The sequence below is a fragment of the Ceratotherium simum genome, chromosome 2 (genome assembly GCF_057802395.1).
Source record: "Ceratotherium simum simum isolate JZ-2026a chromosome 2, ASM5780239v1, whole genome shotgun sequence".
In the NCBI taxonomy this organism is placed as follows: domain Eukaryota; kingdom Metazoa; phylum Chordata; class Mammalia; order Perissodactyla; family Rhinocerotidae; genus Ceratotherium; species Ceratotherium simum.
The window spans coordinates 91,270,966-91,343,054 of NC_141901.1; the positions used below are offsets into that span (position 1 = coordinate 91,270,966).

General features: G+C 40.8%; 1 protein-coding gene and 2 pseudogenes across 2 annotated transcripts; 1 reads left to right on the forward strand and 2 right to left on the reverse strand.

Annotated features, from left to right (window-relative positions):
• Window positions 1–20,095: 20,095 nt before the first annotated feature.
• Window positions 20,096–44,989, reverse strand: LOC101396203 (cystathionine gamma-lyase-like). 2 transcript variants are annotated; one of them, XM_087449081.1, is made up of 12 exons: window positions 44,660–44,985; window positions 41,777–41,858; window positions 40,137–40,232; window positions 38,289–38,398; window positions 31,665–31,796; window positions 28,369–28,426; window positions 27,827–27,904; window positions 26,154–26,306; window positions 25,638–25,759; window positions 24,166–24,218; window positions 20,938–21,076; window positions 20,096–20,682 (listed from the first exon to the last, which is right to left on the reverse strand). In XM_087449081.1, the coding sequence occupies exons 1-12, from the start codon at window positions 44,825–44,827 to the stop codon at window positions 20,656–20,658; spliced, it is 1,218 nt and encodes a 405-aa protein (XP_087305207.1). In that variant the 5' UTR covers window positions 44,828–44,985; the 3' UTR covers window positions 20,096–20,655. The 2 variants fall into 2 exon arrangements, 1 of the variants encoding a protein (XP_087305207.1); XR_015556389.1 differs by lacking the exon at window positions 20,096–20,682 and adding an exon at window positions 25,461–25,533 and having other exon boundaries at window positions 20,995–21,076; window positions 44,660–44,989.
• A 5,600-nt stretch (window positions 44,990–50,589) lies between these two features.
• Window positions 50,590–51,574, forward strand: LOC101395939 (ras association domain-containing protein 2 pseudogene; annotated as a pseudogene).
• A 19,701-nt stretch (window positions 51,575–71,275) lies between these two features.
• LOC101396022 (nucleosome assembly protein 1-like 4 pseudogene) overlaps window positions 71,276–72,089 on the reverse strand; it is a 2,045-nt pseudogene continuing 1,231 nt past the window's right edge.

Genomic DNA, 72,089 nt, shown 5'->3' on the forward strand with positions numbered 1-72,089 from the left:
AAGAACCCTCTAACTTTAACATAGCCATTTCTCAAATTTACTTGATCAAGGAAAGCTTTTTTCACATAATATCAAATAACACATTGAAAGATCTAATATTTCAAAGAACAAGCTTTGAAAGAGTGCGTTACTTTGTGATAATTAGAGATAGGGAGGAAGGTCCCCAGAATATAAGGAGACCCCAACAAACGGGAACTATTTTCTCCCACCCCAAATTATGAACCTATTAAAAACAGAGACTGATGGTTTAATCACCAATATCCAGGAACAGGTGTATATCTTGAGCCACGTTGGCTAGAATGACCTTTGGGGGAGCCTGTCTTCAACAGTTTGGTCAGCAAGAAGCACTGCAGATTGTACTGCTGAACAAATCGGAAGAGTGGGGAAGAATGAACGGCTCATAAACCGGAAACAAGTCATGAGACATCGAATGTGGTTTCAGAAAGCACAATTGCAGTAAAAAGGCCTTAAAAGGGAGAGAAGTTGTTCGAGCCCCAGTAGGAAGTTTCCTGAGATAAGAAAAGGTGTAAAAGTTAAGAATCATGGGGAGGATCATTGGATAAATCATTCCATTCTACAAATGTCTATTGGCAAACTAGCCTTATGTCCCAATTTGCATCAGTGGTCTCGGCATAACAACTATCAGCGTCCACTTTACTCGCAAAAGTGTTTCAATTTGGATAACAAATTATATGGGGATCCCCTACCTATTGAACACCTACCATGTACCAGGCGTACTAAGCAGTAACAAAAAATTAAAAAAAATAATAAAGCACAATGTTCACAAAAAAGTGAACAATCTCATTAGCGAGGCAAGAATAATAGGTCTGAAACAATCTGAAAACAATACAAGGTTTTCTAGTTTAAGGTCATTGTCTAGCACAGCAAATAAACTGCAGAAGAAAGCAGCGAGGGACGAGGGTAGAATGCACGAGAGGTGCTGTGGAAGGCAGATGCACAAGCTGCCACCTAGAACCCGCACTTGAAACGCTGTCTCCTTGGGTGGAAAATACAGTGACCGAGTGACTCCATACCTTCAGGCTTCCTCTCTTGCAGTGAGGGAGCTAAGACTGTGTCCCTCAACAGAGTCTCAATTTTTTAAATCAATTTCTCTTGATTAGAAGACCAGATACAGCTTCCACATCACATCTACCCCAAGTATGAACCAGAACTTTCCACCGTCTCTTTCAGACCACAAATATACGAAATTTGGAATTTTATTTATTTACCCAAGAATCTTTTAACTTCCAGAAAAGAGCAGGATGTTGACATCCAGAAACCAAACTGTAGGACTGTTCTGCTTCCAGAACCCTTTCCACGTCTACAGGAGCCTCTGGCTCTTAGTCTGCTTCCTGTTTCACCATTTCATCAGCCACTTCCTGAATGTCAGCATCCTACCTTCCATCTGCTCCCGATGCCCTTGGGGGTTAAACTCTGCTAGTCTTCTAAAAAGTAATGCATTTTAACTTCAGAGTGCAGCCACAGAAGAGCAGCTATGTGCTCATAAAAGCAGACTTGATTTAACAGCCTGTGAACTGTGATGGCCCAGGACGAACACGTACTGAGCGCGGCACAGGCATCCACACCCTGTTTCCACAGGGAAAGATGAGTGATCGTGTGCAGTCACCCCACTGTGAGCAGCAGACTCAATGAAGAAAAGAACCCTTTCTTGTGGGGGCTCCATAGTGCTCTTCATTGACTTCCCGCAGCTACTTCTAAGCCCTTCTCTGTCAAGAGTAATTATCTCCAATGTGCAGAGCATACACTCTTTTCATAGATGGCACAGGCCCCTTCAGACCTCCAGCCGTCTGGATGTGGACACTGGGTAGCACTTCATTTCTAGTACCAGAAATAAGTTCCTGATTCAGCCAACGAGGGAGGAAGGGGAATATTTTAATTAAAGGCTCCCAAGAGCTATGTGCTTGGTGATCCAAGAGCCCAAGCAAGTACAACTTGGAATTGAAAGACAGTGCTAATTCTCAGGTCACTAAAATAGGATCCCAGTGTATGGGGCAACTCTTATGTGAAGGAGTCAATCTTAATATTGTTCTATATAAGTAGAATAAATTAACTAATAAAATGAACAAGTAGTGACTTGCGCAAACTTGATTCGGTCCCTCAACAGTACTATTGTGTAAAAACAACTTGGATTTTCATAGAATCAACTTCTGGTTGTGAAACATATTTCACAGCATTTTATTCGAGCTAATAGACATTTCTTCAATGTAAAGTATTTTTAAAGAACAAATGATAAAATATGAAAGGATTTCTAGGATCCCATCTAGTTCTAATATGCAATCTTTTACACAAGGATTTTGATCATTTCAGCACATCCTGCTAAAAGGTTATGAAAAGTGTATGGCGGCTCTTAACCATTGTCAATGGACTTTCCTAGGATTTCTAGTTTTTATTTTTAATTATCTAATGTACCTTTACATCTAAATTCTAGGACTGCGAAATATCTACCACCATTTCTTTCAGGTGGATCTGATGTGAAACCAGGAAGAACAAACTATACACAGAACTTTTCCCCAATAGATGGTTTTAATTAATTCTAATTTTCAACTGAAGTACTACATTTACAATTTTTTTTTTAGGTTTATGTAATGCTAAAAGGCTTATAACAACAACAACAAAAAAGCAGTTCCTTGTTCTCCTTGCCTGCCACCCTTCTTGTCCTGTTTGCAGTTTTAACGTGCAAAGAAACGTTTCCAGTTTCTTTAATACTTACTTTCAAAACTCTAAATGGTATGCATGTGTCACTATCTCTCAACTCATCAATTTAAAGTTATTTACTAACTTTCCAATATGGTAAATGATTTTACTCACTCTCTTCCCCTTCTTCTATTTCTGCCTATATAATTGTAATATTTATTCCTTCCCTCGCTCTCTTTCTCTTTCTCCCTCATTTAAACCCAAATGCTGAAGTTTCATTATTATGATGATGTAAATACTCATCACTGCTGAGTCAAGTGAAGTACTAGGATCACATTTTCTTCCTTGTACAAATTTGTGTTTCCAGGAGTTGATGATAGCCTCCTTATTTTTTCATTTGTTTCATTTCCAACACACTCCAGCAGCTCTATAAAATGTCTTGCAATACAATTTTCAGTTCCACCAAACCTGCCAGATAACGTCTCAGTTCTGCATGTTTTGCTGGAGACAGCACCCCTGCCGTACCCTGACCACCTGCTCCAATCGGGACACTGCTCTGCAGGCCCTGCATTAGCCTGGGAGTCCCCTTCGCTGGCATCTTGAAAATTCCCTTCACCTCTCTTGTTTTGGATCTCCTGTTTCCTAAGTCCAAAATCTTCTTTTTCCTAGTTTACTTCCTCATTTTGTTGAAGATATATTTTTCAGTGTCTTCCTGAGGAAGAATGTGTAGGAGATAAAGGTTCAGGAGTTTACACGTCTGACAATGGCTTTGTTCCACTATAATACCTGATTGATAATCTCTTATATATAAAATATGTCTTCTAGTTTTCAAATTCCTGTTGACATGTCTGATGCTATTGTTTTCTGATGTTATCCTTTGCAAGTAAACACTTTTCTCTTAGAAAATTTTGGAGTATTTTTTTTCTGGTATTGAAAGACCATGATTAGCCCTGGAAAGAGGTTGCCGTTATTTCTTGTGCTGGAAACTTAGTAGCCTTTTTCAATCTGGAGTCCCAAGTGTTTCAATTCTGGGGAATTTTCCAGTACTATCTAACTGATGATTCCTTCCTGTCTGCTTATGTTCTCCTGCTGGAACATATGTTAGTAGCATGTTGAACCTCCAGAAATAACGTTATCTTTACTTTCTTATCTTTTCCCTCTTATTATCTATGTCTTTATCTTTTTATTTTTCTAGAGTTTGTCTTAACTTTTATCTACTGACTCTTCTTTTGAATTTGTTTTTATTTAGCTATTATAGTTTTAATTTCTTGGGGATCTTTCATATTCTGATTGTTCCTTTTTTATTGTATCCTGTTCTTGATTAATGGATGTCATACGTTTAGTATCTCTCCAAGGATAATGACATTAATTTCTTTGAAGTTTTCTTCTGCTCTCAGCATTGTCTCTGCTTCCTGCAATGACTTCCTTTTTTCTGGTGATTTGTTTGGATGTGTCATGCTGAAGGCTTTACTCACCTGTCTAGTGCTCCTTAGCTATCAATTTCAGGGTCAGTGAACTACGGCCACAGAGCTAAATCCAGCCCACTGCCTGTTTTTGTAAATCCCTTGGTTTCACTTTCTCCAAAGACTAACTCTCCCAGCTCCTGGAGGAGGGAAGAGGCGTAGTAACCTAATTAGCCAGCAAGGGGCAGGAGATCAGGTCAAGCTAACTGCTCCTTTTACAGACTGTTGAATAATCCCCCCATCTGGGGCCCTTTACATACCACTTTATGCCTACATTATCTGATATCTCCAATTCCTGACCTTCTCAAGGGTTCTGCAGGGCAAACTAATCTCTTGTCCAAAGGGAAATTGCTATACTCACCCTATTGCTATTTCTCATTGGGAGAAATCCACCCAATACACAAGCTCACCTTCCTGGCCCTTGGAGAGCCTGAGGAAATGTCACCTATACAACCAAGAGCTGGCTGATGTGCTAAAATTACTGTCTTGAGGAACCCAACTCAGGACCAATACATTCTGTGATGCTAAGGTTTCCTAGAGGCATCATAATTTAGTGTGGATAGAACCCATAAAGGTGAGGAGGGGTAGAGAAATAAAACTTGAAACATAACCAGAATGAAAACATCTAGTAGTGATGTTGCCAAATATAATCTAGAGTGTAACTAGACATCCGCTCAATGACCTTTGAGAGCTCCAGGCAATGTTTTCTTCTGCCACTGCAGCGAGGATATCACTAGCCACGTTGCAAGTAGTCAAGATTATGTCCAGAGGAATGATTTTCTAGTTGAGCAGAGACCTCTTGAGCTTTCGCACTAAATTAGACTGATATTAGAGAGGCTATGGTAAGGGAAATCTTTGAAAATGGATAGAACACCTAACCCAATTCTGCGAAGACTGATTACACTTCAGAAATCCCATGTTCTACTTTGAAAACTACTCTGAGCTCAGAAATATTGGCTTCACATCACGTAAAGCATTTTGCCCCAATATGAGTTTCAGCTAGCCATCACACAGAGGAGAGAAAGTGAGAGAGAGACAGAAACAGAGACCAAGAAAGAGAGAGAGATGGAGAGACAGGAATAATAAAAATTAATAAAAGATGCCTCTCATGAAATACAGTAATCATAGACCTCCATTCGAAGACAATCTATGTGTTTTTTGGGGGGTTTTGTGCATGTGTGTGTCAGGAAGACCAGCCCTGAGCTAACATCCAATGCCAATCCTCCTCCTTTTGCCGAGGAAGATTGGCCCTGGGCTAACATTCGTGCCCATCTTCCTCTACTTTATATGGGATGCCGCCACAGCATGGCTTGACAAGCGGTGTGTTGGTGCACAACCAGGATCCGAACCTGCGAACCCTGGGCCACTGAAGCGGAGAGCGGGCACTTAACCATTATGCCACTAGGCCAGCCTCAACAATCTATGTTTTTAATTTCCAGGTACATAATGGAAGAAAAAGACAAGGCTCTTGCTAGCATGAGGCCTACAGGCTAATCTAAAGATATAAGATGTACATATCAGTAATATGGGATCACAGAGGAGAGAGATTATTTCCAGCTAAAAAGAGCAGAGATGGCCTAATGGGAAGATAATATGAGCTGGCTTGTAAAGGATGGATTAGATTTTGACAGATGGCAATAAAAACAAAGAACGGAAATTCTGATTCAAAGAAAGCAATGCCTCTCACAAGTCGAGAGAGATTTCAATTTTGAGGCTCTCAACGTATTAAAAAGTAAAGTAATGCAAAAATATAAGATTACAAAAGCGTAGCATATTTTAAATATTCCAACCTGCGTATGTCTCTGTTTCATTTTGAAATAATATTTAAAAGTCTAAATTTCAGACCCTTTTTTGAATGAAATCCCCAAGACAAATGATCTTTTTGGGCTTCCCACCATCACACACCCCAAATAGATTGTGGGATACAAAAGCAAAGGGAGACAAAATTAAAGTATTTTTTCAGAGGAAATAAATATGATCTTGATTACAGAAAGAAACAAGACAGATTAGGTGGGTTTTTCCTTTTATATCTTTAAGAAATGTTTAAGGAAGTTCTTTCCGGATAAAGAAAGCACAAGAAATGTGATTTTTTTTAATGGCTTAAAGGCATTTATCTATCTCCTCCATGTATCACTCACTCTGTCAGCTGCAGTAATAATTTACCTTCTTAGTAAACTGTTTCATAAATTTTCTTCCACATTAATTTTAATCCTCAAGCAAAAGGAAATATTATTAAAGCACAGTGTGACTTTCCTTGTAGTGCAGCAGACTTTCACGTCACAAAGACCAGATGACCTCTTCACCAAGAGTCAGATCAACGAGAGAAGAAACTGTGCTCTGGGGGAAGGAAGCGCATCTTCAACAATAAAAACATTCAATAAAAATCAGTGTAGATGCCAAAACTCACCAGCTCATAAAAATCACTATTTTCTGTTTTGCAAATCCCTTCTGTTTTACCCACTGCATTTCACACAAAATTCACCACTCACTCTCCCCGGCTTTTTTCCTATGAATATGTTCTCAGAATTAATCATAGAATTGTAGATGATGTTGGTGAACAAATCAGAGTTTATCAGGCAGAGAAATTAGCAAATTCTCCAGAACTTAGAAGAGAATGGGTTGAAAAACACCAGGCAAGAAACTGTCAAAGGAACCAGACGTGGGAGAGGGCCAGCAGAGTGGCAACAAAAAAGTTCTGAAATATATTGGATAAAGGTTTTCCAGGATAAAAACAAACAAAAGTTGAGAGCCATGAGTTCTATCTGAAAGTATCCAGGACATCATTTTAAAATAGAGGAGATGAAGTTACAAATAGTCGATATTTTGTTAGCTTAAATATTTACTTAAGTAATATCTTTTTAAGTAATGTAGGATGGATTTGCTATTTATTAGTTTATAGAGGATACATACTTATTAGTCATTTTTCTCACAATATTATTTTCCTCCCTTGATGGAGTGAATGTAGGAAGACCAGCCCGAGAGCCATTTTTGAGGATCCCTAACACAAATAAGTTTTTTAATAAATAGAATATAAATTACTAAATACCATATATCAGTCTCCTTTTGGAGACTTACTGGTTAGGCCTGTCTCTGTCGGAAAGACAGATTTATTCACTCTCTTCAGTGTATCTTAAGAAGCTCTACCGTGGCCAGAGATAGCACCTGATAGGTTCCAGAAGAATAAATATATGTTTCAGAGGTCACTTCCTTCATGATTGTGATATATTAATTGCAAAAAGGTCCCCAATCACTCACCCCCTCCCTGTACCCACACCCTTGGCAATGTGACTTTCAGCTCCTCCCATAAAGAGGTGGAGTCTATCTCCCCCTCCTTGAATCTGGACTGGCCTTGTGACTTGCTTCGGACAACAGAATGCAGTGCAAGTGAGGCTGTGCCAATTCTGGGCTCATCTCCACTGTCACTGAGAACCCTGCCACCGCCTGGTTACAAGCCTGGACCAGCCTGCTGAATGATAAGACACATTTGGGAAAGGTGAAACTAATGCTGCGTAGAAAATAAAACAAAAATATCCACAGGTATTGATAAAATTTGGGTTTAAGGAAACAAAAGCGAGAATTAAGGAAAAATAAAGAGAATATAACATTTATATCTTTTCTTGCATTTACAAATCATCCTCTCAGACATTTTTTCAGAGAATTTGTACAAAGGGGACGACTGTTTCCAAACGTTATTTTGTGTAAATCACAAGAGTAGACTTTGTGAATATTACAGTTTTTTGTGTGTGTGAGGAGGATTAGCCCTGAGCTAACATGCAATGCCAATCTTCCTCTTTTTGCCAAGGAAGACTGGCCCTGGGCTAACATCCGTGCCCATCTTTCTCCACTTTATATGGGACACCACCACAGCACGGCTTGACAAGCGGTGCGTTGGTGTGCGCCTGGGTTTCAGAACCCACAAACTCCAGGCCACCGAAGTGGAGTGCGCTCACTTAACCGCTATGCCACCAGCCTGGCCCCTGTGAATATTACAGTTTTGTAGGTTATTTGTTTTTCTGCTTTTTATGTATCAAATATTATCTCCTGAAATCAAATGTCTGGGAGAATGATTAAAAGAAGGGAGAAGGGGGGCCGGCCCAGTGGCACAAGCGCTTAAGTGCATGCGCTCCGCTGCGGCGGCCTGGGTTCGCCGTTTCTAATCCCCCCGGGTTCGCCGGTTTGGATCCCGGGCGCACACCGAGGCACCACTTGTCAAGTCATGCTGTGGCGGCGTCCCATATAAAGTAGAGGAAGATGGGCATGGATGTTAGCCCAGGGCCAGTCTTCCTCAGCAAAAAAAGAGGAGGATTGGCAGATGTTAGCTCAGGGCCGATCTTCCTCACAAAAAAAAAGAAGAAGAAGAAGGGAGAAGGAAAAAGAAAAAAAAAAAGAACGTTCCTAAAATAATCTCTCCTGGCAACTGAGCAGGATATGCTTATCTAGAAACAAACTCACTGACAACATAATCTTGTTGACTATGTTTGCTGAGAACTTCAGTGAAACATGAAAAACTTCAGTGAGTTGCTTTGTCTGGAGTTGGGGGCATTGGGTTGGAAAGTGCCCCCGACCCCCTAGGAGCCAACTGTAGTTTCCTGGTCCCGGCATTATTAATGAATCTCTGGGCACCAGACCAGATGTGCTTGAAGATTCACCAAGGATTATTGATGTCTTTTTGAAAACAAATAATCAGGAAAACACATTATCACAATTTCCAGCAAATTTAAAAACATTACCAGTTTGAATAAGTGAAAAATCAGAAGAGAGAGATTTTGAAGTGTCTTTTGCTATAGCAAAGCAAAAATGTAGTCAAATTTGGTCATAACTGATTTGGGGCATGGAGAGACAAGACAAATACTTCTCTTCTAAAGATTATCCCTAAAACTGGAAGAAAAAAAATCACCCTACATCACTGCTTACACAGGCTAGGTGGAGACTCAGAAACAAGAGCATGATCGGGATGGAGGCCGGAAATGGGCTCTGGTCTTGGATCCACTGTAATTGGCTATGTGACCACTTTCAAGTCCCTTCTCAATACCATGGAGATAATAACTGTGCTCTCTCAGTGATGAGTTCTTTTTTCAATTTTTTAAAGCAACAACATAATTCTAGTGATAACTATCACTATTTAGGGAGTGTTAGTATATGTCAGACACTGCACTAAGTACTTTACAAATATTCTATCAGTTATTCTTCAAAATAATCCAAGTAAGTAGCTGCCATTATTATCCCTGTTTTAGAGATGAGGAAATAGAGAAGAGATTAAGTAATTTGCCTAAAGTCACATGTGAAGTAAAACAAGGATTCAAATTCAGGCCATGTGGCTCCAGAGTCCATATTTGTACCCTATTCTGTGTTTGAAAAAAAGTACAATGTATTCTAGAGGTAGTATGTGACACATAATATGAAGTACGCTTCACAGTATTATAAAATATGTGGCCCTCCAAGTTAAAATAATTATAGTTCATAATAATTATACTGAACCTGTGTTTAGCACAATAGTCTCCTTCTATAGTTCTGACAATACATTTTCCAGCAGATTAGTGAGTGGGGCAGCAGAGGGCCATCCAGAGCTGAGGGTTCTCATTTTCCCTCTTTATATGAACCTGTTCCTCTCATATATTTAGGAAATCTGGCATCTGGCATCCAGATGAAAAAATCAAGTGTATTGTTTCAGATTGGTTATCCCCTACAAAATGGGGGTGCTCGTCTAAAGGACACTGCCTCTTCCTTCCACCAGGTTAGATCCAGCTCAACCCAGAGCGTAGGGCCTGGTTATTGTAGGTCTGAGGAGTGAGGAGGAATTCACCAATGTCTGAGGAAGATCTTAAGGCTCAGTCAACCTTGGATGTGACCTGGGAGTAGGAAGGAAGCAGTGCTGTAGATCATCACCCCAACTTTGGTGAGGGATAACCAGTCTAAAACATAATCCACTTGATTCTGCAACCTGAAGGCTAGAGGCCAGACTAGAGAGTACTCACACGGATTAGAAACCTTTCCAGAAGAACCTGAAGATCTAGCACTGAACCCACCCCTCATTAGCCAGAACCCCCATCCCTACCCCCTCTGAGCTGTTTCTTGACTCCTGGAATACTCCAGCAAGAGGAGGGCCTTCAGGCAGGTAGAAGTATGTAGGGCTTCTCCAGACCATGCCCTCTCCCTACTGCTCGGGGAAGAACTTTTACCCACCGGTGTAGCTATTTTCAAAATTGTTTCTAAACATGGGAAACCAAGGTGCTGCCTCTCCAAATTCCCTCTGTCTTATTTTTGTTCATTATTAATTCCCATAAAATAAGAAAATGTTAAAATTGGAAAGTTGTTGTAGGCAGAATAATGGCCCCCCAAAGATGTCCCATCCTAATCCTCAGAACCCATGAATATGTGACCTTTTGTAGTAAAAGGAACTTTGCAAACATGATTAAGATCAAGGGCCTTGAGACGAGAGATCACCTTGGATTATCCAAGTGAGCTCAACCTAATCATATGAGTCCTTAAAAGTGGAGAATCTTTCCCAACTTGCTCACAGAGATGAGATGGAAAAAGGAGGAGAGATTTAAAGCATGAGAGGGACTTGCAGCACTGCTGACTTTGAAGATGGAGGAAGCGGGCCACCATCAAAGAATATGGTGGCCTCTAGACCCTGGAACAGCCCTCAGATGACAGCTGGGAAGAACTTGGGGATCTCAGTCCCCAAGTTCTATATAACTTGGGAACTATAAGGAACTGAATTCTCCCAACAACCCAGATGACCAAGGAAATGGATTCTCCCCTAGAGCCTCCAGAGAGGAACACGGCCTGGCTGATAATATCTTGATTTTAGTCCAGTGACACCCGTGTCAGACTTCTAACCTTCAGAAATAAAAGATGATAAATTGGTATTGTTCAAGCTGCTAACTTACTCAGCTAAAAATGACCAAAGCCTGGCAAACAGATGGATAGCCTTGAAGTGGCAGTACAGCAAGTTTGTTAAGAGCATGGGCTTTAGAATCACACAAACCAGGCTCATGTCCTGGCTCTACCATCTACTAGCTGTATCATCTTAGACACATTTCTTTAAGGTTTTATTTCCTTTAATGTTGGTTCCTCATTTATAATTTACAAAAACAAGATAACAGCTCAAATAATTATATGAGAATTAATTGAAATGATGCTTGTAAAATGCTTAGCCAAGTATCAAGCACACAGGAAGAGCTGAATAAAAATCGGCCATTATTATTACTTGGCATCTGTGATGGTTAATTTTATGTGTCAACTTGGCTGGGCCACAGTGCCCAGATATTTGATCCAACATTATTCCGGATGTTTCTGTGAGGGTGTCTCTGGATGAGATTAACACTTAAATTGGTGTACTTTAAGTAAAGCAAATTGCCCTCCATAATGTGGGTGGGCCTCATCCAATCAGTTGAAGGCTTAAATACAACAAAAAATTTGACTTCCTTCAAAAATAAAGAATTCTCCAAACAGACACCTCAGAAATACAAAAGATTATAAGAGAATACTATGAAAAGCTATATGCCAACCAATTCAACAATCTGGAAGAAATGGATAAATTCTTAGAATCATACAACCTTCCAAAACTGGATCAAGAAGAAGTAGAGAATTGGAATAGACCAATCACTAGTAAGGAGATTGAAACAGTAATCACAAACCTCCCCAAAAATAAAAGTCCAGGACCAGACGGCTTCCCTGGTGAATTCAACCAAACATTCAAAGAAGACTTAATACCTATCCTTCTCAAACTCTTCCAAAAAATTGAGGAGGGGAGGAAGCTCCCTAACTCATTCTACGAAGCTGACATTGCCCTGATACCAAAACCAGACAGGGACAACACAAAAAAAGAAAATTACAGGCCAATATCACCGATGAACATCGATGCAAAAATCCTCAACAAAATACTAGCAAATCACATACAACAATACGTTAAAAAGATTATACACCATGATCAAGTGGGATTTATTCCAGGGATGCAGGGATGGTTTAACATTTGCAAATCAATCAACGTAATACACCATACTAATAAAACGAAGAATAAAAATCACATGATCATCTCCATAGATGCAGCGAAAGCATTTGACAAGATACAGCATCCATTTATGATAAAAACTCTGAATAAAATGGGGATAGAAGGAAAGTACCTCAACATAATAAAGACCATATATGAGAAACCCACAGCTAATATCATCCTTAATGGTGAAAAACTGAAAGCTATCCCTCTAAGAACAGGAACCAGACAAGGATGCCCACTGTCACCACTCCTACTTAACATAGTACTGGAAGTCCTAGCCAGAGCAATCAGGCAAGAGAAAGAAATAAAAGGGGTCCAAATTGGAAAGGAAGAAGTGAAACTGTCACTATTTGCAGATGACATGATTTTATATATAGAAAACCCTAAAGAATCCACCAGAAAACTTTTAGAAGTAATAAACGAATATGGTAAAGTTGCAGGATACAAAATCAACATACAAAAATCAGGTGCATTTCTGTACACTAACAACGAAGTAGCAGAAAGAGAAGTTAAGAATACCATCCCGTTTACAATTGCAACAAAAACAATAAAATACCTAGGAATAAACTTAACCAAAGAGGTGAAAGATCTGTACACCGAAAACTATAAAACATTGCTGAAAGAAATTGAAGAAGACACAAAGAAATGGAAAGATATTCCATGCTCTTGGATTGGAAGAATTAACATAGTTAAGATGTCCATACTTCCTAAAGCCATCTATAGATTCAATGCAATCCCTATCAAAGTTCCAACAACATTTTTCACAGAAATAGAACAAAGAATCCTAAAATTTATATGGAACAACAAAAGACCCCGAATAGCTAAAGGAATCCTGGGAACAAAGAACAAAGCTGGAGGTATCACACTCCCTGATTTCAAAATATACTACAAAGCTATAGTAACCAAAACAGCATGGTACTGGCACAAAAACAGACACACAGATCAATGGAATAGAATCGAAAGCCCAGAAATAAACTCACACATCTATGGACAGCTAATCTTTGGCAAAGGAGCCAAGAACATACAATGGGGAAAAGAAAGTCTCTTCAACAAATGGTGTTGGGAAAACTGGATAGCCACATGCAAAAAAATGAAAGTAGATGCTTACCTTACACCATACACAAAAATTAACTCCAAATGGATTAAAGACTTGAATGTAAGACCTGAAACTGTGAAACTTCTAGAAGAAAACATAGGCAGTATGCTCTTCGACACTGGTCTTAGCAACATCTTTTCAAACACCATGTCTGACCAGGCAAGGGAAACAATAGAAAAAATAAACAAATGGGACTACATCAAACTAAAAAGCTTCTGCACAGCAAAGGAAACCATCAACAAAACGAAAAGACAACCTAACAATTGGGAGAAGATATTTGCAAACCATACATCTGATAAGGGCTTAACCTCCAAAATATATAAAGAACTCATGCATCTCAACAACAAAAAAACTACCAACCCAATTAAAAAATGGGCAAAAGACCTGAACAGACATTTCTCCAAAGAAGATATACAGATGGCCAACAGACACATGAAAAGATGTTCAAAATCACTATCAGGGAAATGCAAATCAAAACTACAATGAGATATCACGTCACGCCCATCAGAATGGCTATAATTAACAAGACAGGAAACATGTGTTGGAGAGGACGTGGAGAGAAGGGAACTCTCATACTCTGCTGGTGGGAGTGCAAACTGGTGCAGCCACTATGGAAAACAGTATGGAGATTCCTCAAAAAAGCAAGGATAGAACTACCATATGATCCAGCTATTCCACTGTTGGGTATTTACCCAAAGAACTTGAAAACACCAATTTGTAAAGGTACATGCACCCCTGTGTTCATTGCAGCGGTATTCACAATACCCAAGACTTGGAAGCAACCTAAGTGCCCATCAAGGGACAAATGGATGAAGAAGATGTGGTATATATACACAATGGAATACTACTCAGCCATAAGAAATGATGAAATCCAGCCATTTGTGACACCATGGATGGACATTGTGGGTATTATGCTAAGCGAAATAAGTCAGAAGGAGAAGGTCAAATACCATATGATTTCCTTCATTAAGTAGTAGATAATAACAACAATAAACAAACACCTAGGGACAAAGATTGGATTGGTGGTTACCAGAGGGGAAGGGGGGAGGGAGGAGGGTGAAAGGGATAATTCGGTACGTGTGTGTGGTGATGGGTTGTAATTAGTATTTTGGTGGTGAACATGATGTAATCTATGCAGAAATAGAAGTACAATGATGTACACCTGAAATTTTTACAATGTTATAAACCAAGGTTACTGCAATAAACAAAAAATTAAAAAAATAAATAAATAAATAAAGAATTCTCCAGCAGACAGCCTTTGGACTTGAATAGCATAACTGGCTTTCCTTGGGTCTCCAGTCTGTTTGTCTATGTTTATATATATCCTATTGATTCTATTTCTCTGCAGAACCCTAATATCAATCCAATATCAAACCTATAAATATGGCAATATTATTATGTACAACTTGAAAGAATGAAAATGTAAAGTTTCATTATCCATTATGAGTAAATATTTCCTTCATTTCGATATCAGATGTGACTCTTGCAGTTAACAGAGCAGCAGTAACAAGACAATAAAAGAAAAACTGGCTTAACAATAAAAAAGAAAAAAAAGCAGAAGAAGAAGAAAGAGGAGGGAAGGAGAAGACATGTATTGGCTCATGTGACGGACATGTCCTGGCATAGGTCTAGCTTCTGGGATAAGTGGATCCACGTCTCAAAAGTATCACCAAGGCCAGGTTTCTGTCCATGTCTCAGAGATGCCTTCTCCAGGGGGTTTCATTCTCAGATAGGTGTCCCCTCGTGGTGGTGAGATGGCTGCAGCAGCTCCACATTACATGCTTTCAGGCTCAAGTCACACGGGAATGAGAATGTACCTTTTCTAGTAATTCCCATAATAGTTCTGAGATTCATTCTGATTGTTCTGGGTTAGAGCAGATGTTCACCTGGAACCAGCACTATGGTCAGGAGACCAGATAAGTGGATTGGTTTAGGTTAATCTGTGCTCACTGCTAGAGCTCCCCACTAAACCAGTAATCAACCATGGAGACAGGGTATATGCCCCTGAAGGAGGGTAAACGGATGCCAGGCTGTCAAAACAAGAGGGGACCACTCTCATAGCTTAACAAAATCACTGTTCACAATTTTGGTTGTTTTGCCTTTTATAAATGCTACCGAGCAAGGGCTCAATTTGCTTGCAGCAAGATAAAAGGCCAAGCAGGCGGTGGTAGAGAAAGAACTTTAATAAGCGATGAGCTGGCATATCGGAAGATGGGGGACTATCACCCTAAAAAACCCATCCTAAAGGGGAACTGATTTGGAAATGACATATAAGGCAAATGGGATTGGGGAGGGGGCTCAGGAGTGTCAGGTCATGGATGACTGCAGAACGCTGGGCGCTTCTCCATAGCAGATCTGCTGAATGCAACATTCCTGAGGAATCTAAAAACCCTCAGTTACTTCTTTATCTGGGACAGAGGAACAGTCTGGGCAGAGAACAAGTTATTCTTTCTACCAGTCACAGAGTAGTCTGCCTACATGCAGTTCTAAGCGTTTTCCCAAAGCACATTGTGAGAATAAGACAGGGAGGGGGTGTATGCGGCCTTGGGGGCTGAAGCTGGAAGAGTCTTCTGCGCAGGGGCAACTGCTTAATGCTCCCGCGAGATGCTTAGCCAGGCGGAGCGCTGTCAGCAAGCTACTCCCTTTGTCAGCAGTCCTCCTGCCCTTCTGCAAGGCCAGCTCAGACACTTTGGTTACTTTGTCTCCCATGTTAACCTTGTGGGCACAGGTGCAGTTTTATCCTAATCCAGGGAAACTTTAACTCCTTCATCCTTGGTTTCACAAAGACTATTTGATTTTTGAGAATCAAAAACACAAGAGAGGGGCCGGCCCGGTGGCGCAAGCGGTTAAGTGTGCGCACTCCGCTGTGGCGGCCCGGGGTTCGCTGGTTCGGATCCCGGGCGCGCACCGACGCACTGCTGGCAAGCCATGCTGTGGCGCATCCCATATAAAGTGGAGGAAGATGGGCACGGATGTTAGCCCAGGGCCGTCTTCCTCAGCAAAAAAAGAGGAGGATTGGCGGATGTTAGCACAGGGCTGATCTCCTCACACACACAAAAAAAAACAAAAAACAAAAAACAAAAAAAAAAACACAAGAGGATACCTGGAATTAAATATTTTTTCAGTGTATGGATTAGGCACTACAGGATGTGTGTCTTGGACAGCCTAATTGACAGCCCTAAGGTCTTGAACAAACCTATATTCCCCTGTTCTTGGTTTTGTTACGGGTAAAATGGGAGTGTTCCACGGAGATCTACATGGCCTGATCAATCACTGTTCTAAAAGCCTATTAACTACAGGAAGGATTCCTCTTATGGCTTCTGGCTTCAAAGGGTATTGTTTTACCTGGGGCCGGTGATCCATCTGCTTCAATGTTACCTTTACTGGCATGGCACTGGCTGCTCACCTCACCTGTCCTTGTGCCCATACTTCCCAGTTAACTCGGCTTAAAACATTTAGGGTAATCTCTTGGTCTCAGGCGCTGATGGACCCTGTAATAGGGCCATAAGCTCAACTCCCCAACTTTTGGGGACTTGGATCTCTATTTTATCTGTTCCCAGCTTATTGAGGCCCCTAATTTAGATAGTATATCCCCCCCTAGAAGAGGAACAGGGCATTCTGGTACACACAGAAAGCAATGCTTCAGCAAGTTTGATCCCACTTCACAGGTCAAGGGCTCCAAAAACCTTTTGGTCTCTCCTTTTCCGGACACTCCTTTTATGTCACACTTTCTTTTTGAAATGTTTCCCTTTTGGGTATTCAGCACTAAGAACATAGCTCCAGTATTGAGCAAGAATTCGACATGCTCTCCTCCCACTGTTAATGTCACCCGGGGCTCCTCAGGGGAGATGAGGATTGGGCTCCCCGGAGCCAACCGAGTTGCCGCCCGGCCCCATCACATGTCGTCTGTAGTCAGGAGAAGTTGCCACGGCTCGGTCGTGTTCAATCCCTTCCCTCTATGGGGACGGTTTGAACAAGCCCGCTGCCAGTGCCCTTCCTGTTTGCAGCACGCGCACTGGTTAGCCCCCAGCTTTGTTGGTGGCTTTCTGGTCCCTCGGTGGGGGCCGCGGTTACTCACCTCTGGTGTCTTCCTTCTCTCCCGCGGGTTACCTTCAGTAGACCTTAGGGTGACAGCTGACAGGGCGGCCTCCCTTTTCATCTGTTTGTCTTCCTCTTCATGCTCGGCTTCACCCTGGTGATTGAACACCCTAGATGCAGCCTCTACTAGTTGTGCAGGTTACTATGAGGACCTGTAGCCAACTTTTGGAGTTTTCTATGGATGTCTGGAGCAATTTGAGATATGAAACAGGTATTAAGAACCACTGTACTGCCCTGGGCCTCAGGGTCCCAATTTGTATATGGCCTGAGGCAGCCCCGCAGCCTCTGAAAAAAAGTGAAGGAGTTTTCCTCAGGGCCTTGTGGGACCTCTCTCAATTTAGCCCAGTGAACGGGTGGCTGGCTTCCTATTTTCATGGCTTTCAAAAGCAGACCCTGAAAACGTGCTTGTTTTTCTTGATCATCAGGATCATGGGGATTCCACCCACGGTCAGTCCCTGGCACAGCCTGTTCACTAGGCCTGCAAATGTCTGATCCTGGGTCATATTCATTACCTGCTTGTTCTCTAGCTTTTAACAGAACGGATGACTTTTCCTCAGCCGTGAGAAGTATAGTTAACAGGCTGTGAATATTGCCCAGATTGGATTATGAGTGGAGAAGATTCCCTTTATCAGGTTTATGAATTCCTCTGGGTCAGCCCTCAATCCTTTGGTGTGTGCCTTCCAATTATACAGATCAGAGGTGGACAAGGGGACACGCACATTAATGTTTCCCTTCACCATTAGGCACCTGTCTTAGGGGATATACCTCTGGTTTGTAACTGGTTCCTGATCTAGTTGTACTATCTGGGAGAGGAAGGTGAAGGGTCTTTGGTTGTTGGAGAGTCCAATTCCCTGGAGAGGGATTGCTGTGGGGGGACAGTGAAGGGTTTGGCCCTGGTACATCCTCAGGCTTAAACAGAGGCGAGGTAGGGGAAAAAGGTGGAGGTGTCTCGGGGCTCACCAGCTGGTCTAGCGGTGGGGCCGAAGCTGGAGTGTGTGAGCGAGGTGGACTCTGAAGTGGGCTTCCCTTAGTCCCCTGGTTCCCGATTTGGAGGAGCAGGTCCCCCGCATCAGAAAGATCTTGTAATATTGTAAGTATTTTTGAAGTCTTAGATTCAACCTTTAACCCTTCATTTAGACATAGTGCAATGAAGCACTGGCCATACAGGATTTCTTCCCATTTCCTGGTCCTTTTGCAAAATAGATCTAATTGTAGTATGGTGCTAACACTTAGGGTCCCATTTTCTGGACACTTTCCCCATCCTCCAGTGAATATTTCAGCCAGGCTGTGTGACATAAAAAGATCATCCGCTCTCGGGTCAATGGCGGAATACCCGAAGACCTTCCAATTCTGGAGGATACAGCTCAATGGGCTCTCCTTCAGGATGGAGCTTGCTCCCCCCATATTCTAGCGCCTTCTCTTATGGTCTGTTTCCAACCTCCTGGGAGCAACTTGTAATGGGTAGTGGTGATGCAGATGCCAAAAGGTTGTGCCCAGAGGAGGTTTAGCACCCTGAGAGCCTGAAACTAGACCCAGGCTGTGAAACTAAATCCTTAAAGGGAAAACAAACTTTTCACCCAGCAACCATTGATAGGGAGGGCAAGGGGAAAAAAACAAACAAACAAACCTCAGAGTCCAGAAAAGGCAAACTGTGGAAAAACTTGCAGGAAACTCCATTGCTGTCGCTAGTGACAATCCAGGGAGCCAAACAATAACTTCTGTAACAATTGGCCCAAATGGCCAGGACTTGATTAATAACTGACAGCTTCACTAACTTTTGTGCCTGCTTTCAATTGAGGACCAAGCTTAGAAAGCCAAATATGCTCCCCTGACCAATCACATAGGACGCCCAGCTTCCCCAGGCCAAAGTCGCCAATCAGGGCACACCTGGTGCCTTCCCTTTTTTACACTATAAAGCTTTTCCACTCTGTCTGCCTTTGTGTTTTTAACTTCCTTTTTTTCTTTTTAAATTTTCAAACAGTAATTTAATGTTATCCATTTAAAAGTCAGCTGACAGTTTTAAATATGGAAATTTTAGTTTCTCATCCACATCAACAGATATTACAATTCCTTATGCTCTGCTTGCCTTTGGGTCTGTCACGCAAGTGACAGTAGCTGACTCCCTTGAAGCTTACAATAAATAGCCTTCACTTTTCCCACTTGGTTGGTGTTTGTTTATTCCCACAGCCCTAAGGTACCGAGACCGCAAGAAATCAGGTCTGCCGGAGACCACAGTGGGATATGACCTGCCTCAAAAGGCTGAGGCAGATAGAGACGGAATTTCCAGACTCTACACGTATAATTCAGAACGTGGACAATAGATAGGCATATGTCTTCTATGTATTCTTCTCCTACCCAGCACTGTTATTAGTCAAGTTGAACAATATGCTTTTTTTAACTGAAACCAATGGTGATAGAAAACAAATGACTGAAAGCCTTTAGTACAAAAACAATTTTAAAAATCTAATTATTTGATTTATGACTTACTGACAACAGTTTGCTGACTATACACTTAACTATAAAAGATTCTCAGTATTTCTTCCTTTAGCCTCAACAAATTTACTATTTCAGATAAAAATACAAAAAGTAATATTTCTGTCTATAAAAGTGGCTTCTGACCTGCCACATATAGAATTTACAACTAATCTGCAAACACTAAGATTTGGAATTTATAACTGAATTTATAAAAATTAACATAAGTGGCTGAGACCTTTGAGAGTTGAGAATTAAAAGGGACCACAAATACAAGTTAATGCCACATAATATAGGAATATCACAATGGGATGCATTTGATAATTAGATTTATTGTTTTAAAAAGTAGTAAGTACAACCTTAAATCAGCAGAATGTCACAGCAGATGTTTTGGCTAAATGAAGAATTTGATTTTTGGCTTACCGTAATTAAGTGTAAACCATTGCTTTAAGTGCTGTTTTCAACAATATGCAAAAATCACACTTGATTTGTGAACATTCATTTAATAATTTAAATTCTTCAGAAAACATCAAAAATGAATTGCCATTATATTGTAAATATGATCAATATAAATCTTAAGCTATGAAAAAAAGAACATGATCCCCAAACGCAGCACAAATCTCACCTCCTTCAGAGGCAAAGGTACACCAAAAGTAATAAAAGATATTAACACAATTGATGTGCTGGCAATAAGGGAAACAGAGAACCTGTTTCTAACAGGGATGCTCCCTGGAAGGCTACAGTCGTGGAAGGTAATGAGGTGCCTTAACATTTTCACTTGAAAATTCTGCAAAGGTTCCTTAACGGTCCATCCAATTATTCAGAAGATCTGATCTTCTCAGGAAGCAGCTTCTAACAGCAGGTCTGGGATGCTAGTTGTGACTTGCATTTGGAGGGTGCTGTATTAACAGTGCACAAGAAAAATATGTTATTAAACCTGCAGGCAAACACTTCACCTCCTCCAAGGACTCTCTTCGGAATACTGCCATCCTTTAAATCTGCAGTTCTCTGCAGATTTATACACCCTGTCTATTGTAGGAAGCGGAGAGAAAAACTTCAGAGTTCACAGTGAGGCCACTCTATGAATAACGTGACCCACACCCCAAGATTAAGCAGAAATATCTGCGCGCACACACTAAAATAACAAAACTTACCGCTGCCTTCAAAGCTTGATCTAGATCTTCCAGTAGGTCTTTTTTATCCTCTAACCCCACAGATAGTCGAATCAGTGTGTCACTAATTCCCAGGACATCTCTGTCACTCTTAGGCACTGATGAATGGGTCATGATTGCCCTGGAAGAAAGAGTGAGCAAATTTTTGATCACTATATTGTATCAGGTATGTTTTTAGGTATATTTTTAGGAGGTATATTTTTATCTCAGAAATTGCAATCATCTTCAATTTTTTCAAATCTAAATGTCAAATTCTTCATACATCCATACTTTTTCACAGGCAAAAAAAAATAAGGAATTAAGAAAATTATCTTTTCTAGTCATGATCTTAAGTAGAAACCCACATCTTTCATCATTTTTATGCCATCAGTAAGATCCAGTCAATGCAGACACTGAAGGTGCCAGTCAAGCACTGCCGTGCAGGAGGGAAAGACACAGGTGTGGATTCTAACACCTGCCTGAATGAGGACTTGGCCACAAGTCATGCACCCCAAGACCAACCAGCTCTGGATCAGTGGATTAATCCAGAACTGGACCTTCTGAGGCAGATCAGGGAAAGACAACCCAGGATCACTAGTAGCCACCAGTGAGCGGCAGGAATTCCGGCACATCACCCATGACAGAGAGGCCTCCAGGGATTTTCAAAAAACTATCTAGCAACTCATCGTCATCATCGACACGTGGAAAGGCAAAGCGCCTACCGCGGTCAGGCACTATAGTAATAACCGGGAGACCAGGAGGAATGAGAGCTTTCCTTTACCCTAGACAACACGGCAGGAGCTAAAGACTGTGACAACTCACAAACCAGAACAGTCTTCGGCAAAGGCCCCACAAGTGCGGACGGCAGGGAAGGCCAGCGATCCGAGGAGGGAGAAACCGTGGTGAGGCAGCACGGAGGAGGCGCTTCAGGCTCACTGAGCCCTGGTGCGCACACGGCCACCAACGCATCCCTTCCTGCACCCGACCCGCAGATCAACGCCCAAGCAGCTCCTCCCCTCTCACCTCAGACCCGTGGAAAGAAAATCTCAGTCGTGGTCAAAGTAAACGCATACCTTCCTTTATCACTCTAAGGACGTTTCACACGCAAACACCCTCCTTAAAATGTTCTGCCTTTTCAGGCTCTTAATTCCTTACGAGAGAGGGCACACGTAGAAATAAGAACTTAGGCCTCTGAGACCAACAGACTTCGGTGTGAATCACAGCCCCTCCACACCCTGACTGTGTGGGCTCGTGAAAGTTCCCTGTACTCACAGTGATTTCCGTATCTGAAATAATAATAGCTATCACTTCTTGTGTGCTTACCATGAGGCGGGCACTCTACTAGGTCATGTGTGTGCATTAATTCATTCTTTTAATGGATCAAAATTGGATAGAACACCTATCTCAAAAGTGTGCCACAGTCATTAACAGAAAGAACATATATAAACCACTTACAAGGACCTGGAATGTAGTAAACGCCTAATAAAAACAATAATTCGTAATAGTAGTTAACATTTACTGGGCACTTAGTATGCATCGAGGCGTCAGCTTAGGGATTTTTCCCCCATGTTCTCACAACAACCCTAAGGGCTGGGTTCAGTGTTATCCACATTTACAACTGAGGAAACTGAGACTGAGATGATGATAACTTCCCTAAGGGCACTGAGTTAGCGCGCATCATGTCGTCAGGCTGGGAGCCCAGCCCCCCCGCATGCTGGCTCTGCTTCCCGCCCCTCTTATTGCAATGCTGCAGCAGTTGCAGCCGAGTTGGGAGACACAGAAGGAGGTGATAGATTGGACAAGCCCTAACCTAAATTCACTCGTCCACTGGCATCAAGGTTACCGCCTAGCTGGAGTGTCTCAGGGCCAAGCAACTTTAAACCAAATCCCTAAATACATCAGGGAGGGCTATTTTCAAGAGAGCCTTAAAGTAATAGACATGTCATTACTATGAAAAATAAACCAATTGCACATGCGGAGCGTGCCCTCTCGTGCACCCACACTTCCCAGCAGGCATCTTCTGGAAGGACTAACAAAAACTCATACATGTTATCTTAATTACTTGAATCATTATTTGGGCATCATATACCTGTGAATTTTGTGAAATTGACTTTCTCTCTCCAGAAACCGTAAACCACTATGAGAGGGCAAGGTGCCTACATTTTGGTAATCCCTGACTCTTCTCAGCACAATGCTTCCAGAACATAGTTATTCCAGAAGTGTTTATGAAAATTAAAACACAGAAATGTACAATGTGCACTTAGTAAAGCTGAAAATTAGGAGGTAATGATGCTGATTTACTCCTGCAATAATTACAACATCTGGTCATACAAGAAAGTCAGGATATAGCTCAGGAATGCTTGGTGGGGCAGGTAATCAATAAATGATAATCATTATTTTAATTATCAATCCCATTTTACGGATGAAAAATCGAAGCTCAAAGGTTCAGTAGTCTCAGTCGAGACCCAGGCTGCTTCTACCCCCCCTTACCGTTTCGATGCAAAGCCTCAAGGGTCAAGCTGCTAACATATTCCTGTGTGACATCTGAGCAATCAGAAGTCTCTGAATCTTTGTTTCCCTGTCTGTAAAATAAGTTGTTGGACTGCCTGATCTCAGGCTGCGTTATGTTCTAACACCCTCTGGGGCTTTGCTAAAATTCGATGAATTGATCGGGTCAGGCAGTGAAGGGTCAGGAGTACCAAGTTAGATTTTGCGTTTATCCTGCAGATAATTTGGAGCTATTCAAGGTTTACCCAGAGAGCAGAAAATAAAGGGATGCGACCTTATTATCTAGTAAGGCCCTCCTCTGACCATCCAGGTCAAGGAGGTGTTTCATCAGAGACACACTCCCCACCTCCCAGGGAGCCCTGAAAGCAGCCCTTCCAGTACAAAGTCCCCAACCTCCCCTCCAGGGCAGAGGGGGTGGAACAAGGAGCCCTGGGTCAGAGGTCAGATGGTCCTAAAAGAGAATGACTGCTGGAATCTCCTTCAGGCAGAACAGGGAAGGAAGCAAAACCTGGGAGGACACAGATCACAGATAAGTAGCTCCCACCAGATTTTATCAGGCTCTCCATTCTACTGAGGTAGAGTCCATTCTGATTACATTGTGCTATGTTCTTCTGATTGTTCAAGATCTTGAATTATCCCTGACTTTACCATACTCCTTTTGCCAAAGAATCATTAAAGCTGACATCAAAGTTAAAATACTGAGAAAAACAGAAATATACTCACGGAAGCTCAGCAAGACTTTCGAGTCCTCCCAAGCTCTCAGCCAGGTTAAACAACTGTGACAAAGAAAACACTAATTTAGATCTTCCACTAAAATAAAAATACAAAAGTCTAAAAATAAATGTTTTTAAAAAATAGCCCTGGGACAGAAGATGAGAAATGGTGGTGATAATGAATAAACTACAAATTGGGCAAGAAACTCAAAGAAAAAATGAGCATAAAATCTATAACAATGATTTCACCAAGCAGACATATTACGTGTAAACTTTTAAAAACATTAAACGGCGATCAAGGTGTTTCTCCTATACCTTCCTAATTTGGCCCTGTACTTAAGTAATACTTAACATGAGCTCTAAAACCTCAGAATTACTACATTTGAGACCTAGCTCTGTGGTTACCCTTTAAATAAATCTCTAAATGTCTATCAAGTTATACACTTACTTGTTAATATGTAATACTTATTAAATTAATACATCCATTTTACTCCATCCTGGAGTAGAAGAAAAAAACTCAGATTTTGTATTTAGTGTTATAATGTCATAGACTTTTGCAAATATTTTAAGTTACTCTCATAACTGTATTAAATTAGATATACACTACGATCTTTCTGATATTAGACATGTACAAATTTTAGACACCAGGAGGGCTTTGACTAATCTGGCAGCGTCCTATTCATTAGACCCGTAGTATTGAAAGCGCAGAGTCCACTGCGTGAGCTCAGTGTAAGCCCAGTACACGCAGTTAGACAGGCCTCCCTCCTAGGGCCCCGAGAGCCTCCTGTCACTGTGAAAATTAGGCAAAGGCCTCCCTTCCCTCACCCCAGGAAGATGCAGCCTGGGAGGCCCAAGGTTTGGAAAGCCATTCCTAGGCTGGATTTCAGAACAGCCTCGTGCAGTGCACTAACCACACACTACTTCGAGGTCTCACATACATTTCCTTTGAAAAAGGAAATTTATTTATTTATTTATTTATTTATTTATTTAGTGAGGAAGATCAGCCCTGAGCTAACATCCATCCCAATCCTCCTCTTTTTGCTGAGAAAGACTGGCTAACATCTGGGCCCATCTTCTTCCACTTTATGTGGGACATCGCCACAGCATGGCCTGACAAGCGGTGCATCGGTGCGCACCCGGGATCCGAACCCAGGCTGCCAGCAGCGGAGCGCGAGCACTTAACTGCTACGCCACGGGACTGGCCCTGGGGTTCACTTTTAAATGAATTTGAAAACCAGTGCATTAGGACATTCTGTCTTTCTCAGATTGCTGGAAGTGTGTGGAGAGTTAAGTAAATAAACCTACTCAGATGTCTGCTACTGCTCCAAAGTCATTTTTCAGCCCAACATTTCATGATGAAGAGGTTTATGGGTGTGACCTGCAGGTACAGAAACGTGAACCTGAGCTGATGGATGTGAGAGATAGTGAACTGCTGTGAGAAGGTCTCACCTCTGCAATGTAAAAACCTAAGTGAAGGTTTACCTTTAGGTTCTTGAGGAAAGTCTCGGCGTGCTGCAGAGTGCCCTTAATATAAAAGGTGACCATCCCTGGGCAACCTGTGCACTGACGCTTTGCCAACTCGTGCTGCGGATGAGAGGGCAGCCCTGGAATCATAAGGCGTAATAAAAGTCTTACGTTAGAGTCAAACTATAATTTCAGAGCAAAAAAAAAACACCGTCTGCTTAAGTAAATTGCAAATAATCCTACTAGTGAGCTTTATGGCATGTTCACATCTGACTACTTGCTCTGGCCCCCGTCTCTATCTCTCTAGCTTCTTTTTCACCAATCTTTTCTACCCTCTCCGTGCTCTAGCCACACTAGCTTTCTTTATACCAGCAGTTACCACCCTCTTTTTCATCTCAGGACCTTTGCACATGCTGTCCCTTTAACCTGGAATATTCTCCCCACTCACACATAAACATTACATAAACAGGATGTCTAGGATACCCCTTAAAATCCTAGTGTAAGCATATGTGCTTAGAAATCAGATGAACATACCAGGATAAATAACCTTTTCTACCCGAGGATTAGACTCCAGAAACTGAGCAACTGCCATTCCATTTTCAAAATGCTTCTCCATTCGGACTTGTAGAGTCTTCAGACCACGATTGCAGAGGTAACACTCAAGAGGAGAGGGAACTGCTCCAAGAACTGTAAAATGAACAATCCTGGGTTAGTTTGAAAGTGGGGAGAAACCTAGAAAATTCTCTTGCCCCTCTTTTCCACTATGACTCTGAGAAGCTAGTTACAAAGCCCAATGTTTGAGTTTTAGGGGGAAAAATTAATACATCAAATCAGTAGCATGAAAATGAAGCACAAAATATGCTTAGAGAAACAGGCTTTAAAACGAGAGAGGAAATAAATATCCTGTACTTACTTTATAAATAAAGTAAGTACAAACGCAGTGATATAAACTTTTGAATATGAGCATAGTCGCTTCTATGATTTTAATGAAATGACACACTGCACATGGTTTAACCTCGTATTTCTTTGAAAAAGCATTACATGTAGAGAAAAACAGCAGTTCAGCTCCTATTATTCCTGAATGTTCTGCTAACATTCTATTTAGCTTTTGTCTAAAGCAGACTATGACTTCACATGCCTCCAGGACTCGCACTTCACTCCCACTTCTTATAAATGAAGGAATTTATCAAGCAATAAGTTTTGGTTTCCCTCCTCAGGGCCCCCTTTGGTTACTTTAATACTTATTTCCTAGAAAGGCATTTTTTTTAAGCAGCTTAAAACACCAGACACTTATTATCTTCCCACAGGTCAGGGGTCCCAGCACAGCTGGGCTGGGTGCTCTCTCTGGTCTTACAAGGCTGCAGTCTGGTGTTGACTGGGCTGTGTTCTATAAGGGCATTTTTATTCCTAATTATGTCTGCATCTTATCTGTCAAATCGCAATGGTTAAACCAAGTCTCTTTAAACAAGCCCTTATCCATACTTGAGATAACTGAACAATGTAAACGGGAAATGGTGTTCAGACATCTGATGAGAAATATGTTTATATCTTAAGTGCTATTTAAAATTAACCACCATTCCAGATATAAAAGATATAGTACAAGAAAGCCATCATTCCAAACGATTTTTTAAAAAAAGAAAAAGAAATCCATTAAGTCTTAAAAGTAAAAATTCACTTGGGGGGCCGGCCCTGAGGCATAGCGGTTAAGTGCGGGCACTCCACTGCTGGTGACCTGGGTTCGGATCCCGGGCATGCACCAATGCACCGCTTGTCAGGCCATGTTATGGCAGCGTCCCACATAAAGTGGCAGAAGATGGGCATGGATGTTAGCTCAGGGCCAGTCTTCCTCAGCAAAAAAAGGAGGATTGGCATGGATGTTAGCTCAGGGGTGATCTTTCTCACACACACAAAAAAAAAAAAAAAAAAATTCACTTGGGTTTTACCAAATTATGATCAAAATTAACATGGATTTGAAAAATAACAAAATTCGTCTCTTATATCACATCATTAAGCCCTGTTAGGCTATAACTATATTTTTATAACCCAATTTTTCTTCTTTCCTCTAAAAATCAGAACTTTTCCCTCTACTTCTCATTTCTTCCTAAATTAGTAGAATGCTATCACTTCACAACATTCAGAGGAAATACAAACATCAAATGTGGTCACTCTGAGAGCATAAGGGGAAATCTGGACTATTTAATACTCACCTTCTTGCAGGAAACGGAGCCTACTATGGAGGCTATCAGAATTAAGAGACACTAAGCCCATTACAACATCACTGTGGCCTAAAACAAAATGAAAACCTTTAAGTTAAAAACAATGTATGTTTATTGTTCACTTTATAATTTCTAACATGCAACTTTCACTAGAAAAAAACTCTCTGGGAAAAATCCCTATAAAATAAGTTTAAATAAACTTCATTCAATTCGAGAGTAGCAAAAGCTATACATAAAACAATAAAATAAAAATCATGTAAAAATTAAATGTTTCTTTTTAAGCTGTCAGCAGGATAAAAGTATAAACTTTTATAGTAAATTTTAATCTTCTGCTAATAAAGCATGAGCATAGTTTTGTCTGCTATAAATGAAATCCTATATTTAATCAAATTATACTATTTTTTTCTACTTTCTACATGAGTCAGAGAAAATCTGAATAAGAGTAGAAGAAAAGGGATCCAAAATGCCAAGCCCTGTGCTATTTCATCTACGTGTGGAAAAGAAGACCCAAATGCAGACTGTGCGCATCTTACCGTTCACATACTTTGTTGCTGAACACATACAAATATCAGCCCCCAGAGCCAAAGGCCGCTGAAAGGAACAAAAGGTTTCTATTTTAAATGGGAAATCATTTGCAAATATGTTTCATGACTTGCCTATTTGCTGTTGTAAATTCCATTCCCATTCTAACTTGTCAAAAATACATACATCTTAAATTTTTCCCATATCTCTGATATTATCTTTCCCTTTTCTCCCTCTAACCAAACAAAAATACAAAGTATTAAGCCCAGTATTCAATCCAAAGGCACAAATTTTCTGGAAACAACAGATAAACTCGGGTCAACAGGTCTCCTGATCTGTTTCTTTAGAGTAGTTGCTGATTGGCCCCTAAATTTATTACCCACAGCAGAGATGTTGGCATTTTTATGACTCAGTAAACACATAAAATAGTTGACGTCAACATTCAGCCATTGTTATGGCAAGTAAGTATACAACTGATCTGCTTAGATTTTTAATCATTCAAACCTTACCATGTGTGCTGTGATTACTCACTTGGTTTGCCACGATTTTCACTCTTACTTACTCTTTTATTATACTAGTTTTGCCAAGTGGAAAGTCATTTATAAAGAAATTTGCTTGGATTATTTTCCTTCACTCAGTTTTCCTGCAAATTAATCCTTTAGTCTTAAAATGTCTTTGTTTATAGGGAGAGTTAAAGTTATAATCAACTTATTCACTAAACAATATTTTATCAACATCTTTCCACTTAACGTTTTCTTTAAAATAAAGAAAATTATTTTTTTATGTGTGTGTGTATGTGCATTAACCTTTGGATGGTGTTTAATCTTTGGAAGATCTTAGAGTAGGGGGCTATGAATCTTTTTCATTTGGAGTGTTTCAAAAATAGGATGTTTTAAGTAAGGTGTTGCTCAAAGCCCTCTCTACGTATGTGTTTGCTCATCTCCAAAGTGACGGATTGAACTAGATGATGTCTAAGGTCTCTCTTGGTGCTAACATTCTGGAAACTCTATGGTCAAAAGAAAAGGAAAAATAAAAACCAATAACTAATATCTGTTGATCTCATTATATGCCAAGAACCATGTTAAATACTTCACATAACCTAGTGAAGCACTATAGAAATACTCTACCCAACTCAACAAAATCAGTACCGTTATGACTCTGATCGTACAGATGAGGAAAGGGAACTAAGAAAAATACAATAGACCACTCGGATAAAAAACTGGTAGAGCCAGGACTCACACCTAGACTACCTGAATCCAGAGGTTCTACTCTGAAACTCTGGGCTGGTATGTCCATTTTGCCTTTTGTGAGACTTACAAAAGATCCAGAAGACAAAAGGCAGGGAAGAAAGAGAATATATCCAGTTTTCATGAGGGTGAAGCAACGAGAGGACCTTTTCAGAAGATTTGCTTTGTGGAACCAAGGCATGTGGCTGCCTAGAGACAATGTGATTTTGAATAAATCAGCTGGAATGAATCAGATTGAAATGAAGCAAATTACAGTCCCCGGCATGAGGAACATGACGTGGGCTCCAGAAAGGTAGAAAAACCAGACCTATATTAGTGACGGTAATAGGAGAAAAAGGGCCAGGCCTGATGAGTAACCTAGGCAGGCTCAGCCTAAAACAACTCACGCAGTCTCTTTGGCAATATACAGGATTCAGCGTGACGCAGCTAGAGCAATCCTAGGCTGTATGAACCAGCCTCCTGTAAGTGGTATATGGGTAAGGAGTTGGGATAAAGAAACCAAGAGTGAAAATCACCTGAGACAAACAGATAATGCCAGGAGATTGTCACTTGGAAACAGACTGCTGTACCTGATACAAGAAGCAGCCAGAGCCGGCCCCGTGGCTTAGCGGTTAAGTGCGCGTGCCGACGCATCGCTTCTCTGGCCATGCTGAGGCGGCATCCCACATACAGCAACTAGAAGGATGTGCAACTATGACATACAACTATCTACTGGGGCTCTGGGCAGAAAAAGGGAAAAAAAGGAGAAGGATTGGCAATAGATGTTAGCTCAGGGCCAGTCTTCCTCAGCAAAAAGAGGAGGATTGGCATGGATGTTAGCGCAGGGCTGATCTTTCTCACAAAAAAAAGCAGCCAAAGGTGGTCGGCCAGTGAAGCTGTCTAAATGCAATAGCCAGGAAATGTGTTTCTGGAAAGGAACATAAAACATGGCACTGCCTTCTGAATAAACAGGAGGAAGGTGAAGAACAGGCTCACGCAGACTCCCAGGGCGTCGGCCAGTCACACGGAGGCAGCAGCCTGGGCCAACCTCAGGGACCCAGAGCAGAAGGGGGAAATGTAAACAACTGAGCCTGTAAACATCTGCCTAATTGAAGAGCAGGAGAAAATGAGCTGGGGCTTCAGGAACTCTCCAGAACAAAGGGGAAATACAGGTAGTGTAATAAGAGTGACCACAAGGCAGAAGGAAAGAGCGGGGAGAGGGTGAGTCCTAATAAGGAAAGGAAACAGAGTTAGGTCACTCAGAGGAAATGAGGGAAAAGACAGACAAGTCAATTACAGAGAGATCCCAAATGACCCACCAAAAGGAGCAAAACAAAAAGGAAGAAGATCTGGAAAAAAAGTAGGAGGAAAAAGGAAAGGAATGGAGGATGAGTGGAGGGTTTGAGAGAGGGGGAGATGTCTGTAGAGGGGCAGGCAGGAAGAGACACCAGTTTAAAAGGAGCACTATCAATGCTTACAGCTACATGTGCAACATGAAGTAGAAATTCATAATACAAATAAGGCAAAGATACAGAGGCTGAGGCATAGACAATGGGGTCCTGAGAGAAGAGAAACGAGAAAGAAGAAAGAGAAATGGAGAAATAACACATGTGACATACAGTAAGATGTCATTGAGTATAGCTTTTCTTTTCCTTTTATTTGAAAGGTTGGTCAGGTAAAAAATATATATAAGCTTAAGTATATGAGGTGTGACTAAAAAACAATATGACTGACTTGTAACCAGCAAATAAACATGGAGGTCTCTCCTAACGGAAGGCCTCAACAGAAACAATCCCATAACAAGGCCAGGTCTTCAGAGTTCACACATCCTAAGAGAACCTAAAAGCTTTAATTAAGACAACATTTCAAACACACAGGGTCTCATACAAGATATTAACCTAGGGTTGAAAAGATATTAACTAATGGTAGAGAAGATTCAATTTTAATTCTCTCTCTAATCAATAATTATGATTAGATGTAATGAGCTTGAGAATGATTTTAATGTATACAAGTCCTTCCTTTCCTAATTACAAGTGTCTGTACAGTCTACTAACCATGGCAAAAAAGTTATTTTCATTTACCTGGAAACACGCTGACATAAAAGTGTTATCCACGACCAAAATAATGTCTCCATGTTTATGGACAATATGTGCACAGGCTTCAATGTCAACCATCTTCAAAATAGGGTTTGTGGGGGTTTCAGTCCAAACGAGCTAAAACAATTCAATAAATGCCAAAAGTTTGTAAAAACACACTGTACAAACACACATCCCATATACTGTGACTATCTGGGAGGCTACCCTGGAAGAGCATGGATGATGAAGTTGAAAGGTTAGAATCCGAATTCTAGCGCCTATAAATTTCAGAGAAGTCAGAGCTAAGGAACTTACCCTCTATATTCCTCAAATTCTTCATCTCTACAATGGGGTCAGTAATTATTTACCTGGTAGGACTGTTCTCAGGATCAAAAAAGATGATGTACATACAAGCAGAAAAGTGCTAAAGTTAATTATTGTAATTATTTTCCATAAAAAAGAGGATTATGCCAAAGACATAATTCAGTCTCTGGGAATTTTGTTCTCAAAGATAAATAACATAGTCTGTCTAAGGTTACATCCTAGAATTTTCATTAAAGGGAACTATCCCCATGATGTCAAAAAATCCTTAATATTAACTTAAATAAAGCCGGATGCACTAGAAACTATAAACTAAGTACCCAGGACTTGAAGAAGAGCATAGGTTTTAGAGTGAAGAAGAGACACACAGCAGAACGCCTGGCTACAGCTCACTTAAGAGAAAATACATGTTTATCTATATATTCCAAAACCTAGCACAATTCAGGCACACAGTGGATGGGTGATAGTTACTGAAGAGACAAAGAAAAGAAGAGAGTTCTATCTGTTAAAGAAGGTGCCACTGTATTGAATGACATTATCTACGGCTTTCTTTTTAAAAGGGTTAATGGTCCGTTTTTTATTACCTATATGAATGGACAAGAGATCTGGTTTAATACTCTTCCTACTCCGGAGTGTTACTGTAGAAAAGGTAAAGTAGTTAAAATAATGCATATTCTACAAGAACCAAAGTATTTAAAGAATCTATAAAAATTATGCCTGGGCAAGAATTTATTATTCCCACTGATAATAAAAAAATAAATTAAAATTAAGTATAAATATATACAAAGTAGTGCCATCAACTTAATATAGACTGCTATATATGTAGGTTACTGTATATGAACCCCATGGTAATCATAAACCAGAAACCTATAATAAATACACAAAAAACTAAGAGAAAGGAACCCAAAGATACATAATACTAAAGAAAGCCATCAAACCACAAAGGAAGAGAGCAAGTGAAGAAGAAAGGAACAGAGAAGAACTACTAAAACACCGAGGAAAAAAGAGTTAGAAAATGGCAGTAAGTACATACTTATCAACAGCTACTTTACACGTCAATGGACTAACTGCTCCAATTAAAAGGCATAGGGTGGCTGATTGGATAAAAAAACAAGACCCATATATATATTGCATACAAGAGACACACTTCAGACCTAAAGACACTCACAAACTGAAAGTGAAGGGATGGAAAAAGATACTCCATGCAAATGGCAATGAAAAGAAAGCTGGGGTAGCAATACTCATATCAGACAAAATAGACTTTAAGACAAAAACTGTAACAAGAGACAAAGAAGGGCACTACATAATGATCAAGGGAACAATCCAAGAAGAGGACATAACACTTGCAAATATCTATGCACCCAAAGTAGGAGCACCTAAATATATAAAGCAATTATTAACAGACATAAAAAGAGAAATAGACAGTAACACAGTAATAGTAGGGGACTTTAACACTCCACTTACACCAATGGATTGATCATCCAAACAGAAGATCAATAAGGAAACATTGGCCTTAAATGACACACTAGAACAGATGGACCTAGTAAATATATACAGAACATTCCATCCAAAAACCAAAGAATACTCATTCTTTTCAAATGCACATGGAACATTCTCCAGGACTGATCACATTTTAGGCAACAAACAAGTCTCCATAAATTTAAGAAGACTGAAATAATACCAAGCATCTTTTCTGACCACAATGGTGTGAAACCAGTAATCAACTACAGGAAGAAAATCAGAAAAGCCACAAATATGTGGAGATTAAACAAAACGCTACTGAACAATGATTGGGTCAATGAAGAAATCAAAGGAGAAATCAAAAAATACCTGGAGACAAATGAAAATACGACATGTCAGAATTTGTGGGATACAGCAAAAGCAGTTCTAAGAGCAAAGTTTATAGCAATACAGGCCTATCTCAACAAACATGAAAACTCTCAAACAATCTAACAATGCACCTAAAGGAGCTGGAAAAAGAAGAACAAACAAAGCTCAAAATTAGTAGAAGAAAGGAAATAATAAAAATCAAAGCAGAAATAAATGAAAGAGAGACTAAAAGAACAATAGAAAAATTTAACAAAACCAAGAGCTGGTTCTGTGAAAAGATAAAACAAAATTGAGAAACTTTTAGCTAGACTCACCAAGAGAAAAGAGAGAAGGCTCAAATAAGTAAAATCAGAAATGAAAGAGGAGAAATTACAATGGACATCTCAGAAATACAAAAGATTATAAAAGAATACTATGAAAAGCTATATGCCAACAAATTGGACAATCTGGAAGAAATGGATAAATTCTTAGAATCATACAACCTTCCAAAACTGGATCAAGAAGAAATAGAGAATTTGAATAGACCAGTCACCAGTAAGGAGATCAAAACAGTAATCAAAAACCTCCCCCAAAATAAAAGTCCAGGACCAGATGGCTTCCCTGGTGAATTCTACCAAACATTCAAAGAAGACTTAATACCTATCCTTCTCAAACTCTTCCAAAAAATTGAGGAGGGGTGAAGCTCCCTAACTCATTCTACGAAGCTGACATTAGCCTGATACCAAAACAAGACAAGGACAACACAAAAAAAGAAAATTACAGGCCAATATCACTGATGAACATTGATGCAAAAATCCTCAACAAAATACTAGCAAATCGCATACAACAATACATTAAAAAGATCATACACCATGATCAGGTGGGATTCATTCCAGGGATGCAGGGATAGTTCAACATTTGCAAATCAATCAATGTGATACACTACATTAATAAAATGAAGAATAAAGTGAACATGATGTAATCTATGCAGAAATAGAAGTATAATGATGTACACCTGAAATTTATACAATGTTATAAACCAATGTTACTGCAATAAACAAAAAATTTTAAAAAAAAAGAATAAAAATCACATCACATGATCATCTCAATAGATGCAGAGAAAGCATTTGACAAGAATACAGCATCTACTTATGATAAAAACTCTGAATAAAATGGGTGTAGAAGGAAAGTACCTCAACATAATAAAGGCCATATATGACAAACCCACAGCTAATATCATCCTTAATGGTGAAAAACTGAAAGCTATCCCTCTAAGAACAGGAACCAGACAAGGATGCCCACTCTCACCACTCCTATTTAACATAATATTGGAAATCCTAGCCAGAACAATCAGGCAAGAGAAAGAAATAAAAGGGATTCAAATGGGAAAGGAAGAAGTGAAACTGTCACTATTTGCAGATGACATGATTTTATAGACAGAAAACCCTAAAGAATCCACCAAAAACTTTGAGAAGTAATAAAAGAATACGGTAAAGTTGCAAGATACAAAATCAACATACAAAAATCAGTTGCATTTCTATACACTAACAACGAAGCAGCAGAAAGAGAAATTAAGAATACAATCCCATTTACAATTGCAACAAAAAGAATGAAACACCTAGGAATAAACTTAACCAAACAGGTGAAAGATCTGTATACTGAAAACTATAAAACATTGCTGAAAGAAATTGAAGAAGACACAAAGAAATGGAAGGATGTTCCGAGATCTTGGATTGGAAGAATTAACATAGTTAAAGATGTCCACACTTCCTAAAGCAATCTGTAGATTCAATGCAATCTTTATCAAAGTTCCAGCAACATTTTTCACAGAAATAGAAGAAAGAAGCCTAAAATTTATATGGAACAACAAAAGACCCCGAATAGCTAAAAGAATCCTGAGAAAAAAGAATAACGCTGGAGGTATCACACTCCCTGATTTCAAAATATACTACAAACCTATAGTAACTAAAACAGCATGGTACTGGCACAAAAACAGACACACAGATCAATGGAATAGACTCAAAAGCCCAGAAATAAATCCACACATCTATGGGCAGCTAATCTTCAACAAAGGAGCCAAGAACATATAATGGAGAAAGGAAAGTCTCTTCAACAAATGGTGTTGGGCAAGCTGGACAGCCACGTGCAAAAACATGAAAGTAGACCCTTGCCTTCCACCATACACAAAAATTAACTCCAAATGGATTAAAGACTTGAATGTAAGACCTGAAACCATGAAACTTCTAGAAGAAAACATAGGCAGTACGCTCTTTGACATCGGTCTTAGCAACATATTTTCACCATGTCTAACTGGGCAAGAGAAACAATAGAAAAAATAAACAAATGGGACTACATCAAACTAAAAAGCTTCTGCACAGCAAAGGAAACCATCAACAAAACGAAAAGACAACCTAACAATTGGGAGAAGATATTTGCAAACCATACATCTGATAAGTGGTTAATCTCCAAAATATATAAAGAACTCATGCATCTCAAAAACTAACAACCCAATTAAAAAATGGGCAAAAGACCTAAACAGACAGTTCTCCAAAGACGATAACGAGATGGCCAACAGGCACAGGAAAAGATGCTCAACATCATTAACTATGAGGGAAATACAAATCAAAACTACAATGAGATATCACCTCACCCCCATCAGAATGGCTATAATTAACAATAAAAGAAACAACAAGTGTTGGAGAGGATGTGGAGAGAAGGGAACTCTCATACACTGCTGGTGGGAGTGCAACATGGTGCAGCCACTATGGAAAACAGTATGGAGATTCCTCAAAAAATTAACGATAGAACTACCATATGACCCAGCTATTCCACTGTTGGGTATTTATCCAAAGACCGTGAAAACACCAATGAGTAAAGATACATGCACCCCTGTGCTCACTGCAGCGTTATTCACAATAGCCAAGAAGCAACCTAACTGCCCATCAAGGGACAATGGACGAAGAAGATGTGGTATGTATACACAATGGAATACTACTCAGCCATAAGAAACGATGAAATCCAGCCATTTGTGACAACATGGATGGACACTGAAGGTATTATGCAAAGTGAAATAAGTCAGAGGGGAAGGTCAAATACCATATGATTTCACTCATCAAGTAGTAGACAATAACAACAACAAACAAACACATAGAGACAGAGATTGGACTGGTGGTTACCAGAGGGGAAAGGGCAGGGGGGAGGGCAAAAGGGATAATTAGGCACAGGTATGTGATGATGGATTGTAATTAGTATTTAGGCATTGAACATGAGAACAGGATGTAATCCGTGCAGAAATAGAACTATAATGATGTACACCTGAAATTTATACAATGTTATAAACCAATGTTACTGCAATAAACAAAAACAAAAAACAATAGATTGAAATTAAAAAGTGTAAATAAATACAAAGTCTTTATTATATATACTTAAAATCTACTTCGAATGATGAGGCAGATATTTCGGGGGGGAAAATGTATTAATTCAAGTCAGTAAAGAGCGACTACACAAAGTCGTGTTGACAAGAATTAACATACTCACAGTTTGCTGTCCTCCTTTAGAAAGACTCAGACCAGCTATTTTAACAAGCATCTTTTCTCCCAAGCAAGATAAAAAACAAATTCCTTTGAAAACAAACCTTAATCACTCAAAGCTCACCCCATGTTAATCTTCAAAGTAACTATTTGTGTGAGAAAAAGTTTTCATTTTTCAGCATTCACTGTAACATAATCTTGAGCACAATTCAAAACTTTTAGTCATTAGCAAAGAGTTGGAAAAGGCTGACTTATGAAAGACACTGGTCCTTCCTTTAACCGGGCAGAATTTAAATGAGGCCTCAAAAAAGAATATCGTGTATGCCATTCAATCAGTCACAAAACACCTTCCAGCAGCACGCAAGCTTCCCAGGACGGAGGCTAAAGATGGCTTGCGGCCCATTCTCTCCTGCTAACTACTATTTTGCTCAAGTATACTTTAGAACCCTCAAAAAGCCACTATGTTTAGGGTTTTGGAGCTTGGCAAAAGCATCCTTTTCTGTAACCCAATCTCTCTGATGACTTCTTCTACCAATACTAACTTGGTAATGCAGTTAAGCATTGTGTGCTCTCGCTAACAAATTTTTAACAATTATGTATAAGGCACTGTACTAAGCATTTCATATGCATTATGTCATTTTATTCACACAACCACCTTTCTATAAAGCGGGTGCAATTATCCTCATTTTACAAATGAAGAAATTGAGACTTTGGTTAAACAATTTGTCCAAGATGATACACCAACTATGATACAGAATTAGAATTTGAATCCCACTCCAGAATTTATGTACCTAATCACTATGCTACAGTAATTAGGAGATGTCAGAACTATCTTACTCTTGTTGATGGTTTCCAATGGCTTCTAATAAAATTTGTTATTCAGATTTAAATTACGTCCTCTAGTAAACAGAAATGATAAAAACAAAACATCACAGGTAAAACAGACAAAACTGAAAACTAACGGAGTTACCTTGGTTTCTGGCGTAATGGCTGCCTCTAGCAATTTGGTTTTGGAACAATCAACAAAAGAAACCTTTAATCCAAACGCAGATGCCACCTCCCTGAAGTAGGTGCCTGTACCTGAGGCAGAAGAGAATCATATTAAGAAATGTTCATTCCTTATAGGTATAAACACTTTTAAAAACATAAGCAAGTGTGAATCATCAATAAAAATAGACCTAAAAGCACTTCTACGTTGGTTAAATAGTTTGGCTATCTGGTATAGTAAAGAATATAAGGCTTGGATTTTAAACCACAAGTTAAAGAGGCAAACAAAACACATTTGATATTCACACAAAGTGGCATGAAGCAGAAAATAATTCTCAAAACACACAATCTCTACTCTTTGAACATTAAGCGGCATGCTCCCTGAAACATCAATATCTTTTTTAACAATTTCTTCCTAGTACTCAAATCTAAAATAAATGAAACAGTGTGAATGAAATGTTCAAAATAAATGTTCAATCTGATTATACTTTGGTAACAGAAAAGAATTGGTTATTATTCTTTGTGCTTTCTCAATCTTTTTGTTATGTGGTTCTGAAAGCTTTGATACTAAATGAGACAATGTAAATCAAACTACTAGAGTTACATAGTGAAAAAAGATAAATCATTCAACTTGGAATCATTTCCTTTATAAACGCTGTTCTAGATTTGATTTTTACAGATGCAAATTTAAAGGGAAAACTGCTGTTATTGAGAGTCGACCAGAAAAAAAAAAAGAAATATATTCTATAATCAAAAATATACTCAACTTTTGATGTTATGTAAATTGACCCTCAGTAATATAAGATTGAAAAATAAATGTAAAGATTTTTAAAAATCAACAGCTATTTTCAAGATTTTGTACCACATTTGCCATGAGCTTTTTATAATGCATTCAAAAAGTAACTAACAGTTTGAGATTTTATAATTTCAATTCAACAAACTATCATAGGGACCTAAGATAAAATACACAGAACTTTGCAAATTTCTGAGGGATAAAGTGATTACTAAGAGTGAGTCCTTTGCTTCAAAGAACTTACAGATGTAACCTTTTGTTCAGATAGGAGATAGATAAAATGATAATAATATTCTAGCAGTCACATTTTAATTATTTGGAAGCATTTGGAATATATATGTATATTTACAAAATTTTTTGCTGTTGTTTTGAACACAAAAATGAGTCTTGCTTAAAGGCACGGGTGACTGTCTTCTTCACCTTCCCACTCGCCACTTTAAATAACTAGCATTTAAACCCCTTAGAATGGAAGTCCTTAAATTTGGATCCATAAATAGGCTTCAAGGGACTCTATGGATGGGCCTCAATGGGTGAGACTCCTTGACCCTAAAATTAAAATGATAAACATTGGGTGTCACCTTAAGTACATTTTTTAGGGAAAGGAGTCCATAGCCTTCAACAGATTTTCAAAAAGTCCCCTAAAACCAAAAGGGGTAGGTAGAGTTAAGCTCTTTGAGAGTGACCTGGGTTACAGTTCATCTTCATTGCAGGTAAAATCACAAATTACACTAGAATGCTCTCCCTTTAAACACTGTCTTCTCTAGAGTAAAATATGTTTGAAAGTTGATCAAGTCCTACATCTTCATTCCAGCAGCTTAAGTAAAATTCTTATTAGATAGTCTCTCTTATAAGCAGTTCCAGAGCAGGGACCCAAAGCGTTCATGCTCCCCCTTTACCAAGTCTGAGCCAGCATGGAGGGTCCACCACACCTTTAAAAGGTAATCAATAATCCTGGTAATAGTGCTACTATAATTCAGGACCCACTTCAGTATCTTTAAAATATCAGCTGCCACCACGCGAATGAGAGTGGTCACCCACCTCCATACACATCATCCATACAAACAATGTGGTCCCCTGCTTTTAAGAGATGGGTGATAGTCACAACGGCTGCTGAACCTGAAGCAAAGGCCAAACCTAAAATAGAAACCAAGTTAGAGTAAGCCAAAAAGTCAGACCTATAGGTTAAAAACACCTACAGTATTTACTTGCATTACTTATGTCCCTCCCTCTGCTGATAGGACAGACGTCCCTTGATTAATACCATTACAAAATCCCCCTTGCTCTTTCAAAGACAAAATGTCTTTAAACTAAAAAATACATAATTTTGCTTTGATATAACATTTCTCTGAAACACTTCAAGGAAATAATTCTTTACAAAAGTCTGAGATAAAAGGCCAATTGCCCATTAAATCACTGCTTAAAAAATCAAACTCTAAAGAAATTTCAAACTTGGGGAATAGAGAAAAGATATATTCTTTCATTAACTATATGGATATGCAATTGAGGAAATAAATATTTTAACAAAATTCAAAATCAGACCTGAGATGTATCTGATAAATTTAATCAATTTTATTTTTTTGTAATTTTTTATGCAGAATCTCTTTTAAACAAAAGTGATCCTGAATCTCATATTAAACAAAAATAATGAAAATGAAAAAAAGATAAATAACAGTCATTGTGCACATTAAACTGCAAAAGAAAATATCCTGACAAAATATCAATATATCATCTTGATGATAAAAATCAACTGTGACTGGCAGAAGGCATAATCCAATTAACTTGAAAAATGTAATTATTGTAAAATCTCAGAAAAGTCTAAGCTGGGATTACACTTCTCTACTAAGCAGATCTGAGGTCCAAGACTGAACTCATATAAAAGGCTACATTTTAAACCCGGTGGAAAACAACCATGTTTCCCAGAGCCCACTTAAAAAAAGTGCCCGGCATATTAACACTCAGTCTTTATATCTCCTGCAGGAAATACAGCACTAAATTCCAGAAGTTTAGTGTTTAATCTCATCCAAAACAAAACAAAAAACCCCCAAAACCCCAAACAAACCCAACAATTCACATTACATTTCTAATTCCTACATTCTTGCGGTGAGAAAACTCATAAGACTCTTGTTTTCTAGTCAAGATTCTGCTCTCATTAAGTATCATCTATATAAAAAATACAAAGACGATTTAACAGCAATCCACTCCCTTCATGAAAAAAACACGATTCAAGGAATTAATCCCTAATCTCTGAGAGCACATTATCAAGGGCACCGGGCTATTGCAAACATATGCTGGTGCTATTCTCAGGCACAAATTATCAGGTGAATGAACCAGAGTATAAGAAAGCTTATATTCGCATAGGTAGTGTTATAAAACTTAGTTAATTTTTATCTATTTATACTAACAGCATCAGATGCAAGAGTGCATTTACAGGGATACCAAGCAGCAAATTCTGCCATTTTGCCTCTACTCATATGTATTTTTACCTAATAATTACACAGATGCATATTCTACCAGCTCTGGGATGTTGGGCAAATAATTCAATGTCTTAGTAAAATAAGAGTTTTGAACTAGCTAATCCTCATTTCTTTCTAATTCTACATCCTGTGCCTCGATGATTTTCTCTATACATAGAGGAATGCATTCTAGACTTCACAAACCTGGAAATGGAAATCACTTACTGTATTTAGCCCCATCCAGTGTTGCCACTGCTCTTTCCAAGCAACTCCTGGTGGGGTTTCCAGCACGGCTATATTGGAAACCCTGCAGAGAAGAAGTTAGAGTTCATCCTGAGAGATCTATTATCCGAGTCCCAACACAGACATCTCCACAACCATGGGCTCATCCTGCCATCGTGATTTCCTATTCTTTACATATGACATGTCTTGCCATTAGACAGAAGCGTGACAGTGTTGTGGCTGTAGTGGTGTGGGGAGGTCTGAAGTCAGCCAAACTGGATTAGAATTCTGTATCTGCCACTGAGCTACATGCCTATAGGTGACTGACAACATTTCCCAGAGTCAATCTCAGTATCTGTAAAGTGGGAATAAAACACAAATATCTAGTTCATAAAATTGTCATGAGGATAAAATGAGATAATGTACCATAAGTTCTCTGCACGGTGCCTGGCACATGCTAACCACTAGACAAATGGTTGTTTTTACTACCGGCATTACTATTATGTTAGACTCACCTTTACCCATTAATCTAGGGACAGTAGGAAAAAGGAATCACCTAAGCCAACAGAGTCAACCTAATTCTAACCTATATTTTACCCCCTAAGAAACAAGTGATGGGAGCTCTGTTTAGCACCCACAGGAAGCTATGACCAGATCCTGCAAATGCGCAGAGTTCAGATCTTGGCTCTACAAAAGCGACTCGAAAAACAGAGAGGAATTCTTGGCAGAGCGGCTCCACAAAATACTTTTTTAAAATTTGCATTATGTGCCTTTTACATGTATGGCAGCACGCTAGCTGTATCCATCCAGTCATTTTATTTAATCCTCACGACCTGCTTTGAGGAAAGTGAAGCTAAATGTCATAGGGAATGTCAGAGACCGAATTCAAACCCAGGATTCAAACATGGAATACAAACACTATAATTTTCTCCCCTGCCTCATATAGCACATAACAAACATAACTACTCTTTACACCTTTCTTTCTGATTCAAGAGCTCCCAGTACTAGTGATTTATTTTTTTGAAAGTTTTGTTGCTTTGTTTGTTTCCTTGTTTCTGAGAAATTGAGTAGACATATTTCATAGGGCTCCAGGATACTCTCATCACTCCTCACCATCACCTCCTTGATGTGACCTGCAGCTGTCCTCACCAGACACAAAAAAACTGTTTGGATTCATGTGGCTACTGCCACAGAAAGGTACCCCGTGTTTCCACCAATATTCACTGCGGAGATCTGACGTTGTGGGGCGGGGGAAGAAACCCATTCAGTGACAAATTCCCACCCTCTCGCCCATTCAATGGCTTTCTAAATGGAACTGGAGAATTAGATGCTTCTCATTCAGCTCCTCACGCTCTCTTTAGTGCTCTTAACTGATTTTGTAAAGGTAGTAAGAGGAGTTTGTGGATTTTACCATCCCTGCTGGCTCTCTGAAAACATTTAATTATTAATACCATAGCTAACTGGTTAAATTTTGTACTAAGTGCTAAAGCTTGGGCATCTACACATTCACGAAACCGTATGCTAGGAAAAAACCACATGCTTGGAAGATAGGCTGTGTACATATTCTGATTCCAAAGTAGAGTAGCTAAAAGTATCCTAAGCCAGCCGTAGAAATGCCCTTAGAACTCTACTTCACAAAGCAACGGGCTAAATCTAGAAGAACCGTCCCTAACGTATATGACTTAACACACTAAAGAGGTTTTTGAAGTATAATCAAGGTTTTGGACCTACAAAGTTTAACTAATTTCTTCTGAAACTCAGCAACTTTTAAATACTTCAAAATCTATCAAGTATGCTACCAAAAGGGAAAAGGCTATGTGATTAACAAAGAGGACTCTCTCATAAGCCTTAGAAATCATTCATCTCTGACTCTGGGTCAATTCCTTTTCTATAAAAAGTGTATAATACCTGTCCTGCCCTCTGACCTGGTTGTTGTCAGGATCAAATGGAAAAAGGGTAAATGTAAACACCGTGAAACACCAAACCTCTGAGCAACTGTAATGAACCATACAGTGTAACATACATATCAACAATTTATTAACCCCACTTACACAAGACCAACCTGAGGTTTGGACAGGGTAAGTAACTTGCTCAAGATTACCCAGCTCAGAAGAGGTGGTGTCAGAATTCAAACCCAGGTCCTGTGACTACATGATTTTTGCTCTTAATCACTAAACCACACTGCTTAAATGATGCAGTGGGTTAGACTACCGCTAGCATTATTGGAGTAGAGCACAGCATAGCCTAATGCCTAAGAGTGGGATTCTAGAACAGGGTTGGAATCCCAGCTCCACCACTTACTAGCCACATAGCCTTAGGCTAGTTACTTAACATCCCCACATCTCAATTTTTCATGAGAAAAATGAGAACCTAGTTCAGACTAGGGTTGTTGTCAGGATTAGCCGAGAGGGTACATGTAATACACATGATATAATACATGTAAGCATCTATCTAACACATAGCAAGTACTCGCTAACTATTAACTGAATACAGCTATCAGGAATGATCTTGATTCTGGGCGAGTTACCAGGCCCTTAAATGTTTTTTTAGCTGACTCCTTACTATATCTTTATAACTTTTGCTGCTAAAGGTAATTCAAGGAAATCATGATCCTCAGGTTTGAACGGCAAATTTGCTGAAATCACACGATTTTCAGTCCAAAACTATACGGCAAGTTGGACAAACTGTTCCTTCCAGTCCTGCTTATCAAAAGAAGTATGATCACTGTACCATTCAATACAAAGCTTTACTGAATCCTTGCAATCCTTTCGGGGTGCCTTCCTGATATATAATCCATCTTATAAACTACTTGCGTGCCTGTTTCACTTACATGCCATCTCTCTTTCCTCCCCCAACCCTGGACCGCCCCCGACAGACCCAGCTCACCGAGTGCTGGCCGGGAGCCCCTTGCTTGAACGTGGTGGCCAATGAGATGGGGGGCACGACAGCCCGGGAGGTCCACTGCTCCGGCTCCTGGCCCGCACGGATGGCCTGCGTGGCGAAATGCTGGAACCCAGGTAGGAAACCGGGCGGGGAGGCGTCTTTCTCCTGCATGCTGAGCTGCGAAGAAAGGAGAGAGAAAAAGACCGAGGAAGATAAAACTAGGAAACGGGCGCGTCGGGGTTTGAAAGACACACAACAGAATCAGGAGAAAGGGAGCCACGGGACGCGGCGCACCAGCGGCGAGCGCACACGAGCCGGACCCCGCGACTCGGTGGCTGAGACTTGATCAGCGGGCGGAGGGCTGCGTTCACCGCGGGGCGGGGCCAGCGCCACCCAATGAGCGAAGGCCCCGACGCGGCCCCCGCTCCTCATTGGCCGGCGGCGGAGGCGTTGCCGGGAGCGCCCCGGGGACCGCCTTCCCGGTGCCGACCCGGAGCGAAGCCCGAGTCCGTGTGTCCACGTGGTGTTGGTCCCCGCGGGTGACATTCCGGAGTCCCGGCCCTGGGGAAGCTGCCCGGCTGCTTCCTGTGGGCCACCCGGGCGTCTGGGTGACGCTCAGGCCCGAGGTCCTCCGGGGACCTGGGGAAAGGCTGGCTTGGTGTTGAAACCGAGTAACCTGCAAACAGGCCGCACAAACAGCCTCCCGTTAATGCAGCCCGAGCCCCTGACCCCCGCCCGCCGCCACCACCCTTTGTCCTGGGGCGGTGCTGACGACGCAAGCGACAAAGTGGAGATTCCTTACGAAAACCGTGGCCCAAGCTGCCAGATCTGTAGCTTGCATTCTCCTTGACCGCGCGGGTAGCCTCCCTTTGGAGGTACACTGAACTCTGTAATGACCCCGTTCTTTCGACGATTGAAACAGGAGTGAGGGTCATATTTTTCTTAAAGTACAGTAATAGGAAGCTACTGCAGTGAGGATCTCTAAGCAGAACTCTGGCAGCTTCCTAAGAGCTGTACAAACTTGGCCTTTTTTCAAGCATCACTATGCTTTTGAAGTACCCGGAAATACTCTCTCAGATAAAAAAGTTAGCGCGGCTTTGAAAAACTTACCTGAGCCTCAAATCCTTACACAAAATGCCTTCATTGTTACACAATTGACAGCAACATCCTTGTAGGAAAAAAGAAGCAGTCTCGTGTCACAATTTACCATTCGCCTGCACCCAGAGCCCTACTCTCACCAGGATCCCTCTCTTAATACAAACAATAAAGTCTCCTTGTTCCCTAAACAGTACAGACTTGACGTATTTACTGTTGTGACTATTTTCTAGGACTAGGGAATTTAGGAATATTTCTGTCCCTGCAAAGTATTAGCTAAAAATCTGAAACTTTAGTAAACCATTTAAGAAAGAGGGAATATAGACTAAAACAGCTCTTAAAATTTTACTGGAAGGACTGAGGCAATTTGCTTTTCAAATTAGCTTCAGGGACACTTAACCATTAAGCACTAGAGGCACAGTGCCTAACCGCCTGCAAGCTTTTAGAGGCCTAGCAAAATGTTTATGCCTGGGGAAGAAATGGATGGACTCCAGAAGCCTAATAGATATTAATATATATTCAATTAATATTTTCCTGTTAAAAAGATAACATGTCAACTGCAGCTCATCTCAAGAGTTATATATAACTGTACACGGGTGTGTTGTTAAGTGGTTAGATGTTCAGGGACGGGGAGGGTCTAAAACAATCCTGATTAGTTTACCTCCTAATATTTGTGGATAAACCCTGAGTGGCAAAAATATGGATATTCTCTTTAGTGTTACTGTAATAAAGGATTCTTTAAAAGATGCTGCCAATATAAATGCTCTAAATTAAGCGTTTTTTTACTTTTATACATGGTGAAAACTTTATTAGATGGCAGCTTAGTATTATGTATCAAGGATTCTTATGACTCCGAAATTTTACTTGTAGGAATTGATCCTTCAGATGTATTCTTACATGTGTGCAAAGATGAGTAAGGATGTTATTTATAGCTATTTTTGCTATTTTTAATAGCAAAAGAATAGAAAACAGCTTAATTATCCATCGATAGGAATCTGGCTAGTACTGTACTGGATGGTACAGTTCTGTGGTGACCACAGTATGGTTGAGAAGCAGGATGAGATTGACATGAGCTGTTATGTCATGACAACAAGTATTAATTAGATATTTTATATTCTTTTTCCATACTAAGTCTTCGGAATCCAGAGTGTATTCTGCACGTACAGCGCGTCTGGTGTGGAACAGCCACGTTTCAGTTGCTCAGCAGCCACGTGCGGCTGCTGACTAGACTCACTTTACAGACAGGGCCGCTCCAAGTCTTCTCCCTGCCCACTGCCCTCCACACACCTCAGTTCTGCTCTCAGGGGAATTCCCTTTGTCTGTTGCCCCCCAGGGCTATGAGTGAGGTGCACATCGCGGAGAGCGTCTTACCTGGGGCCGCACGGTTCATAACTCACCTGTACGTGGTGTATGTTTGGAGGGTCCAGTGATAACCTCAGAGGTTGAACAATCACAGACCGTTGCTTGCTAAGTTTGTATATCTTTGGCAATAGAATTCCCTCAAAAAATAAGTTCAATTCCTTCTGATCATTTCCTTGTAGAGGAATTACAATCAAAGCTCTTGTGCAGACATTCTCTTAGGATGTCTTAGGAGACATCTAAGCTTAGGAGAGACTTGGGGCCCCAATATGATCTCTTGCTAAGGGTACAACTTTGCTTGCATTGGCTTTGGTGACAGATACTAAATCAGTTGGCATTTTTATTCTCACAAAGCTCTCAGTCAATAGCGATTGTAGGCTGAAGTCAAGAGTATGTCCCTTAGTAAATATGTACTTCCTTCTACTCTTGCTTGTAGTAAGGTAGTCAGCCATCTGGTTTGCTCAGGACTGAGAGTGTTCTCAGAATGTAGAAGTTTCAGTTTTGAGACTAGAGTAGTCCCAGGTAAACAGGGATGAGTTTGCCACACTAGTTTAAAATGGCCGGATCTAGACTTGGATTTTCTCTCTCGGGATTTTGCTTTACAAAGTTCCAGCCCCTCTATCTTTTAGGATCTGTTATTTGTAGCAACCCACTTCCACATTTTAGATGCTTTATTAGTTATGGGTTGTACTTGGCTGCATACATCAGAAACCTAACTACAGGGGCCTGCCCGGTGGCATAGCGGTTAAGTTCCCCTACTCCACTTTGGCTGCCCGGGGTCCATGGTTTGGATCCCAGGCGCAGACGGATGCACTGCCTGTCAAGTCATACTGTGGCAGCATCCCATATAAAGTAGAGGAAGATGGGCATGGATGTGAGCCCAGGGCCAGTCTACCTCAGCAAAAAGAGGAGGATTGGCAATGGATGTTAGCTCAGGTCTAATCTTCCTCTCACACACACAAAAAAAACCTAACTACAGAAGCTTAACTAAATAGAGGAATTTTCTTTCAAGTAACTAGAAGTATAGAAGTAGGTAACCCAAGTCTGGCATGGTAACCCCATCAAAACATAAAAGACTCAGGTTCCATCTAACTTTCTTCTACTCTACTTGAGCATGCAGTTTTTGTCCTTATGGTCACAAAATGGCTGGTCCATCTTCAGGAACTGTGCATGCATTTTAGGCAGGAAGAAGGTTAAGGGGAAAGTACAAAAAAAGGAGTATGCCGACTGAGGCTGTGCTTAATATTGACCAAAAAGAGGCTTCCTCAGAAGCCCTATCCAGTAGAATTCCACATACATCTCATTGTTTAGTTCATATAGCTACTGCAAGCTGCAAGGGAGTCTGGGAGAAGAGTATTTTTCATAGTTTCACTAATGCCCCAAAAGAATAAGGCTTCTGTTAATAAAGTAGAAGGGAAGGAGAGATATTGATTAGGTAACTAACCGATTTATAACTGAATGCTCTATAATATAAGTAAAAATTTATTTCATTTAATTTGAAAGAAGAAAATATTCAAAGTTTTCCAAGATAAAGTAATGATGGAAGGGCCTCCTTTACACATAATTCTTCACAAACGAATTTGCTCAGTGATTCAACAAAGTTTATGAGCCAACAAATGTGGGCACTTCTAAAGGAATTAGACTGTGAATCAAAGAGCATTTTGGTCACCCTAATCCTTGTTCCTTGTTGTTAGTTCTTCAGTCTCTGAATATTTTGGCTTGCTCTAAAAGCCAAACAGGGCCGACCTGGTGGCGCAAGCGGTTAAGTGCGTGTGCTCCACTGTGGCGGCCCGGGGTTCGCCGGTTCGGATCCCAGGCGCGCACCAATGCACTGCTTGGCAAGCCATGCTGCGGCAGCGTCCCATATACAGTGGAGGAAGATGGGCACGGATGTTAGCCCAGGGCCAGTCTTCCTCAGCAAAAAAAGAGGAGGATTGGCGGATGTTAGCACAGGGCTGATCTCCTCATAAATAAATAAATAAATAAATAAATAAATAAAAGCTAAAGTCATAAACTCTGTTACCAAGGAGGTAACATAAATTAGTGAAAAATCTTGGTATAAGAAACATATTTTGACTGCATATTAAAGATTGCTGAGGGGCCAGCCTGATGGTGTGCTGATTAAGTTCGCTTGCTCCACTTTGGTGGCCTGGGGTTCCTGGGTTCTCGATCCCGGGCACGGACCTACACACCGCTCATCAAACCATGCTGTAGCAGCGTCCCATATACAACGTAGAGGAAGATTGACACAGATGTTAGCTCAGAGACAATCTTCTTCAAACAAAAAGAGGAAGATTGGCAATGGATATTAGCTCAGGGACAATCTTCCTCACACACACACACAAAAGATTGCTGAATATTCTTCATGTCTAGGGAGAAACGTACTTTCTTCCCTTTTTCTTGAAGTACATTGACCTTTGGTCTATTTTTCATTTTCCCACTTTTAAGACATAGTAAAGAGAACTAATTTTCTACTGTGAGAAAACTAACAGTGTGGCACAGAGATAAACGGCCCCTGGCATTGGCCTGGGATTGGAGAGCCAATTGTGAGTGCTTGTGTCCGTGGCAAATACGAGAGAGCCCACCCTACACAAACGGTGACATTTATTACCACGCAAAAGTTCCGATCCACTGTTACCAGATTATGTTTAGGATCCAGATATTTTATATGAAATTTTCTGAGTATTAACTGTTGGCTTAAAAAAACTTAAAAAATAATGCACAACGTAGACATACCAGGTCTGTAAGTCAGATTTGGGTTATAGACCTTCAATCAGATGGATCCTTTGACTCTAGAGAAAAACCCAAAAAATTTCCAAAATGCCATGTCATTGGAAAGCAGTACAAGAGCATTAGATGTTTGGACATGGGGCAGAGAGAAAATAAAGCTGGTAGACCAGGTTTGGGGAGGAGAAAAATAGAAACACACATGATATCAAAAAGGTGTAATAGATACTTTAATTCTGTTCTGCGAGGACTCTTTGTACAGCCTTCAGACCTATTTTAAATACTTTTCAAGTAATGGTAGCTATCAAAGCACATCAATGAAAACGGGGCTGGCTGGAGTGGTTGGCACCAATAAATGCCAATCAAAGCCAAGAAATGGTTTGCAGACAAATTACTAGGTCTTCACTTTTGATCTACAAAAGTCTTCAAGGCTGTGTGTTAAACAGCAGCAAAAAAAAGAGAACTACAAGTTGGATAAATAAAACCTTAGGGGGAGCCCGACCCCCAATTGCGAGGCCGCCGCCTCCCAGCCTGGCTGGATTTGAGCCCGGCCGGCTGGTCGCTGACCCAGGCCCCCGACCGCGGCACCCCCACTTTCCAACTCCACGGTCCCCGCGGCGCGAGCGGGATGCAGCCGGCTCTGGACACAGGTGTCGGGAATCCGGGTCCCTAAATCGTGTTCTTCCAGAGGACAGAGGCCGTGTCTAGAGCTGGCCAGATTTATCGACTCTCCTTCTGATGAAAAGAGAAAGCAAAAATGGACTACAGTCACCAAACTTCCCTAGTCCCATGTGGACAAGATAAATACATTTCCAAGAATGAACTTCTCCTGCATCTGAAGACCTACAACTTGTACTATGAAGGCCAGAATTTGCAGCTCCGACACCGTGAGGAGAAAGACGAGTTCATCGTGGAGGGACTGCTGAACATCTCCTGGGGGCTGCGCCGGCCCATTCGTCTGCAGATGCAGGATGACAACGAGCGCATTCGCCCTCCTCCGTCCTCTTCCTCCTGGCACTCCGGCTGTAACTTGGAGGCTCAGGGCACCGTCCTTAAGTCCCTCACCACGCCCAACATTCAGATCTCAGAGGTGGACGCCCCGCCCGAGAGTGACCCGGCCACGAACCCCACGGACTGCGGGGCCTGAAGCCCCTGCAGGAAGACACCACACAGCTGACGCGCACCCGCAGTGATGTTGGGGTGCGTGGCCGCGGCAATGTGAGGACACCCAGTGATCAGCGGCGAGTCAGACGCCACCGCTTCTCCATCATTGGCCATTTCTACAGCCACAAGACGTCGGTGTTCACGCCGGCCTCTGCCTTAGTCACCAGCGTCCGCATCAACAGCACCATGACCACTCCGCAGGTCCTGAAGCTGCTGCTTAACAAATTTCAGATCGAGAATTCGGCAGAGGAGTTTGCTTTGTACGTGGTCCACAGCAGTGGTGAGAAACAGAAGCTGAAGGACACCGATTACCCGCTGATTGCCCGAATCCTCCAGGGCCCATGTGAGCAGGTCTCCAAAGTGTTCCTTATGGAGAAGGACCAGGTGGAGGAAGTCACCTATGACGTGGCCCAGTATATAAAGCTCGAGATGCCTGTCCTTAACAGCTTCATTCGGCAGCTCCAAGAGGAAGAAGATCGGGAAGTAAAGAAGTTAATGCGCAAGTACACCGGGCTGCGGCTAATGATGTGGCAGAGGCCGGAGGAGAGAGCTGAGACCCCAGCAACAATCTGAGCCACAAAGAAGGAGGGGATCCAGACGCCACAGGGGCCGCTGTTGACATGAGAAGACCCACAGGAAGCTGTGCGCCTTCCTTCCATGGAAACGTTTCAATGTAAACCTCTTCAGCTCCTGACAAGCCACCATTTGCTGCCTAGGGCCGGATAGAGAAGCCAGCAGACAACTCCCCATCCTTGGATCCCTGCGCTCCTTTCTTTCAGTCACAAGGACTTTTGATTTTTGTTATAGGGAGGACCCAAAATGTGTGTGTGTGCTCGCAGCACGCGCCTGTGCATGTGTGCACACACATGGTACATATTCACGTGCCTACCTGGTATTTTCACATGCAATTAAATTCCAAGCAACCAGCACAAGTGCCATGACTGGCAGATGTGCTGCTGATGGGCGGGAAAATCAGGGGAGATCTGAAGGGTTTTAGGCTGAAGAAGAGATCTCTCTCCTGGAGTGCCAGGGAGCAGCCATTGACATCTGCCCACATTTAGAAGGGGAAGGGGGCTCAGCAAGCTCACCATGTGGGGTATTTATGTGTTGGTAGAGATTCTCCCTGCTATGCCTACAGGGATGGGTAATGGATCGGTAATGTGAGAGCTTTGGAAATTAACAAAACAACAGCCCCATGGCCTTGGGGTAGGTCTAACAGAAAGAGAAAAATAAACCAGCAGTGGGGTAGATGCAATAAACCCACAGGTTTTCCAACTGGAAACTTCGATTGTTTTAAATAACAAAGACATATGTGATGATGTGTGTGGATGCCTGTAGAGAATGGATTCTGCCTCCTTCCTCACCTCTGTGGCCACCTCTAGCAGACAGGAGGGGAGCCTGATGTTTCTTTCAGCATGCCAAGCTTCAGATCCCAACTCTTTGAGACCTCCTCGAGTTGAAGGAACGGTCTCGGGAAACAGTTCTCACTGGTTTGCACATGGCAGAGTGTGGCTAGCACAGCCAAGGCCTGGCCTTGTTCTGGAGGGTGGAGGTGGCCAGGAAGTTTCCCTCCTTAGGAAGTGTAGAAGCTCCTGCAGAAATGACAGGTGCCTGTGAGCCCAGCCCGTTTTCATATCAACAAGGGGTTTTCCTGCGCTTGGAGCTGAGGCGATGTGTTTGACGTCAAGGCCTTATTCTTTCCAACCTCTGGATTCTTGCAAATTGCCCTCACCTTGTGCATGAAGGTGGACTCCAAAAATGAGGACTTGGCCTGCTACTGACCAAACTGTCGGGGGAAGAGGGGGAATCTCCCTCTGCCCTTTTTTTTAAGTTCTTATGGCTGGCCAAATAATTAAAGAAAAAAATTTTCACTACTTCTTTCCACCGGACTCTGCAGATAGAGATTCCGGGAGGCTGACGTGGTAAGAAGTCTTACCTTTTGCCGGCTTTCGTCAGGCGTTCCCGTATCTCATCATCTGCAGTTGTCCAGGGAGAAGGCAGGTCTTCCAGCCAGAGAAGGCAACTTGCCAGCCAGTGTGGATCCTGCCAACTACGCCAAAACTGTCCGGGGAAGAGGAGGGAACTTGCCAGCCAGTGTGGATCCTGCTGACTACGCCAAAACTGTCAGGGGGAAGAGGGGGAATCTCCCTCTGCCCTTTTCCTTAAGGTTCTTATGGCTGGCCAAATAATTAACAAGACAGGTTAGCAGGAGAAAACAATACCAAGTTTAATAACATGTATACATGGGAGAAAGCAGGGACACTGCGTTTCTCAACACGATAGCAGAAATTCTCGTCTTAAATCCTATGTCCAACCAAAGACAAGGAGGATGTTGGGGGTGGGGGTGTTAGTTACAGGAGATTATCACTAAAGCACTGTAAACAAGAGTAAGGTTTATTATGCAGTTTTAAGGCCTCACCTTCTACATTAATAAGTCTCTAGAAATGAGGTCATCCCCCCTCTTCCCAATACAGAGAGGGAGACACCTTTACAAATGGAGACTTCCCTTGTAAATGATTGTCTGGTAACTCCTCGCAGGGCCATCCAGAGCATGTGGCCAGAGAGACAGAACTTCCGATAAGATGGGCTTGTTTGTGCCTTTTCTATTGTAACCTCTATCCTACATTATCTTTATAGCAGTCATGATAATAACTCCTTCCTGAAACAGATCTTTTGTTTTAAATTCTTTAGGCAGTTTGGGAGGGGAAACTCAAATATTCTTCCCGAGTTCTCTGAGTCCTTATTGTCTTCAGCTCGAAATAATCCGCATACCAGTGTGGTGCTTCCTGAGGTAGCTTGCCCTGAGCACCGTCATGCCCTCACTTTGTGCATGAAGGTGGACTCCAAAAATGAGGACTCGGACTGCTACTGACCGAGCGTGGGGTTCAAGAAGGCTCTTTGGGCTGCCTTGTGAAGGTGCATAGGGAGGATGGAGCTTCTCTCTCAGCTTTTCTGAGCAGCCACCTGGGTGATCTTTAGAGTAGACCCCAAGAGGGGGAAAGGGCAGGGACAGTCTGTCCCCTGTCACCCCAGTCGGGAAGATTGCCAGGTAGCTCAGTGCCAGTGTGGCTGATACAGTTTGAAGAGAGATAGAGATGCTTGGAGCTGGATGCCTGGCTGTAGAGATCAACCAAGCAAGGCCAGCAGCTCCTAACAGCAGGTGTCTCTGAGCCTTGTTGGGATAGGGGCTCCCCATCTCTTCTCCACCCCCTCTCCAAGGAAGGTTTGGAAAGCTGGGCAGTTGAGGAAACGAGAGCCACTAATCGGTGCTGGCAAAGAAGGTGGACCTTTGCAGCAGAGCCATTCCTGCCCCAGGCACCCCCCTGTCCCTACCCGCCCCTGTGGCCTCCGTGGCCTCCTTAGATGACTCCCAGCTGTGATCTCCTTGTTGCCTTTCAAAAGGATGGCGTGCTGCCACCTGGCATTTTGCCGGGGCTGTCTTAGCAAGCCTGCCTCCTCTGCGGGGACAGCACCACCAGCCCCGTGGGACATGGACTGGAAATCCGGACGGCCTTAGTCTCCATCAGACACCTCCGTGGGCTTCTGCAAAATGCATAGAAAAAATCGAGGGCGGGCTGAGAGGCTTCCTTTGTCGCAGATGGAAAGAGCGGTTTTGTGAACGCGGGCATACTTCCTGAGTTTTGCGTCTGAGAAAATGACTTGGAAAACTTCTCTTCCGGTTATTTTTATTTTGAATGTTCAAAGCCTTTGTTGACCCCAATAACTCTCTTTGGGGAGTTAGTTAGGGAGAAAAACTTTCACCAAGCAAATTACTAACCACTAACTTTTATTGGCCAGCTATTTTTGGTTTATAAAAGTTCTCTTTAATCTGCACTAGCACTACGATACTGTTAAATGTGGAAATGTTGCAGAATGTCAGGTCTGCCAGATCACTTTCTGAGAAAGTGATTCTAAGGTAGACTTGGCAGTTTTAAAGATGGGGGATGGGGATGGAAGTGAGGGGAAATCGTATCTTACACCACACATTCCATTTAATGCAAGCCACACTTTTCCATTTAGGCCCACCCCATTTAGAGATCATTTCTCACGTCCTAATACCCTGATCAGGAATTTTGGAAAGGTTCTTAGAAATAGTAGCCGCTGAAACAGAGACACTTCACTGCCGTGTGGAGCTGGATTTTCTTACTAGTATCACATGGCCTGGCAGCTTTGAACTCCTCAACTCATTTGTGTGGGTTTATGTAATTTCGTGCAAAGAAACTGAAATCGTGTGAAGAACAAAAGGCCAATTTATAGGGTATTTTTCCTAACTTGTGAAAAGCAGTATAGCTACATCTGGCTTTCTTTTCCAGGGCTTATGTTACAAGGTGATCAAATGAAGGAAAAACCCGAGACCATCAGGCTGGGAAGGGGGTCCGTTCCTCCAGGTGATGGTGGAATTAAGCACAAGGTCACATTCTCCGTGATCACATTAGTGGGAAGGTGATGAGTTAAATGAAGGGGGCGGGGGGTAGGGGGGTGGTACCTTGGGGAGGGACTGAAAAGCACAAACGCTAGGCTTGCCTGTGCAGGCTGGCGAGGAGTGTGCACACTGGTCTCCAGGCTGGACCGACTTTACCTCGGAGTTGAAGTGGAGGCAAGAGGGTCTCAGATTAGCCACCCATCCCTGGGAAAAATGCTGAGACCTGAGGTTGAGGTTTTGGTCTGAGACTCCAAAGAGAAATATTTTCACCCTTCCCTCCTCCCGACCAGAAAGAAAACAATACTCTCTCCTAGAGATCTCCAAATAAAGACATTTTATCATCAGTGTAGATAAGACTTGGACATATAATGACCAAAAAAAAAAAAAAATTCTCCAATGCAAAAACACCTTGGCGAGAATTCTTTTCTGCAGAGTTGGGTGGTTATTCCAGAGTGTCAGGAGAGTGGAATGGGCCACAGAAGGGCAAGAAGCTCTCTTAAGAAAAGAGAAGCTCCTTTAAAAAAAAAAAATTCAAAGCTCTGTAACACAGAGAACATGGTGTCATAGATACATCTCCGAGAGAGATTTCTATATGAACAAGGGAATTTCAGGGTCTCATGGCGACCAAACCATGATGTAGGGGCTGAGTTACGAGACAGAGATCTCCCTGAGCCTCTACTTAAATTGTTTTACACAATCTTGCTTGAGGCAGATGAGATGAGAAATGATCTCCCAGAGTGGTAGAAATAAAAACAAATATGACACCCTTTCTTTCAGACGTAATTGAAAGCCTTTACCCTTCACAGGAGGTTACAGCACCCCCTGTGTTTTAACCGAGCACAAGACATTGACAAGCTGTGAAGGGAAAGCCTCAGTTTACCCTTGGAGTCTTCCCGGCAAATGGCTGACCTGTTTCCCAGGCTGATGGTTTCTGGTGTGTAATTGCTAGTGTTTCCTAAGGGTTTCCCCACTTGTTTTAGCTTTGTGAAGTTATTCTTTTCTTAATTACAACTTGCCTTTCAGCAATGGTACATGATCTGGTTTAATGTTTGGTTCTGAACTTATAAACTGATGCGTTTAGTTATCTTAACGTAATTTGACAAGGCCTCAGTAGGGAGCTGTTAATTTCTGTAACATTTTGATATGTTTTAACGCACCTGACTTAGATCTTGTCGAAATAAAGCACTTTTCAAAGAGAAAAAAACAAACACTTTAAACCGTATACCAGGATGGTTTAAAAGATGTTTTGGAATCAGGCAGATCTGATTTAAAAATCAGGACTTGTCGCTTAATAGTTCTATGAAATTTCATAAGTTATTTTACTTCTTTAAGCATCAATTTTCTTATCTGCAAAATCTCACTAATGATAGTCCCTATCTTAAGGGTTGCCATAATGCTTGAATTAATGCTTAGAGAACCTATGTAAAGTAACTGGCACAGAATAAGATCTTCAATGCCTGACGTGTAGAAAGATTCTCTGAGGATATGCACATCTTTTTTGTGTGTATTTATATATACAATATTCAAGAAAGCGACCACATGCAAGGAAATTCCACTGGTTTTATCAATTCAAATTATTTTTCCTTGAAGATTTGAAATATTTTATAGTATACTCATTCTGTAGCACTTAGCTGAACAGTAGGGTATTGATTTAATATAAGTTCTCCCTGGCCACACCAGCACGTTTTTTAACTTATGAAGAAAATCATGTGCCCTGAGGAACAGCGTAAGTTTTACAATGTTTTAACCACAATCTCATTTTTGCGTAGATTTAACAAGCCAAGTATGTTTTTCTTTCGAGCAAAAGGTGAGAATTTGAATGGCAGAGTTTGACAAATGTGGTGTCGAATGCCCGCTGAAGCCTGGAAATCAGTCATGTTTCTCTCACTGAGCAACGCAGACAAGACAGCATGCCTGTGACCACAGGTCTCCCCCTGGGGTTCTTTAGAGCATGGAGGAAAAGGGTACCACATTAGTCATCACTTTTGGAAATCTCAGAAATTGCCTTTTAGTAGAAGACTCTGATCCCTATACAGTCCTTTTCTATGATTTTCCCAGCATCGTGCAGGCGGGGCCTGCCTCTGGGTTGTTCACAATTATATTCCATTACATATGGTAAGTGCTTACCAAGCATTTGTTGTGTGAATGAACCAAAGTGCAACCTTTTTATGTTGATAATTCTCCCGGTAGATAAGATAGAAGATGAAATGTCCAATATACCACTTAAAGTTTGCACCGTTAATTTGAACTGACTCATGTCAGTTTTGAGTGAAATAAGCAAAACCGTTTCTTATAGTTCTTTTTCCCTCACAACAATGAGCATATATTAGATGTTTGCTAAATATCTACTAAACTAGACTTAATTTCTAATCTTTTCCATTTCCTTTTGACAATAACTAGCAAAGCCAATTTTATCCTAATGTAATCTAAAGGGTATATAGCTTGTTCTTTTTTTGTGTGTGTGAGGAAGATCAGCCCTGTGCTAACACCTGCGAATCCTCCTCTTTTTTTTTTTTTTTTTTTTTTTTGCTGAGGAAGACTGGCCCTGGGCTAACATTGGTGCCTCATCTTCCTCCACTTTATGTGGGACACCGCCACAGCATGGCTTGACAAGCAGTACATCGGTGCGCGCCTGGGATCCGAACCAGTGAACCTCGGGCCGCTGCAGCAGAACGTGCGCAGTTCACTGCTTGTGCCACCGGGCTGGCCCCCATAGCTTGTTCTTAAAAATAAAATGACAACCTATGAATTCATAAGACTGGAAATCTACAAACCAGGAGAGCAGAGCTAATTCTGATCAAAGAGGCAGAGTACAAGTTCTGAGTTGAGAAAGAATAAAGCATTCTTATTCTAGATAAATGCTAATTTTCCTTAACTATGAGGCATGTTGAAGAGAGAAGATAAGGAGCCCATCTGGTTTAATGTTCAAAGTGATTGCATTAAATAAGGGCACCAGGATAGTCTGTGACTGCAAAACTCATTTTGGTACTTATTTGACAGCATTCAATGGCAACCTATTTTGAGCAATTTGAACCAGGGAATTAAGGCTTTATACTGGAGAAAATGACAGCAATTCCAGTTACATAAATGTAACTAATTCAATAAAATACAATTGTTCCCCTAAAATTCATTAGCACATCAACTAGATGAAATAAGTCCACACACAGACCGTTCCCGTTAGTAACCTCCCTAAGAATACAACAGACGTCATCATTCTGGGTAATGCAGAGGCTTGAGTCTGTAAAAAGAGCAAACGTAGCTGCAAGGTATTAAGGTGTAACTAAACAAAACACGAACCCTGAAATTTTAGGGAAAACGTTTTTTTGATTTATTAAGTACACTCCACTAATTCTTTTTGTATGTCTGCAACAGTCCACACACGCTTCAACTCACATTAAGCAGGAATTTGGTTCTTGTTGCGTATACTTTCTACTTCACTTCTCTGTCGGGAAGGTGTAACTATTTTTGTCTTAAATATGTACATTTACATTCATATTGAAGTTTGACTTAAATATTTTGCTTTGAATTTATAGTGGGACTAGCAGGCTTGAGAAGATGCGTTAGGAAATTTACTTGCTTCCTAAGCCAAGAGAATTCCAAAAGGGAAAATATTTTCCTACGTCTCAGAATGTAAAGTAACTAATGTAATGTAACTAATACAAAGTAAAAGAAGGAAGACATCTGTGTGATTAGATAACATGATAACAGAGATCAAAATTCATGAAAAATTCTGAAATCCCCTCTTTGAATGCGTATCTCCCTTTCGTGTCTCTGTGACAGAGCAATCATGAGATAATATTTCACATGTAACAAATTGTATAAACACTGCTTAACAAACCAGCTTTTGCTTTTGTTGATCCTGTTTCTGTTTCCTATTTCATTCATTTCTCTTCTTATCTTTCTTATTTCCTTTCATCAATTTTCTTTAGCTTTTTGAGCTGATGCTTAAATAATTTGAATTGTTTTCAAATTGAGCTATAAATGAACCTCTATATACTTTTTTTTAGCAGCTTTGATGAGTAGAACTTTCATTGTCATCCAATTCTAAACAGATTGTAATTTTGGTTGTGATTTCCCCTTTATCTCTTATATAGTAGTACTTCTTTAGTTTACAGATCTATGGAATCTTTCTAAATAATTTTCTATTCTCGAATTCTAATTTGACATACTGTGTTCAGAGGACGTGCTCTGACCTTCACTGGGACGTCTTTTGAGAACTAATACCTGGACAGTGTTTATAATTGTTTCATGTATCCTTAAAAAGAATGTGTATTTTCTATTTTGGGGTGCACATCAAGCTATTAGTTTTGTTCAAAATCATTACGCTTTTAATCTACCTGATCTATCAATTTCTGATAAAGGTTTGTTAACAATCTCCCAGCATGTTTGTGAATTTGTCAAACTTATAATTGTGTCAGTTTGGGTTTTATATATTTGAGACTATATTGGGTACATAGATGTTCATAATTTTTTTATCTTCTTAGTGAATTCTTCCTTTCTTTTTATTAGGTAGTGATCTTATCTCCACTAATGCTTTTTGCCTTAGTTTCTACTTTGTGTTATTTTCCTTTTTTTGATCATAATTTTTCTGATATATAGTTTAATCATCCCTTTATTTTTTATCTTTCTGCATGGTTTGGTTTCAGATTTGGCTCTTGGATACATCATATAGCTGAATTTTGTAATGTTTTTCCAATCTAATTTTCCGAGTTTTAATAGTGAAGATTAATCCATACACATTTAGTCATGGGATGCAGTACACGGCATAGGAAATACAGTCAATAACAATGTAATAACTTCGTATGGTGACAAGTGGTTACCAGACTTATCGTGATGATCACTTCACAGTGTATACAAATGTCAACTCACTATGTTGTATACTAATACAATAATACAATTAATATAATATTGTACTTCAATTAAAATATCAGTACACATTTATTGAATCTTCATACGTAGTAACACACTGGTCATATTTCTACCATTTTCGTTTTGGGTTTTTATTTTTTCCCCTTTGCATCATTCTATTGGATTGATAGTTTTATATAATAATAATAATAGCTAAGATTTATTGAGCATTTAGTATAGGCTAGATATTTTAAGGGCTTTACACGTATGAACTCATTTAACCTTCACAACAACTCTGTATAGGAGGGACTATTAATATCTTCACTTTACATTTGAGGAACTTGAAACACTGAGAGGCTAAGTAACTTGCTTCAGGTCACCTGGCCAGGGACAGGTGGAGCTGGATTTGAACTGGCAGCCACGTTCCGGAAATTCCATTCTTAGCCACCATGTCGTACTCTTCTTCAAGTATCTTTTACAATGCTTTTAGAATAACTTTTGGTTTCAGAAAAAATCTACACTTACATCTATAAGAATTTCTGAACAATGAGTATCTCAGAGTCTAAGATCAACATTGGAAAATAAGCAAAAACTTTCTAACAAATTCCTATAATGTTACTCTTCTATTCATTGCCTAAAACTGAAGACAAATGATTTGGAGAGAACAAAAATCAACGCATGGCCCTATGATTCTTCTAAGTTGCATTTTCAAAGTCCAAACCATTTACAAATTAAATCCATTCAAAGGAAAACTACTTTGACCTACAGAATATAGAGCAAATGCTGTTCTAAGACTTCCTAGCCTAGGCATTAGAAGGTCTGGCAGCTCCTGCTTCCTGCTCTTTGGACTCTAAACTGGCATGTAGGAAAGTTAAGTAAATCTGCTAGAGAGAGAGGCCACGAAGAGCGCCCCTGAAGGATGTGATGCAATACGGAGCAAAGGCCACGTGAAGACGCACCAGTGCCAGGGATGTGAGTGAAGAGGCCGGCCTCAATTCCCAGCACCAGCCATTCTGAACATCCTGGCTGAGGCCCCAGACATCATGGAGCTGAGACAAATTCTCCTCCTTCTGTGCTGTCCAAACTCTCGACAGAATCATGAGACACGTTTGAATGGTTGTTGCTTTAAGCACTCTTTCCTCCTCTCTCATTTCCGCATCAAAGCCCCACACTGCTTTATATGACAGCTGAAGCCTATGCCACATGCCTGCGGCAGCTTCAAGGATGTCCACTAATCTGCATCCTGACTCCTCCGATAGGGGATGGGACACGACATGGAAATGTCTCTTAATTTATGAAAAGATAATGGCGCCCATGAATAAGACAGACTAGCACTACACATACTTACTAGCCATAATTTAGAAAATTGTGTGCAATTAACTGTGGATCGTGCAACAAATTTAGATGCCACTTGAGAACAGGGACTTTATCTGCTGACTTCACCTAAAATAGAGTCTGGCAAATACATAGTAGACACCATTTGTTAAATAAATGACAGAATTATGGAATGCTGGTCACTCTTTACATATCTCTCATTCCAACAGATATTAATATGCCTTTCATGTTGAGAATGGAAATTTTCCTATATATTTTTTCTTTTTTAAGGACTATGATGGGGTGGAGATGGGAGAAGTAGAAACAGCTTCTGGGCACTATTGATGAAACTGTTTAAGTGAAAATGGACATAGAATAATTAATATAACCTGCTTAAGTTATTTAGTTCCAAGGACAAAGAAATAATACTTCAGTCACCCAAAGGAGAAAACACATGTGATGGTTCATTTTATGTGTCAACCTAACTGGGTCGTGGGGTGCCCAGACATTTGATCAAACGTTTTTCTGGGTGTGTCAGTGAAGGTTTTTCTGGATGAAATTAACATTTAAATCTTTAGACTGAGTAAGGCACATTGCCCTCTCTAATGTGGTTAGGCCTCATCCAATCAATTGAAGATAGTAGAGAAGAACAAAAATAACTGAGTAAGAGGAAACTTAGCCCGCCTAACTGATGGGGCGGGGACATCAGTCTTCTCCTGCCCTCAAACTGGAACTTGCAGCAACTGGCTGCCCTGGATCTCAGGTCTTTGGGTTTGGACTGAACTACACTTCCAGCTCTCTGGCGTCTCCAGCTTACTGAATGCAAATCTTGAAACTTCTCAGTCTCCATAATCCTGTGAGCCAACAGGAGATAGAGAGATAGATGATAGATAGGTAGAAGCTCCTATTGGATCTGTTTCTCTGGAGATCCCTAACTAACACAAGTTACCTACAAGGAAAAAAATCAAGCTGGTGGAACATCTCCATGATATTCAGTCCCAAAAAACAAAGGAGCAAGTTTCTGAAGGAAAGAAACCCAATGTCTACAGACTCTTGAGGAAATGTAACCCAAGATGTTCATCTGCTGCCAAATTGTACTTCAAATATAAAAGTAATAGGTAACTTCACATGTGCAAGATCTAAGGAACACAATATCTATGCACCTTTTTTGGACAGAAAATCTGCTTGACAGTGAAATCTAACCAACCAAGAGATGAATCAAAATAAAGATATTCTTAAGTAGAGAAGTTGTGGTGAAACAGTTGATGGCAAGATTTGTGGATACAGAGCAGCGTTGAAATGTCATATACTTGAAAACATGAAAATGTCAAATTACCTAAAAAATTCTGCAGGAGGAAGGAAGAAATAGGGGGTAAATATAAGATACAACTATCTGCTTTATCATAATAGGGCAATAATAGGTAATATACAATAACGTGTAATGGAAAAAAATGTCTCCCAGACTTAATATTTTTTTATAACTTTTCATTGTTAACCTTAGAAGGATTCTTTACAAAATATTTTCTCTTTTGATGGAGAAACACTCACTTAAATTTAGCATTTCCTTCAGTTTCATCCATTTCTTTTTCTTCCTTTAAAGTTATGTGAACTTAACTTTTGAACTTTAATATAAAACGTAGTGGATGTCAGGCCGGCCCAGTGGCATAGTGGTTGAGTTTGCATGCTCCACTTCAGCGGCCTGGGGTTTGAGGGTTCGTATCCACTCATCAAGCCATGCTGTGGTGGCATCCCACATACAAAAAATAGAGAAAGATTGGCAAAGATGTTAGCTCAGGGCCAATCTTCCTCAAGTAAAAAAGGAAAAGTGGCAAAAGATGTTAGCCCAGGGCCAAGCGTCCTCACCAAAAAAAAACGTAGTGGATGTCATCTTATTAGTAGAAATTATTTTCAACTTCTATATCCAAATGTACCTAGGAAAAATGTTAGGAAACATTTGTTTGTGTTTCTTTCTGAGGGAAAGGTAGTCCCCTATGAACATTATATCCCACCAAAAGGCTTTCCACATTAAAAAAGCAACAAACATTCTCAAGCATAAAAGAACCCAGGAAATATAACAAACTTGAGACTTTTCTGGGGGAAAAAAATTATGCTTTAATTTGCATCAGTAAAATTAAACCTATAAAGAAATGAATGAAAAATGTGTAAAATTAGAATCATTTTTATTTTTTAAAAGTGAGAGCCAAAACCATCTTACCCACACAGCTTCTTATCTACATTTACACAATTTTATTATTCCACTGTCATCCTCAATATAACTTTACTATTCCAAGAAAATCTTGCCTAGGAAGATAAAATTTGTAAATAACTTTCTCGTTCATATGAAGAATTTCATGAAAGACCCATCAACTCTTCAATAGAAATCATAAATGACAGTTTACATCCTCAGACTCTGAATCTATCACCACAAAATCCACCCATTTTAAACTGTTACACTGTGATTCTTACCCAGTTCTAACCCAGCCCCTGTATTGAAGGTCTAGGCTTAAACTGGACTTTGAAACTCTCAAAATGTCCCAACTTTGTCCTCCACCCTCTAAGATGGTAAGATGCTGTCAATGCAGTGTTCTTCCTTACCATGGTAAGAATAAATTCAATGAGTTGTTTGGGTAATATTTTAGGGCAGCCAGCATGAATAAAAGTCATGACTGAAAAAGGAAAAATCAACATAAATCAAGGCAAGCGTGTAATTACAACAAGAAAACCCAAGCACACCTCAGAGAGTCAGGATGGGGTGGAGGGGGGTGTATAATAGCTGGAGGCAAATGGGACTACAAAGACCAAGATTCTGTAATGAAGGTCTGAAGTGGGTTCAACTTCCTTAAAAATGGTGTCTTAAAGGTAGCTGTGGCATTCGTTCTTGCGGGGGCTGAGGGAACAAAGACCAATATAACACCTTTACCTTCTGTCTTGAGCAATGTTTTCCAAATGTGTGGATCATGGACTGCCAACTTCAGAGTCACCTGGAGTGCTTGGTAGAACTGCATTCTCCTAGGCCCCTTCAGAATCTCTGGAAGGAGGCCTTGGAACAGGCATATTTAATAAACTCTGCACTGTAATAAGCTCTAGTACCAAATTAGAGAATCCTTAAGCTAAAGGGGACAACGATCATCTTAAAATTACCCTTTCCAACGTGACCTTTTATTATAGGAGATTTGACTCTTTAATTAAAATGGCTGAGAACTTCTGGATGGAATAGGGAGTGGAAAGGAACGTTCGGTGAATCACGCGGCCAAAACTCTGCCTCCCTTAATCCAAGCTCCCTTCTCAACTCTGTGCACAGTACCTCCCTACCCCACCCCCCCCAGACACTAAGTGTTGACCAATGGGGTAGGAGTAACTTACTAGTGACTCTACAGCAACCTTGTTACCGAACCAAGTGGGTTCACCTCCTGACAAGTTAAATAAGACTCTACACCAGTGGAAGTTGTCTCGCAAATAAAGTGTATTTACAGCAAATAGGAGACCACGAGGAATCATTTCCAAAGTCATGGCATCCCCAAACAAAGGGAAGCAGAGACCTTTATTTCAGATGGGGAATGAATATTCAAAAGGGAGAGGTGGGTATTCGCTTATGCAGACTCAGCTGGAAAACATGCTTCCATATACACTGCAGGTTAGGGTGATAAGGCCTAAGCTCCTCCTGGAGAGACCTTAGCATTAAAAATAAGACAAAGGTCGTGGGCGTAGCTCTTGTGGTGAGGCTTGGTCTGGTTCAGGGTGGTTGGTGGTTGCATCTCCTTAACATAACAAAAGGGGGAAAAAACAATTTGGAAAAACAGTTAAATGCTTCCAAACCCACCCTTAAGTTCCTTGGGGGACCTAATAGATGATAACCTGACTTCTCCTTTGGAGCAAATACCACAACTGCCATTCCTTTCATTGTTCAATTATTTGTTTAAAATTTCTTTCCTGGATAGTAATCTCTAAAAGAACAGGGAAAAAGTCTGTCTTATACCTAGGGATTGTTAAGGAAACATTTATTCATGACACTTGTTAAAGAACAGTAAGGCAGACTTTATTCAGAAGAAGTATTGAGAGAGCGATAAGGACCACAACAATGGGGTTTTGTAGCAGGGGAGAGAGATGTGACTCAAATCTGAATATGTCATGGGGAAGTGGGAATTTACAGCAAAGCAACAGGGAGAAATGGGGGTGGGATCAGTAAATGGAAGGTTACTAAGAGGAAATGTCAGGGGTAAGGGGGATTCTTGCTAAACTGACCTAACAGGATGCTTCCTGAAGGCAACATGTGTGATTAGATATCACCTGGGGGACGATGGAGGATGAGGGACCTGATCAGATATTGAGGGTGGTTAGATATCAAGGGTAGGGGATTTTGGTTAAATTATTTAGCAGGATTCTTGCTAAAACTGGACAATGCAGAGACTAACACGGAAATCCAAAAGTTGAGACCAAGTTGAAAAAGAGCTCAGAAGAGCCTGATTAGAATTTGATCAAGGAGAGAATGTTTGTCACCATGTCTCCAGATCCTATCACAGTGCTTTGCACGTGGTAGATTTTCAATGAATATTTGTTAAATTAATTAATACAATACTGGAGAATGTTCGTCAAATGCAATGATTTCAGTCTTAGTGGTGAAACCAGCAAACAGTTAGCCATTGGTGATTAAGCAGCTAGTACCTATGGGGGCTCTGAATTGGCCACCTCAAAATCTGTCCCTGCCTGAAAGACACTTTGGACCCTTCTGCTACTAACTGGCCAAAAGAGTTTGCGACGGGAGGCCTGCCCTCAGAACAGGCCATAACCATAGAGATCTCTGGGTATCTGGGAGGGTCCTTGCTAAGCCCATTCTTAGCTCTGGTTACCCTTTGTCAGAAATATTTACATTTGTAAAGGAAATCTCCATTTGTAATGGTGTCTTCTTCCCTGTACCAGGAAGAAGGGGACGGTGGCCTTACCTAGAAACTTATCATAAGAGAAGGCCAGGACTTAAATCTGCGTGATAAACTTCCCCATTGTTAACTATGCTGTTTAGGCAATATGCTACATCACTCCCACTAGGTTTCTATAGATGACATCTCCGTGGAGTCTGGGTCACCATGGTAATGGGTGTTTGAGCTATTTTTTTCAGGAATTAAAACCCCTTGTCCACTTCAGGCCAGTTGAGACCACCAACCCACCAACTGAGCGCACACAGACATCTGTCTCATAAGTGACATTTTGACATCAAGAGGTTAGAACTCCAACCTCAGGGCATGCTAACGCCACCATTCTGTGAATATGCATCCTACAAAGAGGCATGAAGCCTGACTACGCTTGTGTAGGTCATCAATTACCTCACCTCTCCTCACCTCCAATCATTTCAGACCACCCTTCCCCCTTACCCCATAAATATCCCTGAGTCCCTATTTTCTGGGAAGCGGATTTGAGATTCGTTCTCCCGTTTCCTCACTTGGCTGCCTTGTGATTAATAAACACTCTCTCTCTCTTAAATCTCCTCGTCTTGGTGTTTGGCTTTCTGGGTGGCAGACAAAAACGGACCTGGTGCAGTAACAGTGGAATCAATGGCAAGATAGTCTTTCTAACAGCAACTGGTCAGCAAGTTAATTATTACTTAGGATCCTTCCTCATTAGTGATAATAAAATAAAGCTGTCAGCATAAAAGATAAAATCTGAAAACAAATTAGTGCAGTGGAAAGATTGAAAGGTTTAGAATCTTACAGGATGGTTTTAAAATCCAAGATAATACATTTGCTCTTTGAGTGACCTTTGGCAAGCTGTTAAAACTGTGAGATTCCAGTTATGTTTAAATTGGTGGTTATATTAGCTGCTTCACTTACCTGTGGGCTAGAAGAGTTGACAAACTATGAGCCCCGGGTCAAATCTGGCCTTTCAGTCTGTTTTTGTACAGCCTGGGAACAAAGAATGGTTTTCACATTTCTAAATTGCTGAAAAGAAGAGGAAGAAGAGGGAGGAGGAAGAGCAAGTCCAGGAGAAGAGACTGTGTGTGGCCCACAAAGCCTAAAATATTGACTATCTGGCCCTTTACAGAAACAATTTGCTAATCCCTGTGTGATGGGTAAATTTATGTGCCCACTTGACTGGACCAAGGAGTGCCTAGATTAAACATTAGTTTTAGTGTATCTGTGAGGGTGTTTCTGGAGGAGATTAACCTTTGAATCGGTGGACTCAGCAAAGTAGATTACCCTCCCCAATGCATATGGGCCTCATCCAATCCATTGACAGCCTTCAAAAAGAACAAAAAAGAGCAAAAAGGCAGAGGAAAGAAGAATTCTCTTTTTTTTTATTTTTTTTATTTTTGCTTCCTGCGTGCCAGCCTGCTTGATCTGGGACATCAGTCTTATTCTGCCCTTGGACTGGAACTTCCACCATTGGCTCTCTTGATTCTCAGGCCTTTAGACCCAGACTTGGATTAGACCACCAGCTTTCCTGGGTCTCCAGTTTGCAAACCTCAGATCGTGGGCCTTCTCAGGCTCCATATCCGCATGAGCCAATTCCTCATAACAAATAAATTTATATATATATTTCCTATTGATTCTATTTCTCTAAAGAACCCTGACTAATACACCCTGATAATGGTAAAATGCTAGAGAGTTGATATAGGTAGTTGAAGTAGGATAGTAAAGGTACCAACTAAAAGCAAATTGTTTTTATTAACAATTTTATTAACAAGTATAGAGAAAAAGCATTCACTAGATCAATAATTACCAACGGCCGGAGGATGTGTTGATTTTCTCCAGCAACAAAATCTCATCTGGAAAAGCAGGAGCAATTGGAGTCACCACCAGATTAAGTTTATAGTAACGCACTTTCATTCTCCAAGATCTGCCTGTCTTCTAAACAGGCCAGAAAGACGAATTGCACAGAACTGTGGTAGAAATCATCCTTCCTTCATCTTCCAAGTACCTGAAGGCACTAATTTCTGCAGTCAAGTAATTGCTGTCATAGAACACTTTAGTGAATATAAACTCATCCTCATCTGCCTGGGACTTTTGCAGTTTGGGCATTCCAGGAGCCCCCTCTGTCCTGGACAAACCAGGATCTTGCTCATTCTAATATAAGGAGTATAATGAAGTGATTTGGTTGCTTCCAAGTGACCTGGAGCACTCTGGGAAGAAAATTATGAGCTCAGGGTTTCAAGTTCCCCACTCAAAGTCCGGGTCAGGGCCATCTATGACTGCCCTAAAAGAAACCTTTGGCCTTGCATAGGGATTGGGTTATAAGTGTCTACAGATGCTCATTTAAGTACCCGATTTGCCACTGCATGCCATGAACAACATATCCTTTTTACCAATGAAAAAGGTTATTACTGTCTTTAAATCTAAGCGCATCCAAGAATCAATTCCAAAGCATCCAGAACTAATTCAGAATCCAGTTCTTAAAGTTTTGTTCTTCTGGAACCAACATCAATTTCTGTAACAGGGTTGATTAGAGAAATAGAACAGCCCTCGGTGACAAAGAACAAGGGATTGATTAAGGGATTAGATCTTACACTTTTCTGGGAGTTGGTGGCACTGCTTGCTGCATTTGAAAGCAGAAAACAAAATTTTACCCCTTTCAGAGTAAACTTAGTCATTCCAAGTTAAACTCAACCAATTTGGAGTTTGTCATTTTCTGCTTTTCTCAGAGAAATGACATACAAGTTCCTGAAGAAGGGTCATCGTAGGGAGTGGGGTTGGGGGTGAAGGGAAGGTATCTGATTCTCCCTTCATATCCTGGGCCCTACACTCTGCTGCCATCTAGTGAGAATCCAGTCCCACTCAGTGCCCAGCAGATGTACTCACTGGTCCACAGCGGCATTCACTGAGGCAGCCCACCTGGTCTCTCGTCTTATGGCCCACACCTCCTTCTTCTTTAGTGTCCCTCATCAAGAATGTAAGACTTGGAGGCCAGCCCGGTGGCATAGTGGTTAAGTTCACACACTCCACTTTGGTGGCGCAGGGTTCGCAGGTCTGGATCCCGGGCGTGGACCTACGCACTACTCACCAAACCATGCTGTGGTGGCATCCCATATAAAGTAGAGGCATATTGGCACAGATATTAGCTCAGGGCTAATCTTCCTCAGCAAAAAAAAAAGAAACAATGTAAGACTTTCACAGGTCCACAAGTCACTCTCCCTCAGCTAACAGCTGTGCCCTTCTCAAGGACATGGGAAAAGTGAGCAGCTCTTCAATGCCACCCCAGGGCCACCAGAGCTCCATTAGACCCTCTGCCCTTGATGCTCTATTTGATGGCTCTCCTGACAAGGTGGCATGGAGAGCCCAGGATACTGTGAGATGGCCTCCTTGTGTGGTTCCAGACACGGAATAAGAGAGGACAGATGCTCATACTTCATGGGGAGTCCATTCCCCCTCCTTTGGAGAACACACAAGGCTCCTTCTCAGAGACCTTCATGCATTGTCCACCTCTATCGTTACCTCCCAACTCTTCTCCCTTTTCTAGCCCACAGAAGGTTTATTGCTTGCATCTTGTCTGGTTTTATTTTTGTGTGTTTGTGCTAGATTCATGTTTCACAACTTTGGTAAGATATTCTAACTATTCTGTACAAATTGAACACTGTATTACATTACAAATGTGTATTATAAGGCAAGGCTGGAGGATTCTCTACATGCCTGGGCACGATGTTGACCCTCTGTTAGTGCCCTGCTGACAGATATTGCTGTCATATACTTCGACATCTTGCACGTCAATTGAGAAACAGGCTGCACCGAATCCAGGGCTTTTAAAACAAGGCAAAATAGTGGAGCTGAGAAATGAGAGCATTGCCGATAAACAAGACTTTAAATTTATGGTACAAAATTGGAAATTTATACTTTCCACTCTAAGCTTCTCAACACTAGTTGAGAAATCAAAAAACTCACAAATCCTATCTCTTTTGGTTACAGTCCATAAAATTTTTAACTGCAAAATTTGTCCTGTATAGTATGAAAACAATTCCTTTCCTTCAACAGCTATAGGCCAGAAGATGCAGTTTTATCTGCAGAGGCCTCTAGCCCTGATTAGTAGCTATCGCTTCTTTCTGGACTAAGTTACTACACCTTTAGTGACAAACGTAGCTTCAGAAAACTTGGAAATGAGCAACAGCATGAGTGAAACTACCTACAAACAAGGCTCAAATACATATGAAGAAGAACTCTCAAGATAACACGTGAGAGCCAGTGTGCCCACTTCCCCACCCATGCTCTGGAAAAGCAAAATGGGAAAAAAAAAGTGGAATGTAAAAATGTAAGAAAAACACGACTTTTCTCAACTTGGGTTTTCTGATGTGGTTAGCATAAATACACATTGGAAGCTGTTTTCACATGAAACAGATTTCAGTTGCTGGCAACGAAATGTACGGATTTCGTCTAAAGAAAGGAAGAGGAAATCCTTCTGTTGGAGCGTTACAAGAGTCTAAGAGCCATTGAACCACACTACCATATCATCATCCCTATCTGTCTAGTGACCATTCCAACACTGCTATTCCAACCCAGGCCCGACCCCAACGCGGTCTCTATTAGGTCCTCCCTCAGTGCAAGGCATAGAAAGATCGCCCAGATGCTGGATTCCCAAGTCTAGAAAATGCTGTAAGAGCTTTATTCTTGTTTCTGATAACACTTAAGTGACAAGTTAAACAAAACTTTACAAGAAAGAAAGAAGTTAAAATGAAAACCATTCACATGAAAACAAGCTATCTGTAAACATCGTCAATAAGAATTTGCTGCAGCAATGACTGAATCCCCTCGTAAGCCTGGTGTTCTGACATATCCATTACATGTCCCAGCCCCACAGAGGAGTGCCTGCTTCTTACTGCTGCACGCATTCAGCAGGGCGGGTGACTTCTTTCTAGAAATGTATGCAAGATACCCAAACAAAAAATCACTATTGGCATCACCTTCAGCATCGTCCAGCTTTTTCCTCCTTTCACCTTCTAATACGTCTTCTTCCTCTTTCTCGCCTCCTTCAAACTTATCATCACCTCTATGGCTTCTCCAGGAAAGTAATGTATGGTACGTGGAACCATATTTTCTGGAAGTGCTGAGTTTCAAAATCCGATGCTCATGTGAATTCCGAACTTTCATCCAGTGACTGTTCATCTTCAGGTGTTACCAGTAGACAGAAGAAGTTAATTAAAAAAAAAAAATGAACCACTCCATACTTGCTCAGTAACTATTTGATAGTGCCTGGAATCTATGTTCCTGTTCTTCTGATTGTTTGAACTGTAATTTCTTTCCTTGTTTCCAATCAATACTACATCCATAACAGTCAACTATATCAGGGCCTTCAAAGCAAAAATGATCTGCCTTATTGGGCTCAGATTTTATCTTGTAAACTTTTGTCAGAACTTAATTGGTAAAGTAGTCATTGGGTTCAATGTGGACATCTAAAACAAAAGACATATGCTGTCCAGGATCCCAAAATTCTACTTTAATAGTCTGCAGATATTTCAAGATGGGTTCATCACATTTCTCTACTAATTCACTTTCCTATTTAGAGGTTGGGGACATTTCTAGAGCAGAG

Coding starts and splice junctions, on each gene's coding strand:
- LOC101396203 (XM_087449081.1), bottom strand. CDS start 44,827: ATGCAGGAGAAAGACGCCTCCCCGCCCGGTTTCCTACCTGGGTTCCAG. Junction 26,307..27,826: donor GCTCCGTTTCCTGCAAGAAG/GTGAGTATTAAA, acceptor TTCATTTTACAG/TTCTTGGAGCAGTTCCCTCT. Junction 25,760..26,153: donor AGAAAAGGTTATTTATCCTG/GTATGTTCATCT, acceptor TTATGATTCCAG/GGCTGCCCTCTCATCCGCAG.